The sequence below is a fragment of the Hemitrygon akajei genome, unplaced genomic scaffold, assembly GCF_048418815.1.
Source record: "Hemitrygon akajei unplaced genomic scaffold, sHemAka1.3 Scf000253, whole genome shotgun sequence".
NCBI lineage: Eukaryota > Metazoa > Chordata > Chondrichthyes > Myliobatiformes > Dasyatidae > Hemitrygon > Hemitrygon akajei.
In genome coordinates, this window is record NW_027332133.1 from 16,342 (window position 1) to 87,452 (window position 71,111).

Genomic DNA, 71,111 nt, shown 5'->3' on the forward strand with positions numbered 1-71,111 from the left:
CAGCATCCCTCCTCCACTCCAGTCCACTCTCAGCATCCCTCCTCCCCTCCACTCCACTCTCAGCCGACCTCCTCCAGTCCAGTCCCGTCTCAACATCTCTCCTCCAGTCCCATCCCCTCTCAGCATCCCTCCTCCACTCCACTCCCCTCTCAGCATCCACCTCCACTCCAGTCCCCTCTCAGCATCCCTCCTTCAGTCCAGACACGTCTCAACATCCCTCCTCCACTCCACTCCACACTCAGCATCCCTACTCCCCTCCACTCCCCTCTCAGCATCCCTCCTCCACTCCAGTCCACTCTCAGCATCCCTCCTCCACTCCACTCCCATCTAAGCATCCCTCCTCCAGTCCAATCCTGTCACAACATCCCTCCTCCACTCCAGTACCCTCTCATAGTCCCTCCTCCACTCCCCTCTCAACATCTCTCCTCCACTCGTCCCCTCTCAGCATCCCTCCTCCAGTCCAGTCCCGTCACAACATCCCTCCTCCACTCCAGTACCCTCTCATAGTCCACCTCCACTCCAGTCCCCTCTCAGCATCCCTCCTTGTCCAGACCCGTCTCAACATCCCTCCTCCACTCCACACTCAGCATCCATCCTCCCCTCCACTCCTGTCCACTCTCAGCATCCCTCCTCCACTCCACTCCCCTCTCAGAATCCCTCCTCCAGTCCAGTCCCGTCACAGCATCCCTCCTCCACTCCAGTAACCTCTCATAGTCCCTCCTCCACTCCCCTCTCAACATCTCTCCTCCACTCGTCCCCTCTCAGCATCCCTCCTCCAGTCCAGTCCCGTCTCAACATCCCTCCTCCACTCCACACCCGTCTCAACATCCCTCCTCCACACTACTCCCCTCTCAGCATCCCTCCTCCCCTCCACTCCCCGCTCAGCATCCCTCCTCCAGTCCAGTCCCGTCTCAACATCCCTCCTCCACTCCACTCCCCTCTCAGCATCCCTCGTCCACTCCCCTCTAAGCATCCCTCCTCCACTCCAGTCCCCTCTCAGCATCCCTCCTCCACTCCACTCCCCTCTCAGCATCCCTCCTCCAGTCCAGTCCCGCCTCAACATCCCTCCTCCACTCCACTCCCCTCTCAGCATCCCTCCTCCAGTCCAGTCCCGTCTCAACATCTCTCCTCCACTCCACTCCCCTCTCAGCAACCCTCCTCCACTCCACTCCCCTCTCAGAATCCCTCCTCCAGTCCAGTCCCGTCTCAACATCTCTCCTCCACTCGTCCCCTCTCAGCATCCCCCCTCCACTCCAGTCCCCTCTCAACATCCGTCCTCCCCTCCACTCCCCTCACAGCATCCCTCCTCCAGTACAGTCCCCTCTCAGCATCCCTCCTCCACTCCCATCCCCTCTCAGCATTCCTCCTCCACTCCATTCCCCTCTCAGCATCCCTCCTCCACTCCCCTCTCAACATCCCTCCTCTCCTCCACTCCCCTCTCAGCATCCCTCCTCCAGTCCAGTCCCGTCTCAACATATCTCCTCCACTCCGCTCTCAGCATCCCTCCTCCACTCCACTCTCAGCATCCCTCCTCCACTCCCATCCCCTCTCAGCATCCCTCCTCCACTCCACTCTCAGCATACCTCCTCCAGACCAGTCCCGTCTCAACATCTCTCCTCCAGTCCCATCCCCTCTCAGCATTCCTCCTCCAATCCACTCCCCTCTCAGCATCCCTCCTACACTCAACTCCACTCCCCGTCAGCATCCCTCCTCCACTCAACTCCCCTCTCAGCATCCCTCCTCCACTCCAGTCCACTCTCAGCATCCCTCCTCCACTCCACTCCCGTCAGCATCCCTCCTCTAGTCCACTCCCCTCTCAGCATCCCTCCTCCATTCCACTCCCCTCTCAGCATCCCTCCTCCACTCCCATCCCCTCTCAGCATTCCTCCTCCAGTCCAGTCCCCTCTCAGCATCCCTCCTCTACTCCACTCTCAGCATACCTCCTCCAGTCCAGTCCCATCTCAACATCTCTCCTCCACTCCACTCCCCTCTCAGCAACCCTCCTCCACTCCACTCCCCTCTCAGCATCCCTCCTCCAGTCCAGTCCCGTCTCAACATCTCTCTTCCACTCGTCCCCTCTCAGCATCCCTCCTCCAGTCCAGTCCCCTCTCAGCATCCCTCCTCCACCACTCTCAGCCGACCTCCTCCAGTCCAGTCCCGTCTCAACATCTCTCCTCCAGTCCCATCCCCTCTCAGCATCCCTCCTCCACTCCACTCCCCTCTCAGCATCCACCTCCACTCCAGTCCCCTCTCAGCATCCCTCCTTCAGTCCAGACCCGTCTCAACATCCCTCCTCCACTCCACTCCACACTCAGCATCCCTACTCCCCTCCACTCCCCTCTCAGCATCCCTCCTCCACTCCAGTCCACTCTCAGCATCCCTCCTCCCCTCCACTCCACTCTAAGCATCCCTCCTCCAGTCCAGTCCCGTCACAACATCCCTCCTCCACTCCAGTACCCTCTCATAGTCCACCTCCACTCCAGTCCCCTCTCAGCATCCCTCCTTGTCCAGACCCGTCTCAACATCCCTCCTCCACTCCACTCCACACTCAGCATCCCTCCTCCCCTCCACTCCTGTCCACTCTCAGCATCCCTCCTCCACTCCACTCCCCTCTCAGCATCCCTCCTCCAGTCCAGTCCCGTCACAACATCCCTCCTCCACTCCAGTACCCTCTCATAGTCCCTCCTCCACTCCCCTCTCAACATCTCTCCTCCACTCGTCCCCTCTCAGCATCCCTCCTCCAGTCCAGTCCCGTCACAACATCCCTCCTCCACACTACTCCCCTCTCAGCATCCCTCCTCCACTCCACTCCCCTCTCAGCATCCCTGCTCCACTCCACTCCCCTCTCAGCATCCCTCCTCCACTCCACTCCCCTCTCAGCATACTCCTCCAGTCCAGTCCCGTCTCAACATCTCTCCTCCACTCCACTCCCCTCTCAGCAACCCTCCTCCACTCCACTCCCCTCTCAGCATCCCTCCTCCAGTCCAGTCCCGTCTCAACATCCCTCCTCCACTCATCTCCCCTCTCAGCATCCCTCCTCCAGTCCAGTCACGTCTCAAAATCTCTCCTCCACTCGTCCCCTCAGCATCCCTCCTCCACTTCAGTCCCCTCTCAGCATCCCTCCTCCCCTCCACACCCCTCACAGCATCCCTCCTCCAGTCCCATCCCCTCTCAGCATCCCTCCTCCACTCCCATCCCCTCTCAGCATTCCTCCTCCAGTCCAGTCCCCTCTCAGCATCCCTCCTCCACTCCACTCTCAGCATACCTCCTCCAGTCCAGTCCCGTCTCAACATCTCTCCTCCAGTCCCCTCCCCTCTCAGCATCCCTCCTCCACTCCACTCCCCTCTCAGCATCCCTCCTCCACTCCAGTCCACTCAGCATCCCTCCTCCACTCCACTCCCCTCTCAGCATCCCTCCTTCAGTCCAGACTCCTCTCAACATCCCTCCACCACTCCACTCCACTCTCAGCATCCCTCCTCCCCTCCACTCCCCTCTCAGCATCCCTCCTCCACTCCAGTTCACTCTCAGCATCCCTCCTCCACTCCACTCCCCTCTCAGCATCCCTCCTCCAGTCCAGTCCCATCACAACATCCCTCTCCACTCCAGTACCCTCTCATAGTCCCTCCTCCACTCCCCTCTCAACATCTCCCCTCCACTCGTCCCCTCTCAGCATCCCTCCTTCAGTCCAGACTCGTCTCAACATCCCTCCTCCACTCCACTCCACTCTGAGCATCCCTCCTCCCCTCCACTCCCCTCTCAGCATCCCTCCTCCACTCCAGTCCCGTCTCAACATCCCTCCTCCACACCACTCCCCTCTCAGCATCCCTTCTTCAGTCTAGTCCCCTCAACATCTCTCCTCCACTCCAGTCCCCTCTCAGCATCACTCCTCCAGTCTAGTCCCGTCTCAAAATCTCTCCTCCACTCGTCCCCTCAGCATCCCTCCTCCACTTCAGTCCCCTCTCAGCATCCCTCCTCCCCTCCACACCCCTCACAGCATCCCTCCTCCTGTCCCATCCCCTCTCAGCATCCCTCCTCCACTCCCATCCCCTCTCAGCATTCCTCCTCCAGTCCAGTCCCCTCTCAGCATCCCTCCTCCACTCCACTCTCAGCATACCTCCTGCAGTCCAGTCCCGTCTCAACATCTCTCCTCCAGTCCCCTCCCCTCTCAGCATCCCTCCTCCACTCCACTCCCCTCTCAGCATCCCTCCTCCACTCCAGTCCACTCAGCATCCCTCCTCCACTCCACTCCCCTCTCAGCATCCCTCCTTCAGTCCAGACTCGTCTCAACATCCCTCCTCCACTCCACTCCACTCTCAGCATCCCTCCTCCCCTCCACTCCACTCTCAGCATCCCTCCTCCACTCCAGTCCACTCTCAGCATCCCTCCTCCACTCCACTCTCAGCATCCCTCCTCCAGTCCAGTCCCATCACAACATCCCTCCTCCACTCCAGTACCCTCTCATAGTCCCTCCTCCACTCCCCTCTCAACATCTCTCCTCCACTCGTCCCCTCTCAGCATCCCTCCTTCAGTCCAGACTCGTCTCAGCATCCCTCCTCCACTCCACTCCACTCTGAGCATCCCTCCTCCCCTCCACTCCCCTCTCAGCATCCCTCCTCCACTCCAGTCCCGTCTCAACATCCCTCCTCCACACCACTCCCCTCTCAGCATCCCTTCTTCAGTCTAGTCCCCTCAACATCTCTCCTCCACTCCAGTCCCCTCTCAGCATCCCTCCTCCACACCAATCCCTTCTTAGCAATCCCTCCTCCACTACACTCCCCTCTCAGCATCCCTCCTCCAGTCCAGTCCCTTCTCAACATCCCTCCTCCACTCCACTCCACTCTCAGCATCCCTGCTCCCCTCCACTCCCCTCTCAGCATCCCTCCTTCAGTCCAGTCCGCTCTCAGCATCACTCCTCCACTCCAGTCCCCTCTCAGCATCCCTCCTCCACTCCACTCCCCTCTCAGCATCCCTTCTTCAGTCTAGTCCCCTCAACATCTCTCCTCCACTCCAGTCCCCTCTCAGCATCCCTCCTCCACTCTAGTCCCCTCTCAGCATCCCTCCTCCATTCCACTCCCGTCTCAGCATCCCTCCTGCACTCCAGTCCCGTCTCAACATCCCTCCTCCACTCCAGTCCCCACTCAGCATCCCTCCTGCACTCCAGTCCCCTCTCAGCATCCCTCCTCCCCTCCACTCCCCTCTCAGCATCCCTCCTCCTGTCCAGTCCCGTCTCAACATCTCTCCTCCACTCCCCTCTCAGCATCGCTCCTGCACTCCAGTCCCGTCTCAACATCCCTCCTCCACTCCAGTCCCCTATCAGCATCCCCTCCCCTCCACTCCCCTCTCAGCATCCCTCCTCCAGTCCAGTCCCGTCTCAACATCCCTCCTCCACTCAAGTACAGTCTCATAGTCCCTCCTCCACTCCCCTCTCAACATCTCTCCTCCACTCGTCCCCTCTCAGCATCCCTCCTCCAGTCCAGTCCAGTCTCAACATCTCTCCTCCACTCCACTCCCCTCTCAGCATCCCTGCTCCACACCACTCCCCTCTCAGAATCCCTCCTCCACTCCTCTCCACTCTCAGCATCCCTCCTTCAGTCCAGTCCCGTCTCAACATCTCTCCTCCACTCCAATCCACTCTCAGCATCCCTCCTCCAGTCCAGTCCCGTCTCAACATCTCTACTCCACTCCACTCCCCTCTCAGCATCCCCCACCACTCCAGTCCCCACTCAGCATCCCTCCTTCAGTCCAGTCCCGTCTCAACATCTCTCCTCCAATCCACTCCACTCTCAGCATCCCTCATCCCCTCCACTCCCCTCTCAGCATCCATCCTCCACTCCAGTCCCCTCTCAGCATCCCTCCTCCACTCCAGTCCCCTCTCAGCATCCCTACTCCACTCCACTCACCTCTCAGCATCCCTCCTCCAGTCCAGTCCCGTCTCAACATCCCTCCTCCACTCCACTCCCCTCTCAGCATCCCTCCTCCCCTCCACTCCCCGCTCAGCATCCCTCCTCCACTCCAGTCCCCTCTCAGCATCCCTCCTCCAATCCACTCACCTCTCAGCATCCCTCCTCCAGTCCAGTCCCGTCTCAACATCCCTCCTCCACTCCACTCCCCTCTCAGCATCCCTCATCCACTCCCCTCTAAGCATCCCTCCTCCACTCCAGTCCCCTCTCAGCATCCCTCCTCCACTCCACTCCACTCTCAGCATCCCTCCTCCAGTCCAGTCCCGCCTCAACATCCCTCCTCCACTCCACTCCCCTCTCAGCATCACTCCTCTAGTCCAGTCCCGTCTCAACATCACTCCTCCACACCACTCCCCTCTCAGCATCCCTCCTCCACTCCACTCCCCTCTCAGAATCCCTCCTCCAGTCCAGTCCCGTCTCAACATCTCTCCTCCACTCCACTCCCCTCTCAGCAACCCTCCTCCACTCCACTCCCCTCTCAGAATCCCTCCTCCAGTCCAGTCCCGTCTCAACATCTCTCCTCCACTCGTCCCCTCTCAGCATCCCCACTCCACTCCACTCTCAGCATCCCTCCTCCACTCCCATCCCCTCTCAGCATCCCTCCTCCACTCCACTCTCAGCATACCTCCTCCAGACCAGTCCCGTCTCAACATCTCTCCTCCAGTCCCATCCCCTCTCAGCATTCCTCCTCCACTCCACTCCCCTCTCAGCATCCCTCCTTCAGTCCAGTCCCCTCTCAGCATCCCTCCTCCAAACCACTCCCCTCTCAGCATCCCTCCTACACTCAACTCCACTCCCCCTCAGCATCCCTCCTCCACTCAACTCCCCTCTCAGCGTCCGTCCTCCACTCCAATCCCCTCTCAGCATCACTCCTCCACTCCACTCCCCTCTCAGCATCCCTCCTACACTCCACTCCCCTCTCAGCATCCCTCCTCCACTCCCCTCTCAACATCCCTCCTCCCCTCCACTCCCCTCTCAGCATCCCTCCTCCAGTCCAGACCCGTCTCAACATATCTCCTCCACTCCGCTCTCAGCATTCCTCCTCCACTCCACTCTCAGCATCCCACCTCCACTCCCATCCCCTCTCAGCATCCCTCCTCCACTCCACTCTCAGCATACCTCCTCCAGACCAGTCCCGTCTCAACATCTCTCCTCCAGTCCCATCCCCTCTCAGCATTCCTCCTCCAAACCACTCCCCTCTCAGCATCCCTCCTACACTCAACTCCACTCCCCCTCAGCATCCCTCCTCCACTCAACTCCCCTCTCAGCATCCCTCCTCCACTCCAGTCCACTCTCAGCATCCCTCCTCCACTCCACTCCCGTCAGCATCCCTCCTCTAGTCCACTTCCCTCTCAGCATCCCTCCTCCATTCCACTCCCCTATCAGCATCCCTCCTCCACTCCCATCCCCTCTCAGCATTCCTCCTCCAGTCCAGTCCCCTCTCAGCATCCCTCCTCTACTCCACTCTCAGCATACCTCCTCCAGTCCAGTCCCATCTCAACATCTCTCCTCCACTCCACTCCCCTCTCAGCAACCCTCCTCCACTCCACTCCCCTCTCAGCATCCCTCCTCCAGTCCAGTCCCTCTCAACATCTCTCCTCCACTCGTCCCCTCTCAGCATCAATCCTCCAGTCCAGTCCCCTCTCAGCATCCCTCCTCCACCACTCTCAGCCGACCTCCACCAGTCCAGTCCCGTCTCAACATCTCTCCTCCAGTCCCATCCCCTCTCAGCATCCCTCCTCCACTCCACTCCCCTCTCAGCATCCACCTCCACTCCAGTCCCCTCTCAGCATCCCTCCTTCAGTCCAGACCCGTCTCAACATCCCTCCTCCACTCCACTCCACACTCAGCATACCTACTCCCCTCCACTCCCCTCTCAGCATCCCTCCTCCACTCCAGTCCACTCTCAGCATCCCTCCTCCGCTCCACTCCACTCTAAGCATCCCTCCTCCAGTCCAGTCCCGTCACAACATCCCTCCTCCACTCCAGTACCCTCTCATAGTCCCTCCTCCACTCCCCTCTCAACATCTCTCCTCCACTCGTCCCCTCTCAGCATACCTCCTCCAGTCCAGTCCCGTCACAACATCCCTCCTCCACTCCAGTACCCTCTCATAGTCCACCTCCACTCCAGTCCCCTCACAGCATCCCTCCTCCAGTCCCATCCCCTCTCAGCATCCCTCCTCCACTCCCATCCCCTCTCAGCATTCCTCCTCCAGTCCAGTCCCCTCTCAGCATCCCTCCTCCACTCCACTCTCAGCATACCTCCTCCAGTCCAGTCCCGTCTCAACATCTCTCCTCCAGTCCCCTCCCCTCTCAGCATCCCTCCTCCACTCCACTCCCCTCTCAGCATCCCTCCTCCACTCCAGTCCACTCAGCATCCCTCCTCCACTCCACTCCCCTCTCAGCATCCCTCCTTCAGTCCAGACTCGTCTCAACATCCCTCCACCACTCCAGTCCACTCTCAGCATCCCTCCTCCACTCCACTCCACTCCCCCTCAGCATCCCTCCTCACTCAACTCCCCTCTCAGCATCCCTCCTCCACTCCAGTCCACTCTCATCATCCCTCCTCCACTCCACTCCCGTCAGCATCCCTCCTCTAGTCCACTCCCCTCTCAGCATCCCTCCTCCATTCCACTCCCCTCTCAGCATCCCTCCTCCACTCCCATCCCCTCTCAGCATTCCACCTCCAGTCCAGTCCCCTCTCAGCATCCCTCCTCTACTCCACTCTCAGCATACCTCCTCCAGTCCAGTCCCATCTCAACATCTCTCCTCCACTCCACTCCCCTCTCAGCAACCCCCCTCCACTCCACTCCCCTCTCAGCATCCCTCCTCCAGTCGTCCCGTCTCAACATTTCTCCTCCACTCGTCCCCTCTCAGCATCCCTCCTCCAGACCAGTCCCCTCTCAGCATCCCTCCTCCACCACTCTCAGCCGACCTCCTCCAGTCCAGTCCCGTCTCAACATCTCTCCTCCAGTCCCATCCCCTCTCAGCATCCCTCCTCCACTCCACTCCCCTCTCAGCATCCACCTCCACTCCAGTCCCCTCTCAGCATCCCTCCTTCAGTCCAGACACGTCTCAACATCCCTCCTCCACTCCACTCCACACTCAGCATCCCTACTCCCCTCCACTCCCCTCTCAGCATCCCTCCTCCACTCCAGTCCACTCTCAGCATCCCTCCTCCACTCCACTCCCCTCTAAGCATCCCTCCTCCAGTCCAATCCTGTCACAACATCCCTCCTCCACTCCAGTACCCTCTCATAGTCCCTCCTCCACTCCCCTCTCAACATCTCTCCTCCACTCGTCCCCTCTCAGCATCCCTCCTCCAGTCCAGTCCCGTCACAACATCCCTCCTCCACTCCAGTACCCTCTCATAGTCCACCTCCACTCCAGTCCCCTCTCAGCATCCCTCCTTGTCCAGACCCGTCTCAACATCCCTCCTCCACTCCACACTCAGCATCCATCCTCCCCTCCACTCCTGTCCACTCTCAGCATCCCTCCTCCACTCCACTCCCCTCTCAGAATCCCTCCTCCAGTCCAGTCCCGTCACAACATCCCTCCTCCACTCCAGTAACCTCTCATAGTCCCTCCTCCACTCCCCTCTCAACATCTCTCCTCCACTCGTCCCCTCTCAGCATCCCTCCTCCAGTCCAGACCCGTCTCAACATCCCTCCACCACACTACTCCCCTCTCAGCATCCCTCCTCCCCTCCACTCCCCGCTCAGCATCCCTCCTCCAGTCCAGTCCCGTCTCAACATCCCTCCTCCACTCCACTCCCCTCTCAGCATCCCTCGTCCACTCCCCTCTAAGCATCCCTCCTCCACTCCAATCCCCTCTCAGCATCCCTCCTCCACTCCACTCCCCTCTCAGCATCCCTCCTCCAGTCCAGTCCCGCCTCAACATCCCTCCTCCACTCCACTCCCCTCTCAGCATCCCTCCTCCAGTCCAGTCCCGTCTCAACATCCCTCCTCCACTCCACTCCCCTCTCAGCATCCCTCCTCCACTCCACTCCCCTCTCAGAATCCCTCCTCCAGTCCCGTCTCAACATCTCTCCTCCACTCCACTCCCCTCTCAGCAACCCTCCTCCACTCCACTCCCCTCTCAGAATCCCTCCTCCAGTCCAGTCCCGTCTCAACATCTCTCCTCCACTCGTCCCCTCTCAGCATCCCCCCTCCACTCCAGTCCCCTCTCAACATCCGTCCTCCCCTCCACTCCCCTCACAGCATCCCTCCTCCAGTACAGTCCCCTCTCAGCATCCCTCCTCCACTCCCATCCCCTCTCAGCATTCCTCCTCCACTCCATTCCCCTCTCAGCATCCCTCCTCCACTCCCCTCTCAACATCCCTCCTCTCCTCCACTCCCCTCTCAGCATCCCTCCTCCAGTCCAGTCCCGTCTCAACATATCTCCTCCACTCCGCTCTCAGCATCCCTCCTCCACTCCACTCTCAGCATCCCTCCTCCACTCCCATCCCCTCTCAGCATCCCTCCTCCACTCCACTCTCAGCATACCTCCTCCAGACCAGTCCCGTCTCAACATCTCTCCTCCAGTCCCATCCCCTCTCAGCATTCCTCCTCCAATCCACTCCCCTCTCAGCATCCCTCCTACACTCAACTCCACTCCCCGTCAGCATCCCTCCTCCACTCAACTCCCCTCTCAGCATCCCTCCTCCACTCCAGTCCACTCTCAGCATCCCTCCTTCAGTCCAGACCCGTCTCAACATCCCTCCTCCACTCCACTCCACACTCAGCATCCCTACTCCCCTCCACTCCCCTCTCAGCATCCCTCCTCCACTCCAGTCCACTCTCAGCATCCCTCCTCCCCTCCACTCCACTCTCAGCCGACCTCCTCCAGTCCAGTCCCGTCTCAACATCTCTCCTCCAGTCCCATCCCCTCTCAGCATCCCTCCTCCACTCCACTCCCCTCTCAGCATCCACCTCCACTCCAGTCCCCTCTCAGCATCCCTCCTTCAGTCCAGACACGTCTCAACATCCCTCCTCCACTCCACTCCACACTCAGCATCCCTACTCCCCTCCACTCCCCTCTCAGCATCCCTCCTCCACTCCAGTCCACTCTCAGCATCCCTCCTCCACTCCACTCCCATCTAAGCATCCCTCCTCCAGTCCAATCCTGTCACAACATCCCTCCTCCACTCCAGTACCCTCTCATAGTCCCTCCTCCACTCCCCTCTCAACATCTCTCCTCCACTCGTCCCCTCTCAGCATCCCTCCTCCAGTCCAGTCCCGTCACAACATCCCTCCTCCACTCCAGTACCCCTCTCATAGTCCACCTCCACTCCAGTCCCCTCTCAGCATCCCTCCTTGTCCAGACCCGTCTCAACATCCCTCCTCCACTCCACACTCAGCATCCATCCTCCCCTCCACTCCTGTCCACTCTCAGCATCCCTCCTCCACTCCACTCCCCTCTCAGAATCCCTCCTCCAGTCCAGTCCCGTCACAGCATCCCTCCTCCACTCCAGTAACCTCTCATAGTCCCTCCTCCACTCCCCTCTCAACATCTCTCCTCCACTCGTCCCCTCTCAGCATCCCTCCTCCAGTCCACACCCGTCTCAACATCCCTCCTCCACACTACTCCCCTCTCAGCATCCCTCCTCCCCTCCACTCCCCGCTCAGCATCCCTCCTCCAGTCCAGTCCCGTCTCAACATCCCTCCTCCACTCCACTCCCCTCTCAGCATCCCTCGTCCACTCCCCTCTAAGCATCCCTCCTCCACTCCAGTCCCCTCTCAGCATCCCTCCTCCACTCCACTCCCCTCTCAGCATCCCTCCTCCAGTCCAGTCCCGCCTCAACATCCCTCCTCCACTCCACTCCCCTCTCAGCATCCCTCCTCCAGTCCAGTCCCGTCTCAACATCTCTCCTCCACTCCACTCCCCTCTCAGCAACCCTCCTCCACTCCACTCCCCTCTCAGAATCCCTCCTCCAGTCCAGTCCCGTCTCAACATCTCTCCTCCACTCGTCCCCTCTCAGCATCCCCCCTCCACTCCAGTCCCCTCTCAACATCCGTCCTCCCCTCCACTCCCCTCACAGCATCCCTCCTCCAGTACAGTCCCCTCTCAGCATCCCTCCTCCACTCCCATCCCCTCTCAGCATTCCTCCTCCACTCCATTCCCCTCTCAGCATCCCTCCTCCACTCCCCTCTCAACATCCCTCCTCTCCTCCACTCCCCTCTCAGCATCCCTCCTCCAGTCCAGTCCCGTCTCAACATATCTCCTCCACTCCGCTCTCAGCATCCCTCCTCCACTCCACTCTCAGCATCCCTCCTCCACTCCCATCCCCTCTCAGCATCCCTCCTCCACTCCACTCTCAGCATACCTCCTCCAGACCAGTCCCGTCTCAACATCTCTCCTCCAGTCCCATCCCCTCTCAGCATTCCTCCTCCAATCCACTCCCCTCTCAGCATCCCTCCTACACTCAACTCCACTCCCCGTCAGCATCCCTCCTCCACTCAACTCCCCTCTCAGCATCCCTCCTCCACTCCAGTCCACTCTCAGCATCCCTCCTCCACTCCACTCCCGTCAGCATCCCTCCTCTAGTCCACTCCCCTCTCAGCATCCCTCCTCCATTCCACTCCCCTCTCAGCATCCCTCCTCCACTCCCATCCCCCTCTCAGCATTCCTCCTCCAGTCCAGTCCCCTCTCAGCATCCCTCCTCTACTCCACTCTCAGCATACCTCCTCCAGTCCAGTCCCATCTCAACATCTCTCCTCCACTCCACTCCCCTCTCAGCAACCCTCCTCCACTCCACTCCCCTCTCAGCATCCCTCCTCCAGTCCAGTCCCGTCTCAACATCTCTCTTCCACTCGTCCCCTCTCAGCATCCCTCCTCCAGTCCAGTCCCCTCTCAGCATCCCTCCTCCACCACTCTCAGCCGACCTCCTCCAGTCCAGTCCCGTCTCAACATCTCTCCTCCAGTCCCATCCCCTCTCAGCATCCCTCCTCCACTCCACTCCCCTCTCAGCATCCACCTCCACTCCAGTCCCCTCTCAGCATCCCTCCTTCAGTCCAGACCCGTCTCAACATCCCTCCTCCACTCCACTCCACACTCAGCATCCCTACTCCCCTCCACTCCCCTCTCAGCATCCCTCCTCCACTCCAGTCCACTCTCAGCATCCCTCCTCCCCTCCACTCCACTCTAAGCATCCCTCCTCCAGTCCAGTCCCGTCACAACATCCCTCCTCCACTCCAGTACCCTCTCATAGTCCACCTCCACTCCAGTCCCCTCTCAGCATCCCTCCTTGTCCAGACCCGTCTCAACATCCCTCCTCCACTCCACTCCACACTCAGCATCCCTCCTCCCCTCCACTCCTGTCCACTCTCAGCATCCCTCCTCCAGTCCAGTCCCGTCACAACATCCCTCCTCCACTCCAGTACCCTCTCATAGTCCCTCCTCCACTCCCCTCTCAACATCTCTCCTCCACTCGTCCCCTCTCAGCATCCCTCCTCCAGTCCAGTCCCGTCACAACATCCCTCCTCCACACTACTCCCCTCTCAGCATCCCTCCTCCACTCCACTCCCCTCTCAGCATCCCTGCTCCACTCCACTCCCCTCTCAGCATCCCTCCTCCACTCCACTCCCCTCTCAGCATACCTCCTCCAGTCCAGTCCCGTCTCAACATCTCTCCTCCACTCCACTCCCCTCTCAGCAACCCTCCTCCACTCCACTCCCCTCTCAGCATCCCTCCTCCAGTCCAGTCCCGTCTCAACATCCCTCCTCCACTCATCTCCCCTCTCAGCATCCCTCCTCCAGTCCAGTCACGTCTCAAAATCTCTCCTCCACTCGTCCCCTCAGCATCCCTCCTCCACTTCAGTCCCCTCTCAGCATCCCTCCTCCCCTCCACACCCCTCACAGCATCCCTCCTCCAGTCCCATCCCCTCTCAGCATCCCTCCTCCACTCCCATCCCCTCTCAGCATTCCTCCTCCAGTCCAGTCCCCTCTCAGCATCCCTCCTCCACTCCACTCTCAGCATACCTCCTCCAGTCCAGTCCCGTCTCAACATCTCTCCTCCAGTCCCCTCCCCTCTCAGCATCCCTCCTCCACTCCACTCCCCTCTCAGCATCCCTCCTCCACTCCAGTCCACTCAGCATCCCTCCTCCACTCCACTCCCCTCTCAGCATCCCTCCTTCAGTCCAGACTCCTCTCAACATCCCTCCACCACTCCACTCCACTCTCAGCATCCCTCCTCCCCTCCACTCCCCTCTCAGCATCCCTCCTCCACTCCAGTTCACTCTCAGCATCCCTCCTCCACTCCACTCCCCTCTCAGCATCCCTCCTCCAGTCCAGTCCCATCACAACATCCCTCTCCACTCCAGTACCCTCTCATAGTCCCTCCTCCACTCCCCTCTCAACATCTCCCCTCCACTCGTCCCCTCTCAGCATCCCTCCTTCAGTCCAGACTCGTCTCAACATCCCTCCTCCACTCCACTCCACTCTGAGCATCCCTCCTCCCCTCCACTCCCCTCTCAGCATCCCTCCTCCACTCCAGTCCCGTCTCAACATCCCTCCTCCACACCACTCCCCTCTCAGCATCCCTTCTTCAGTCTAGTCCCCTCAACATCTCTCCTCCACTCCAGTCCCCTCTCAGCATCACTCCTCCAGTCTAGTCCCGTCTCAAAATCTCTCCTCCACTCGTCCCCTCAGCATCCCTCCTCCACTTCAGTCCCCTCTCAGCATCCCTCCTCCCCTCCACACCCCTCACAGCATCCCTCCTCCTGTCCCATCCCCTCTCAGCATCCCTCCTCCACTCCCATCCCCTCTCAGCATTCCTCCTCCAGTCCAGTCCCCTCTCAGCATCCCTCCTCCACTCCACTCTCAGCATACCTCCTGCAGTCCAGTCCCGTCTCAACATCTCTCCTCCAGTCCCCTCCCCTCTCAGCATCCCTCCTCCACTCCACTCCCCTCTCAGCATCCCTCCTCCACTCCAGTCCACTCAGCATCCCTCCTCCACTCCACTCCCCTCTCAGCATCCCTCCTTCAGTCCAGACTCGTCTCAACATCCCTCCTCCACTCCACTCCACTCTCAGCATCCCTCCTCCCCTCCACTCCACTCTCAGCATCCCTCCTCCACTCCAGTCCACTCTCAGCATCCCTCCTCCACTCCACTCCCCTCTCAGCATCCCTCCTCCAGTCCAGTCCCATCACAACATCCCTCCTCCACTCCAGTACCCTCTCATAGTCCCTCCTCCACTCCCCTCTCAACATCTCTCCTCCACTCGTCCCCTCTCAGCATCCCTCCTTCAGTCCAGACTCGTCTCAGCATCCCTCCTCCACTCCACTCCACTCTGAGCATCCCTCCTCCCCTCCACTCCCCTCTCAGCATCCCTCCTCCACTCCAGTCCCGTCTCAACATCCCTCCTCCACACCACTCCCCTCTCAGCATCCCTTCTTCAGTCTAGTCCCCTCAACATCTCTCCTCCACTCCAGTCCCCTCTCAGCATCCCTCCTCCACACCAATCCCTTCTTAGCAATCCCTCCTCCACTACACTCCCCTCTCAGCATCCCTCCTCCAGTCCAGTCCCTTCTCAACATCCCTCCTCCACTCCACTCCACTCTCAGCATCCCTGCTCCCCTCCACTCCCCTCTCAGCATCCCTCCTTCAGTCCAGTCCGCTCTCAGCATCACTCCTCCACTCCAGTCCCCTCTCAGCATCCCTCCTCCACTCCACTCCCCTCTCAGCATCCCTTCTTCAGTCTAGTCCCCTCAACATCTCTCCTCCACTCCAGTCCCCTCTCAGCATCCCTCCTCCACTCTAGTCCCCTCTCAGCATCCCTCCTCCATTCCACTCCCGTCTCAGCATCCCTCCTGCACTCCAGTCCCGTCTCAACATCCCTCCTCCACTCCAGTCCCCACTCAGCATCCCTCCTGCACTCCAGTCCCCTCTCAGCATCCCTCCTCCCCTCCACTCCCCTCTCAGCATCCCTCCTCCTGTCCAGTCCCGTCTCAACATCTCTCCTCCACTCCCCTCTCAGCATCGCTCCTGCACTCCAGTCCCGTCTCAACATCCCTCCTCCACTCCAGTCCCCTATCAGCATCCCCTCCCCTCCACTCCCCTCTCAGCATCCCTCCTCCAGTCCAGTCCCGTCTCAACATCCCTCCTCCACTCAAGTACAGTCTCATAGTCCCTCCTCCACTCCCCTCTCAACATCTCTCCTCCACTCGTCCCCTCTCAGCATCCCTCCTCCAGTCCAGTCCAGTCTCAACATCTCTCCTCCACTCCACTCCCCTCTCAGCATCCCTGCTCCACACCACTCCCCTCTCAGAATCCCTCCTCCACTCCTCTCCACTCTCAGCATCCCTCCTTCAGTCCAGTCCCGTCTCAACATCTCTCCTCCACTCCAATCCACTCTCAGCATCCCTCCTCCAGTCCAGTCCCGTCTCAACATCTCTACTCCACTCCACTCCCCTCTCAGCATCCCCCACCACTCCAGTCCCCACTCAGCATCCCTCCTTCAGTCCAGTCCCGTCTCAACATCTCTCCTCCAATCCACTCCACTCTCAGCATCCCTCATCCCCTCCACTCCCCTCTCAGCATCCATCCTCCACTCCAGTCCCCTCTCAGCATCCCTCCTCCAATCCAGTCCCCTCTCAGCATCCCTACTCCACTCCACTCACCTCTCAGCATCCCTCCTCCAGTCCAGTCCCGTCTCAACATCCCTCCTCCACTCCACTCCCCTCTCAGCATCCCTCCTCCCCTCCACTCCCCGCTCAGCATCCCTCCTCCACTCCAGTCCCCTCTCAGCATCCCTCCTCCAATCCACTCACCTCTCAGCATCCCTCCTCCAGTCCAGTCCCGTCTCAACATCCCTCCTCCACTCCACTCCCCTCTCAGCATCCCTCATCCACTCCCCTCTAAGCATCCCTCCTCCACTCCAGTCCCCTCTCAGCATCCCTCCTCCACTCCACTCCACTCTCAGCATCCCTCCTCCAGTCCAGTCCCGCCTCAACATCCCTCCTCCACTCCACTCCCCTCTCAGCATCACTCCTCTAGTCCAGTCCCGTCTCAACATCACTCCTCCACACCACTCCCCTCTCAGCATCCCTCCTCCACTCCACTCCCCTCTCAGAATCCCTCCTCCAGTCCAGTCCCGTCTCAACATCTCTCCTCCACTCCACTCCCCTCTCAGCAACCCTCCTCCACTCCACTCCCCTCTCAGAATCCCTCCTCCAGTCCAGTCCCGTCTCAACATCTCTCCTCCACTCGTCCCCTCTCAGCATCCCCACTCCACTCCACTCTCAGCATCCCTCCTCCACTCCCATCCCCTCTCAGCATCCCTCCTCCACTCCACTCTCAGCATACCTCCTCCAGACCAGTCCCGTCTCAACATCTCTCCTCCAGTCCCATCCCCTCTCAGCATTCCTCCTCCACTCCACTCCCCTCTCAGCATCCCTCCTTCAGTCCAGTCCCCTCTCAGCATCCCTCCTCCAAACCACTCCCCTCTCAGCATCCCTCCTACACTCAACTCCACTCCCCCTCAGCATCCCTCCTCCACTCAACTCCCCTCTCAGCGTCCGTCCTCCACTCCAATCCCCTCTCAGCATCACTCCTCCACTCCACTCCCCTCTCAGCATCCCTCCTACACTCCACTCCCCTCTCAGCATCCCTCCTCCACTCCCCTCTCAACATCCCTCCTACCCTCCACTCCCCTCTCAGCATCCCTCCTCCAGTCCAGACCCGTCTCAACATATCTCCTCCACTCCGCTCTCAGCATTCCTCCTCCACTCCACTCTCAGCATCCCACCTCCACTCCCATCCCCTCTCAGCATCCCTCCTCCACTCCACTCTCAGCATACCTCCTCCAGACCAGTCCCGTCTCAACATCTCTCCTCCAGTCCCATCCCCTCTCAGCATTCCTCCTCCAAACCACTCCCCTCTCAGCATCCCTCCTACACTCAACTCCACTCCCCCTCAGCATCCCTCCTCCACTCAACTCCCCTCTCAGCATCCCTCCTCCACTCCAGTCCACTCTCAGCATCCCTCCTCCACTCCACTCCCGTCAGCATCCCTCCTCTAGTCCACTTCCCTCTCAGCATCCCTCCTCCATTCCACTCCCCTATCAGCATCCCTCCTCCACTCCCATCCCCTCTCAGCATTCCTCCTCCAGTCCAGTCCCCTCTCAGCATCCCTCCTCTACTCCACTCTCAGCATACCTCCTCCAGTCCAGTCCCATCTCACTCCTCCACTCCACTCCCCTCTCAGCACCCTCCACTCCATCCCCCTCAGCATCCCCTCTCAGTCCATCCTCTCCTCCCTCCTCCACTCTCCCCTCACAGCAATCCCTCAGTCCCTCCCTCTCAGCTCCCCTCCTCCAGTCCACTCACCATCTCAGCCTCCTCCCAGTCCCAGTCCCCTCTCACATCCTCCTCCTCCAGTCCCAACTCCCCTCTCAGCATCCCCTCCACCACTCCCTCATCCACATCCACTCCTCCACTCCCACGTCCCCTCTCAGCATCCCTCCTCCAGTCCACTCCCCTCTCATCATCCCTCCTCCACTCCACTCCCCCCTCTCAGCATCCCAACATCCCTCCTCCACTCCACTCCACACTCAGCATACCTACTCCCCTCCACTCCCCTCTCAGCATCCCTCCTCCACTCCAGTCCACTCTCAGCATCCCTCCTCCGCTCCACTCCACTCTAAGCATCCCTCCTCCAGTCCAGTCCCGTCACAACATCCCTCCTCCACTCCAGTACCCTCTCATAGTCCCTCCTCCACTCCCCTCTCAACATCTCTCCTCCACTCGTCCCCTCTCAGCATACCTCCTCCAGTCCAGTCCCGTCACAACATCCCTCCTCCACTCCAGTACCCTCTCATAGTCCACCTCCACTCCAGTCCCCTCACAGCATCCCTCCTCCAGTCCCATCCCCTCTCAGCATCCCTCCTCCACTCCCATCCCCTCTCAGCATTCCTCCTCCAGTCCAGTCCCCTCTCAGCATCCCTCCTCCACTCCACTCTCAGCATACCTCCTCCAGTCCAGTCCCGTCTCAACATCTCTCCTCCAGTCCCCTCCCCTCTCAGCATCCCTCCTCCACTCCACTCCCCTCTCAGCATCCCTCCTCCACTCCAGTCCACTCAGCATCCCTCCTCCACTCCACTCCCCTCTCAGCATCCCTCCTTCAGTCCAGACTCGTCTCAACATCCCTCCACCACTCCAGTCCACTCTCAGCATCCCTCCTCCACTCCACTCCACTCCCCCTCAGCATCCCTCCTCACTCAACTCCCCTCTCAGCATCCCTCCTCCACTCCAGTCCACTCTCATCATCCCTCCTCCACTCCACTCCCGTCAGCATCCCTCCTCTAGTCCACTCCCCTCTCAGCATCCCTCCTCCATTCCACTCCCCTCTCAGCATCCCTCCTCCACTCCCATCCCCTCTCAGCATTCCACCTCCAGTCCAGTCCCCTCTCAGCATCCCTCCTCTACTCCACTCTCAGCATACCTCCTCCAGTCCAGTCCCATCTCAACATCTCTCCTCCACTCCACTCCCCTCTCAGCAACCCCCCTCCACTCCACTCCCCTCTCAGCATCCCTCCTCCAGTCGTCCCGTCTCAACATTTCTCCTCCACTCGTCCCCTCTCAGCATCCCTCCTCCAGACCAGTCCCCTCTCAGCATCCCTCCTCCACCACTCTCAGCCGACCTCCTCCAGTCCAGTCCCGTCTCAACATCTCTCCTCCAGTCCCATCCCCTCTCAGCATCCCTCCTCCACTCCACTCCCCTCTCAGCATCCACCTCCACTCCAGTCCCCTCTCAGCATCCCTCCTCCAGTCCAGTCCCGTCACAACATCCCTCCTCCACTCCAGTACCCTCTCATAGTCCACCTCCACTCCAGTCCCCTCACAGCATCCCTCCTCCAGTCCCATCCCCTCTCAGCATCCCTCCTCCACTCCCATCCCCTCTCAGCATTCCTCCTCCAGTCCAGTCCCCTCTCAGCATCCCTCCTCCACTCCACTCTCAGCATACCTCCTCCAGTCCAGTCCCGTCTCAACATCTCTCCTCCAGTCCCCTCCCCTCTCAGCATCCCTCCTCCACTCCACTCCCCTCTCAGCATCCCTCCTCCACTCCAGTCCACTCAGCATCCCTCCTCCACTCCACTCCCCTCTCAGCATCCCTCCTTCAGTCCAGACTCGTCTCAACATCCCTCCACCACTCCAGTCCACTCTCAGCATCCCTCCTCCACTCCACTCCCCTCTCAGAATCCCTCCTCCAGTCCAGTCCCGTCACAACATCCCTCCTCCACTCCAGTAACCTCTCATAGTCCCTCCTCCACTCCCCTCTCAACATCTCTCCTCCACTCGTCCCCTCTCAGCATCCCTCCTCCAGTCCAGACCCGTCTCAACATCCCTCCACCACACTACTCCCCTCTCAGCATCCCTCCTCCCCTCCACTCCCCGCTCAGCATCCCTCCTCCAGTCCAGTCCCGTCTCAACATCCCTCCTCCACTCCACTCCCCTCTCAGCATCCCTCGTCCACTCCCCTCTAAGCATCCCTCCTCCACTCCAATCCCCTCTCAGCATCCCTCCTCCACTCCACTCCCCTCTCAGCATCCCTCCTCCAGTCCAGTCCCGCCTCAACATCCCTCCTCCACTCCACTCCCCTCTCAGCATCCCTCCTCCAGTCCAGTCCCGTCTCAACATCCCTCCTCCACTCCACTCCCCTCTCAGCATCCCTCCTCCACTCCACTCCCCTCTCAGAATCCCTCCTCCAGTCCCGTCTCAACATCTCTCCTCCACTCCACTCCCCTCTCAGCAACCCTCCTCCACTCCACTCCCCTCTCAGAATCCCTCCTCCAGTCCAGTCCCGTCTCAACATCTCTCCTCCACTCGTCCCCTCTCAGCATCCCCCCTCCACTCCAGTCCCCTCTCAACATCCGTCCTCCCCTCCACTCCCCTCACAGCATCCCTCCTCCAGTACAGTCCCCTCTCAGCATCCCTCCTCCACTCCCATCCCCTCTCAGCATTCCTCCTCCACTCCATTCCCCTCTCAGCATCCCTCCTCCACTCCCCTCTCAACATCCCTCCTCTCCTCCACTCCCCTCTCAGCATCCCTCCTCCAGTCCAGTCCCGTCTCAACATATCTCCTCCACTCCGCTCTCAGCATCCCTCCTCCACTCCACTCTCAGCATCCCTCCTCCACTCCCATCCCCTCTCAGCATCCCTCCTCCACTCCACTCTCAGCATACCTCCTCCAGACCAGTCCCGTCTCAACATCTCTCCTCCAGTCCCATCCCCTCTCAGCATTCCTCCTCCAATCCACTCCCCTCTCAGCATCCCTCCTACACTCAACTCCACTCCCCGTCAGCATCCCTCCTCCACTCAACTCCCCTCTCAGCATCCCTCCTCCACTCCAGTCCACTCTCAGCATCCCTCCTCCACTCCACTCCCGTCAGCATCCCTCCTCTAGTCCACTCCCCTCTCAGCATCCCTCCTCCATTCCACTCCCCTCTCAGCATCCCTCCTCCACTCCCATCCCCTCTCAGCATTCCTCCTCCAGTCCAGTCCCCTCTCAGCATCCCTCCTCTACTCCACTCTCAGCATACCTCCTCCAGTCCAGTCCCATCTCAACATCTCTCCTCCACTCCACTCCACTCTCAGCAACCCTCCTCCACTCCACTCCCCTCTCAGCATCCCTCCTCCAGTCCAGTCCCGTCTCAACATCTCTCCTCCACTCGTCCCCTCTCAGCATCCCTCCTCCAGTCCAGTCCCCTCTCAGCATCCCTCCTCCAGTCCAGTCCCCTCTCAGCATCCCTCCTCCACCACTCTCAGCCGACCTCCTCCAGTCCAGTCCCGTCTCAACATCTCTCCTCCAGTCCCATCCCCTCTCAGCATCCCTCCTCCACTCCACTCCCCTCTCAGCATCCACCTCCACTCCAGTCCCCTCTCAGCATCCCTCCTTCAGTCCAGACCCGTCTCAACATCCCTCCTCCACTCCACTCCACACTCAGCATCCCTACTCCCCTCCACTCCCCTCTCAGCATCCCTCCTCCACTCCAGTCCACTCTCAGCATCCCTCCTCCCCTCCACTCCACTCTAAGCATCCCTCCTCCAGTCCAGTCCCGTCACAACATCCCTCCTCCACTCCAGTACCCTCTCATAGTCCACCTCCACTCCAGTCCCCTCTCAGCATCCCTCCTTGTCCAGACCCGTCTCAACATCCCTCCTCCACTCCACTCCACACTCAGCATCCCTCCTCCCCTCCACTCCTGTCCACTCTCAGCATCCCTCCTCCACTCCACTCCCCTCTCAGCATCCCTCCTCCAGTCCAGTCCCGTCACAACATCCCTCCTCCACTCCAGTACCCTCTCATAGTCCCTCCTCCACTCCCCTCTCAACATCTCTCCTCCACTCGTCCCCTCTCAGCATCCCTCCTCCAGTCCAGTCCCGTCACAACATCCCTCCTCCACACTACTCCCCCTCTCAGCATCCCTCCTCCACTCCACTCCCCTCTCAGCATCCCTGCTCCACTCCACTCCCCTCTCAGCATCCCTCCTCCACTCCACTCCCCTCTCAGCATACCTCCTCCAGTCCAGTCCCGTCTCAACATCTCTCCTCCACTCCACTCCCCTCTCAGCAACCCTCCTCCACTCCACTCCCCTCTCAGCATCCCTCCTCCAGTCCAGTCCCGTCTCAACATCCCTCCTCCACTCATCTCCCCTCTCAGCATCCCTCCTCCAGTCCAGTCACGTCTCAAAATCTCTCCTCCACTCGTCCCCTCAGCATCCCTCCTCCACTTCCGTCCCCTCTCAGCATCCCTCCTCCACTCCACACCCCTCACAGCATCCCTCCTCCAGTCCCATCCCCTCTCAGCATCCCTCCTCCACTCCCATCCCCTCTCAGCATTCCTCCTCCAGTCCAGTCCCCTCTCAGCATCCCTCCTCCACTCCACTCTCAGCATACCTCCTCCAGTCCAGTCCCGTCTCAACATCTCTCCTCCAGTCCCCTCCCCTCTCAGCATCCCTCCTCCACTCCACTCCCCTCTCAGCATCCCTCCTCCACTCCAGTCCACTCAGCATCCCTCCTCCACTCCACTCCCCTCTCAGCATCCCTCCTTCAGTCCAGACTCGTCTCAACATCCCTCCACCACTCCACTCCACTCTCAGCATCCCTCCTCCCCTCCACTCCCCTCTCAGCATCCCTCCTCCACTCCAGTCCACTCTCAGCATCCCTCCTCCACTCCACTCCCCTCTCAGCATCCCTCCTCCAGTCCAGTCCCATCACAACATCCCCCCTCCACTCCAGTACCCTCTCATAGTCCCTCCTCCACTCCCCTCTCAACATCTCTCCTCCACTCGTCCCCTCTCAGCATCCCTCCTTCAGTCCAGACTCGTCTCAACATCCCTCCTCCACTCCACTCCACTCTGAGCATCCCTCCTCCCCTCCACTCCCCTCTCAGCATCCCTCCTCCACTCCAGTCCCGTCTCAACATCCCTCCTCCACACCACTCCCCTCTCAGCATCCCTTCTTCAGTCTAGTCCCCTCAACATCTCTCCTCCACTCCAGTCCCCTCTCAGCATCCCTCCGCCAGTCCAGTCCCGTCTCAAAATCTCTCCTCCACTCGTCACCTCAGCATCCCTCCTCCACTTCAGTCCCCTCTCAGCATCCCTCCTCCCCTCCACTCCCCTCTCAGCATCCCTCCTCCACTCCAGTCCCGTCTCAACATCCCTCCTCCACACCACTCCCCTCTCAGCATCCCTTCTTCAGTCTAGTCCCCTCAACATCTCTCCTCCACTCCAGTCCCCTCTCAGCATCCCTCCGCCAGTCCAGTCCCGTCTCAAAATCTCTCCTCCACTCGTCACCTCAGCATCCCTCCTCCACTTCAGTCCCCTCTCAGCATCCCTCCTCCCCTCCACTCCCCTCTCAGCATCCCTCCTCCACTCCAGTCCCGTCTCAACATCCCTCCTCCACACCACTCCCCTCTCAGCATCCCTTCTTCAGTCTAGTCCCCTCAACATCTCTCCTCCACTCCAGTCCCCTCTCAGCATCCCTCCGCCAGTCCAGTCCCGTCTCAAAATCTCTCCTCACTCGTCACCTCAACATCTCTCCTCCACTCCAGTCCCCTCTCAGCATCCCTCCTCCACTCCAGTCCACTCAGCATCCCTCCTCCACTCCACTCCCCTCTCAGCATCCCTCCTTCAGTCCAGACTCGTCTCAACATCCCTCCTCCACTCCACTCCACTCTCAGCATCCCTCCTCCCCTCCACTCCCCTCTCAGCATCCCTCCTCCACTCCAGTCCACTCTCAGCATCCCTCCTCCACTCCACTCCCCTCTCAGCATCCCTCCTCCAGTCCAGTCCCATCACAACATCCCTCCTCCACTCCAGTACCCTCTCATAGTCCCTCCTCCACTCCCCTCTCAACATCTCTCCTCCACTCGTCCCCTCTCAGCATCCCTCCTTCAGTCCAGACTCGTCTCAACATCCCTCCTCCACTCCACTCCACTCTGAGCATCCCTCCTCCCCTCCACTCCCCTCTCAGCATCCCTCCTCCACTCCAGTCCCGTCTCAACATCCCTCCTCCACACCACTCCCCTCAGCATCCCTTCTTCAGTCTAGTCCCCTCAACATCTCTCCTCCACTCCAGTCCCCTCTCAGCATCCCTCCTCCACACCAATCCCTTCTTAGCAATCCCTCCTCCACTACACTCCCCTCTCAGCATCCCTCCTCCAGTCCAGTCCCTTCTCAACATCCCTCCTCCACTCCACTCCACTCTCAGCATCCCTGCTCCCCTCCACTCCCCTCTCAGCATCCCTCCTTCAGTCCAGTCCGCTCTCAGCATCCCTTCTTCAGTCTAGTCGGCTCAACATCTCTCCTCCACTCCAGTCCCCTCTCAGCATCCCTCCTCCACTCTAGTCCCCTCTCAGCATCCCTCCTCCATTCCACTCCCCTCTCAGCATCCCTCCTGCACTCCAGTCCCGTCTCAACATCCCTCCTCCACTCCAGTCCCCACTCAGCATCCCTCCTCCACTCCAGTCCCCTCTCAGCATCCCTCCTCCCCTCCACTCCCCTCTCAGCATCCCTCCTCCTGTCCAGTCCCGTCTCAACATCTCTCCTCCACTCCCCTCTCAGCATCGCTCCTGCACTCCAGTCCCGTCTCAACATCCCTCCTCCACTCCAGTCCCCTATCAGCATCCCCTCCCCTCCACACCCCTCTCAGCATCCCTCCTGCACTCCAGTCCCGTCTCAACATCCCTCCTCCACTCCAGTCCCCTATCAGCATCCCCTCCCCTCCACTCCCCTCTCAGCATCCCTCCTCCATTCCACTCCCCTCTCAGCATCCCTCCTGCACTCCAGTCCCGTCTCAACATCCCTCCTCCACTCCAGTCCCCACTCAGCATCCCTCCTCCACTCCAGTCCCCTCTCAGCATCCCTCCTCCCCTCCACTCCCCTCTCAGCATCCCTCCTCCTGTCCAGTCCCGTCTCAACATCTCTCCTCCACTCCCCTCTCAGCATCGCTCCTGCACTCCAGTCCCGTCTCAACATCCCTCCTCCACTCCAGTCCCCTATCAGCATCCCCTCCCCTCCACTCCCCTCTCAGCATCCATCCTCCAGTCCAGTCCCGTCTCAACATCCCTCCTCCACTCCAGTACAGTCTCATAGTCCCTCCTCCACTCCCCTCTCAACATCTCTCCTCCACTCGTCCCCTCTCAGCATCCCTCCTCCAGTCCAGTCCAGTCTCAACATCTCTCCTCCACTCCACTCCCCTCTCAGCATCCCTGCTCCACACCACTCCCCTCTCAGAATCCCTCCTCCACTCCTCTCCACTCTCAGCATCCCTCCTTCAGTCCAGTCCCGTCTCAACATCTCTCCTCCACTCCAATCCACTCTCAGCATCCCTCCTCCAGTCCAGTCCCGTCTCAACATCTCTCCTCCACTCCACTCCCCTCTCAGCATCCCCCACCACTCCAGTCCCCACTCAGCATCCCTCCTTCAGTCCAGTCCCGTCTCAACATCTCTGCTCCAATCCACTCCACTCTCAGCATCCCTCATCCCCTCCACTCCCCTCTCAGCATCCATCCTCCACTCCAGTCCCCTCTCAGCATCCCTCCTCCACTCCAGTCCCCTCTCAGCATCCCTACTCCACTCCACTCACCTCTCAGCATCCCTCCTCCAGTCCAGTCCCGTCTCAACATCCCTCCTCCACTCCACTCCCCTCTCAGCATCCCTCCTCCCCTCCACTCCCCGCTCAGCATCCCTCCTCCACTCCAGTCCCCTCTCAGCATCCCTCCTCCACTCCACTCACCTCTCAGCATCCCTCCTCCAGTCCAGTCCCGTCTCAACATCCCTCCTCCACTCCACTCCCCTCTCAGCATCCCTCATCCACTCCCCTCTAAGCATCCCTCCTCCACTCCAGTCCCCTCTCAGCATCCCTCCTCCACTCCACTCCCCTCTCAGCATCCCTCCTCCAGTCCAGTCCCGCCTCAACATCCCTCCTCCACTCCACTCCCCTCTCAGCATCACTCCTCTAGTCCAGTCCCGTCTCAACATCCCTCCTCCACTCCACTCCCCTCTCAGCATCCCTCCTCCACTCCACTCCACTCTCAGAATCCCTCCTCCAGTCCAGTCCCGTCTCAACATCTCTACTCCACTCCACTCCCCTCTCAGCAACCCTCCTCCACTCCACTCCCCTCTCAGAATCCCTCCTCCAGTCCAGTCCCGTCTCAACATCTCTCCTCCACTCGTCCCCTCTCAGCATCCCCACTCCACTCCAGTCCCCTCTCAACATCCGTCCTCCCCTCCACACCCCTCACAGCATCCCTCCTCCAGTACAGTCCCCTCTCAGCATCCCTCCTCCACTCCAGTCCCCTCTCAGCATCCCTACTCCACTCCACTCACCTCTCAGCATCCCTCCTCCAGTCCAGTCCCGTCTCAACATCCCTCCTCCACTCCACTCCCCTCTCAGCATCCCTCCTCCCCTCCACTCCCCGCTCAGCATCCCTCCTCCACTCCCCTCTCAACATCCCTCCTCCCCTCCACTCCCCTCTCAGCATCCCTCCTCCAGTCCAGTCCCGTTTCAACATCTCTCCTCCACTCCCCTCTCAGCATCCCTCCTCCACTCCCATCCCCTCTCAGAATCCCTCCTCCACTCCACTCTCAGCATACCTCCTCCAGACCAGTCCCGTCTCAACATCTCTCCTCCAGTCCCATCCCCTCTCAGCATTCCTCCTCCACTCCACTCCCCTCTCAGCATCCCTCATTCAGTCCAGTCCCCTCTCAGCATCCCTCCTCCACTCCACTCCCCTCTCAGCGTCCGTCCTCCACTCCAATCCCCTCTCAGCATCACTCCTCCACTCCACTCCCCTCTCAGCATCCCTCCTACACTCCACTCCCCTCTCAGCATCCCTCCTCCAGTCCAGTCCCGTCACAACATCCCTCCTCCACTCCAGTACCCTCTCAAAGTCCCTCCTCCACTCCCCTCTCAACATCTCTCCTCCACTCGTCCCCTCTCAGCATCCCTACTCCAGTCCAGTCCCGTCACAACATCCCTCCTCCACTCCAGTACCCTCTCATAGTCCACCTCCACTCCAGTCCCCTCTCAGCATCCCTCCTTGTCCAGACCCGTCTCAACATCCCCCCTCCACTCCACTCCACACTCAGCATCCCTCCTCCCCCTCCACTCCTGTCCACTCTCAGCATCCCTCCTCCACTCCACTCCCCTCTCAGCATCCCTCCTCCAGTCCAGTCCCGTCTCAACATCCCTCCTCCACTCATCTCCCCTCTCAGCATCCCTCCTCCAGTCCAGTCACGTCTCAAAATCTCTCCTCCACTCGTCCCCTCAGCATCCCTCCTCCACTTCAGTCCCCTCTCAGCATCCCTCCTCCCCTCCACACACCACTCACAGCATCCCTCCTCCAGTCCAATCCCCTCTCAGCATCCCTCCTCCACTCCCATCCCCTCTCAGCATTCCTCCTCCAGTCCAGTCCCCTCTCAGCATCCCTCCTCCACTCCACTCTCAGCATACCTCCTCCAGTCCAGTCCCGTCTCAACATCTCTCCTCCAGTCCCCTCCCCTCTCAGCATCCCTCCTCCACTCCACTCCCCTCTCAGCATCCCTCCTCCACTCCAGTCCACTCAGTATCCCTCCTCCACTCCACTCCCCTCTCAGCATCCCTCCTTCAGTCCAGACTCGTCTCAACATCCCTCCACCACTCCACTCCACTCTCAGCATCCCTCCTCCCCTCCACTCCCCTCTCAGCATCCCTCCTCCACTCCAGTCCACTCTCAGCATCCCTCCTCCACTCCACTCCCCTCTCAGCATCCCTCCTCCAGTCCAGTCCCATCACAACATCCCTCCTCCACTCCAGTAAACTCTCATAGTCCCTCCTCCACTCCCCTCTCAACATCTCTCCTCCACTCGTCCCCTCTCAGCATCCCTCCTTCAGTCCAGACTCGTATCAACATCCCTCCTCCACTCCACTCCACTCTGAGCATCCCTCCTCCCCTCCACTCCCCTCTCAGCATCCCTCCTCCACTCCAGTCCCGTCTCAACATCCCTCCTCCACACCACTCCCCTCTCAGCATCCCTTCTTCAGTCTAGTCCCCTCAACATCTCTCCTCCACTCCAGTCCCCTCTCAGCATCCCTCCTCCAGTCCAGTCCCGTCTCAAAATCTCTCCTCCACTCATCCCCTCAGCATCCTCCTCCACTTCAGTCCCCTCTCAGCATCCCTCCTCCCCTCCACACCCCTCACAGCATCCCTCCTCCAGTCCCATCCCCTCTCAGCATCCCTCCTCCACTCCCATCCCCTCTCAGCATTCCTCCTCCAGTCCAGTCCCCTCTCAGCATCCCTCCTCCACTCCACTCTCAGCATACCTCCTCCAGTCCAGTCCCGTCTCAACATCTCTCCTCCAGTCCCATCCCCTCTCAGCATTCCTCCTTCAGTCCAGTCCCCTCTCAGCATCCCTCCTCCACTCCGCTCCCCTCTCAGCGTCCGTCCTCCACTCCAATCCCCTCTCAGCATCACTCCTCCACTCCACTCCCCTCTCAGCATCCCTCCTACACTCCACTCCCCTCTCAGCATCCCTCCTCCAGTCCAGTCCCGTCACAACATCCCTCCTCCACTCCAGTACCCTCTCAAAGTCCCTCCTCCACTCCCCTCTCAACATCTCTCCTCCACTCGTCCCCTCTCAGCATCCCTCCTCCAGTCCAGTCCCGTCACAACATCCCTCCTCCACTCCAGTACCCTCTCATAGTCCACCTCCACTCCAGTCCCCTCTCAGCATCCCTCCTTGTCCAGACCCGTCTCAACATCCCCCCTCCACTCCACTCCACACTCAGCATCCCTCCTCCCCTCCACTCCTGTCCACTCTCAGCATCCCTCCTCCACTCCACTCCCCTCTCAGCATCCCTCCTCCAGTCCAGTCCCGTCTCAACATCCCTCCTCCACTCATCTCCCCTCTCAGCATCCCTCCTCCAGTCCAGTCACGTCTCAAAATCTCTCCTCCACTCGTCCCCTCAGCATCCCTCCTCCACTTCAGTCCCCTCTCAGCATCCCTCCTCCCCTCCACACCACTCACAGCATCCCTCCTCCAGTCCAATCCCCTCTCAGCATCCCTCCTCCACTCCCATCCCCTCTCAGCATTCCTCCTCCAGTCCAGTCCCCTCTCAGCATCCCTCCTCCACTCCACTCTCAGCATACCTCCTCCAGTCCAGTCCCGTCTCAACATCTCTCCTCCAGTCCCCTCCCCTCTCAGCATCCCTCCTCCACTCCACTCCCCTCTCAGCATCCCTCCTCCACTCCAGTCCACTCAGCATCCCTCCTCCACTCCACTCCCCTCTCAGCATCCCTCCTTCAGTCCAGACTCGTCTCAACATCCCTCCACCACTCCACTCCACTCTCAGCATCCCTCCTACCCTCCACTCCCCTCTCAGCATCCCTCCTCCACTCCAGTCCACTCTCAGCATCCCTCCTCCACTCCACTCCCCTCTCAGCATCCCTCCTCCAGTCCAGTCCCATCACAACATCCCTCCTCCAGTCCAGTAAACTCTCATAGTCCCTCCTCCACTCCCCTCTCAACATCTCTCCTCCACTCGTCCCCTCTCAGCATCCCTCCTTCAGTCCAGACTCGTATCAACATCCCTCCTCCACTCCACTCCACTCTGAGCATCCCTCCTCCCCTCCACTCCCCTCTCAGCATCCCTCCTCCACTCCAGTCCCGTCTCAACATCCCTCCTCCACACCACTCCCCTCTCAGCATCCCTTCTTCAGTCTAGTCCCCTCAACATCTCTCCTCCACTCCACTCCCCTCTCAGCGTCCGTCCTCCACTCCAATCCCCTCTCAGCATCACTCCTCCACTCCACTCCCCTCTCAGCATCCCTCCTCCAGTCCAGTCCCGTCACAACATCCCTCCTCCACACTACTCCCCTCTCAGCATCCCTCCTCCACTCCACTCCCCTCTCAGCATCCCTGCTCCACTCCACTCCCCTCTCAGCATCCCTCCTCCACTCCACTCCCCTCTCAGCATACCTCCTCCAGTCCAGTCCCGTCTCAACATCTCTCCTCCACTCCACTCCCCTCTCAGCAACCCTCCTCCACTCCACTCCCCTCTCAGCATCCCTCCTCCAGTCCAGTCCCGTCTCAACATCCCTCCTCCACTCATCTCCCCTCTCAGCATCCCTCCTCCAGTCCAGTCACGTCTCAAAATCTCTCCTCCACTCGTCCCCTCAGCATCCCTCCTCCACTTCCGTCCCCTCTCAGCATCCCTCCTCCACTCCACACCCCTCACAGCATCCCTCCTCCAGTCCCATCCCCTCTCAGCATCCCTCCTCCACTCCCATCCCCTCTCAGCATTCCTCCTCCAGTCCAGTCCCCTCTCAGCATCCCTCCTCCACTCCACTCTCAGCATACCTCCTCCAGTCCAGTCCCGTCTCAACATCTCTCCTCCAGTCCCCTCCCCTCTCAGCATCCCTCCTCCACTCCACTCCCCTCTCAGCATCCCTCCTCCACTCCAGTCCACTCAGCATCCCTCCTCCACTCCACTCCCCTCTCAGCATCCCTCCTTCAGTCCAGACTCGTCTCAACATCCCTCCACCACTCCACTCCACTCTCAGCATCCCTCCTCCCCTCCACTCCCCTCTCAGCATCCCTCCTCCACTCCAGTCCACTCTCAGCATCCCTCCTCCACTCCACTCCCCTCTCAGCATCCCTCCTCCAGTCCAGTCCCATCACAACATCCCCCCTCCACTCCAGTACCCTCTCATAGTCCCTCCTCCACTCCCCTCTCAACATCTCTCCTCCACTCGTCCCCTCTCAGCATCCCTCCTTCAGTCCAGACTCGTCTCAACATCCCTCCTCCACTCCACTCCACTCTGAGCATCCCTCCTCCCCTCCACTCCCCTCTCAGCATCCCTCCTCCACTCCAGTCCCGTCTCAACATCCCTCCTCCACACCACTCCCCTCTCAGCATCCCTTCTTCAGTCTAGTCCCCTCAACATCTCTCCTCCACTCCAGTCCCCTCTCAGCATCCCTCCGCCAGTCCAGTCCCGTCTCAAAATCTCTCCTCCACTCGTCACCTCAGCATCCCTCCTCCACTTCAGTCCCCTCTCAGCATCCCTCCTCCCCTCCACTCCCCTCTCAGCATCCCTCCTCCACTCCAGTCCCGTCTCAACATCCCTCCTCCACACCACTCCCCTCTCAGCATCCCTTCTTCAGTCTAGTCCCCTCAACATCTCTCCTCCACTCCAGTCCCCTCTCAGCATCCCTCCGCCAGTCCAGTCCCGTCTCAAAATCTCTCCTCCACTCGTCACCTCAGCATCCCTCCTCCACTTCAGTCCCCTCTCAGCATCCCTCCTCCCCTCCACTCCCCTCTCAGCATCCCTCCTCCACTCCAGTCCCGTCTCAACATCCCTCCTCCACACCACTCCCCTCTCAGCATCCCTTCTTCAGTCTAGTCCCCTCAACATCTCTCCTCCACTCCAGTCCCCTCTCAGCATCCCTCCGCCAGTCCAGTCCCGTCTCAAAATCTCTCCTCACTCGTCACCTCAACATCTCTCCTCCACTCCAGTCCCCTCTCAGCATCCCTCCTCCACTCCAGTCCACTCAGCATCCCTCCTCCACTCCACTCCCCTCTCAGCATCCCTCCTTCAGTCCAGACTCGTCTCAACATCCCTCCTCCACTCCACTCCACTCTCAGCATCCCTCCTCCCCTCCACTCCCCTCTCAGCATCCCTCCTCCACTCCAGTCCACTCTCAGCATCCCTCCTCCACTCCACTCCCCTCTCAGCATCCCTCCTCCAGTCCAGTCCCATCACAACATCCCTCCTCCACTCCAGTACCCTCTCATAGTCCCTCCTCCACTCCCCTCTCAACATCTCTCCTCCACTCGTCCCCTCTCAGCATCCCTCCTTCAGTCCAGACTCGTCTCAACATCCCTCCTCCACTCCACTCCACTCTGAGCATCCCTCCTCCCCTCCACTCCCCTCTCAGCATCCCTCCTCCACTCCAGTCCCGTCTCAACATCCCTCCTCCACACCACTCCCCTCAGCATCCCTTCTTCAGTCTAGTCCCCTCAACATCTCTCCTCCACTCCAGTCCCCTCTCAGCATCCCTCCTCCACACCAATCCCTTCTTAGCAATCCCTCCTCCACTACACTCCCCTCTCAGCATCCCTCCTCCAGTCCAGTCCCTTCTCAACATCCCTCCTCCACTCCACTCCACTCTCAGCATCCCTGCTCCCCTCCACTCCCCTCTCAGCATCCCTCCTTCAGTCCAGTCCGCTCTCAGCATCCCTTCTTCAGTCTAGTCGGCTCAACATCTCTCCTCCACTCCAGTCCCCTCTCAGCATCCCTCCTCCACTCTAGTCCCCTCTCAGCATCCCTCCTCCATTCCACTCCCCTCTCAGCATCCCTCCTGCACTCCAGTCCCGTCTCAACATCCCTCCTCCACTCCAGTCCCCACTCAGCATCCCTCCTCCACTCCAGTCCCCTCTCAGCATCCCTCCTCCCCTCCACTCCCCTCTCAGCATCCCTCCTCCTGTCCAGTCCCGTCTCAACATCTCTCCTCCACTCCCCTCTCAGCATCGCTCCTGCACTCCAGTCCCGTCTCAACATCCCTCCTCCACTCCAGTCCCCTATCAGCATCCCCTCCCCTCCACACCCCTCTCAGCATCCCTCCTGCACTCCAGTCCCGTCTCAACATCCCTCCTCCACTCCAGTCCCCTATCAGCATCCCCTCCCCTCCACTCCCCTCTCAGCATCCCTCCTCCATTCCACTCCCCTCTCAGCATCCCTCCTGCACTCCAGTCCCGTCTCAACATCCCTCCTCCACTCCAGTCCCCACTCAGCATCCCTCCTCCACTCCAGTCCCCTCTCAGCATCCCTCCTCCCCTCCACTCCCCTCTCAGCATCCCTCCTCCTGTCCAGTCCCGTCTCAACATCTCTCCTCCACTCCCCTCTCAGCATCGCTCCTGCACTCCAGTCCCGTCTCAACATCCCTCCTCCACTCCAGTCCCCTATCAGCATCCCCTCCCCTCCACTCCCCTCTCAGCATCCATCCTCCAGTCCAGTCCCGTCTCAACATCCCTCCTCCACTCCAGTACAGTCTCATAGTCCCTCCTCCACTCCCCTCTCAACATCTCTCCTCCACTCGTCCCCTCTCAGCATCCCTCCTCCAGTCCAGTCCAGTCTCAACATCTCTCCTCCACTCCACTCCCCTCTCAGCATCCCTGCTCCACACCACTCCCCTCTCAGAATCCCTCCTCCACTCCTCTCCACTCTCAGCATCCCTCCTTCAGTCCAGTCCCGTCTCAACATCTCTCCTCCACTCCAATCCACTCTCAGCATCCCTCCTCCAGTCCAGTCCCGTCTCAACATCTCTCCTCCACTCCACTCCCCTCTCAGCATCCCCCACCACTCCAGTCCCCACTCAGCATCCCTCCTTCAGTCCAGTCCCGTCTCAACATCTCTGCTCCAATCCACTCCACTCTCAGCATCCCTCATCCCCTCCACTCCCCTCTCAGCATCCATCCTCCACTCCAGTCCCCTCTCAGCATCCCTCCTCCACTCCAGTCCCCTCTCAGCATCCCTACTCCACTCCACTCACCTCTCAGCATCCCTCCTCCAGTCCAGTCCCGTCTCAACATCCCTCCTCCACTCCACTCCCCTCTCAGCATCCCTCCTCCCCTCCACTCCCCGCTCAGCATCCCTCCTCCACTCCAGTCCCCTCTCAGCATCCCTCCTCCACTCCACTCACCTCTCAGCATCCCTCCTCCAGTCCAGTCCCGTCTCAACATCCCTCCTCCACTCCACTCCCCTCTCAGCATCCCTCATCCACTCCCCTCTAAGCATCCCTCCTCCACTCCAGTCCCCTCTCAGCATCCCTCCTCCACTCCACTCCCCTCTCAGCATCCCTCCTCCAGTCCAGTCCCGCCTCAACATCCCTCCTCCACTCCACTCCCCTCTCAGCATCACTCCTCTAGTCCAGTCCCGTCTCAACATCCCTCCTCCACTCCACTCCCCTCTCAGCATCCCTCCTCCACTCCACTCCACTCTCAGAATCCCTCCTCCAGTCCAGTCCCGTCTCAACATCTCTACTCCACTCCACTCCCCTCTCAGCAACCCTCCTCCACTCCACTCCCCTCTCAGAATCCCTCCTCCAGTCCAGTCCCGTCTCAACATCTCTCCTCCACTCGTCCCCTCTCAGCATCCCCACTCCACTCCAGTCCCCTCTCAACATCCGTCCTCCCCTCCACACCCCTCACAGCATCCCTCCTCCAGTACAGTCCCCTCTCAGCATCCCTCCTCCACTCCAGTCCCCTCTCAGCATCCCTACTCCACTCCACTCACCTCTCAGCATCCCTCCTCCAGTCCAGTCCCGTCTCAACATCCCTCCTCCACTCCACTCCCCTCTCAGCATCCCTCCTCCCCTCCACTCCCCGCTCAGCATCCCTCCTCCACTCCCCTCTCAACATCCCTCCTCCCCTCCACTCCCCTCTCAGCATCCCTCCTCCAGTCCAGTCCCGTTTCAACATCTCTCCTCCACTCCCCTCTCAGCATCCCTCCTCCACTCCCATCCCCTCTCAGAATCCCTCCTCCACTCCACTCTCAGCATACCTCCTCCAGACCAGTCCCGTCTCAACATCTCTCCTCCAGTCCCATCCCCTCTCAGCATTCCTCCTCCACTCCACTCCCCTCTCAGCATCCCTCATTCAGTCCAGTCCCCTCTCAGCATCCCTCCTCCACTCCACTCCCCTCTCAGCGTCCGTCCTCCACTCCAATCCCCTCTCAGCATCACTCCTCCACTCCACTCCCCTCTCAGCATCCCTCCTACACTCCACTCCCCTCTCAGCATCCCTCCTCCAGTCCAGTCCCGTCACAACATCCCTCCTCCACTCCAGTACCCTCTCAAAGTCCCTCCTCCACTCCCCTCTCAACATCTCTCCTCCACTCGTCCCCTCTCAGCATCCCTACTCCAGTCCAGTCCCGTCACAACATCCCTCCTCCACTCCAGTACCCTCTCATAGTCCACCTCCACTCCAGTCCCCTCTCAGCATCCCTCCTTGTCCAGACCCGTCTCAACATCCCCCCTCCACTCCACTCCACACTCAGCATCCCTCCTCCCCTCCACTCCTGTCCACTCTCAGCATCCCTCCTCCACTCCACTCCCCTCTCAGCATCCCTCCTCCAGTCCAGTCCCGTCTCAACATCCCTCCTCCACTCATCTCCCCTCTCAGCATCCCTCCTCCAGTCCAGTCACGTCTCAAAATCTCTCCTCCACTCGTCCCCTCAGCATCCCTCCTCCACTTCAGTCCCCTCTCAGCATCCCTCCTCCCCTCCACACCACTCACAGCATCCCTCCTCCAGTCCAATCCCCTCTCAGCATCCCTCCTCCACTCCCATCCCCTCTCAGCATTCCTCCTCCAGTCCAGTCCCCTCTCAGCATCCCTCCTCCACTCCACTCTCAGCATACCTCCTCCAGTCCAGTCCCGTCTCAACATCTCTCCTCCAGTCCCCTCCCCTCTCAGCATCCCTCCTCCACTCCACTCCCCTCTCAGCATCCCTCCTCCACTCCAGTCCACTCAGCATCCCTCCTCCACTCCACTCCCCTCTCAGCATCCCTCCTTCAGTCCAGACTCGTCTCAACATCCCTCCACCACTCCACTCCACTCTCAGCATCCCTCCTCCCCTCCACTCCCCTCTCAGCATCCCTCCTCCACTCCAGTCCACTCTCAGCATCCCTCCTCCACTCCACTCCCCTCTCAGCATCCCTCCTCCAGTCCAGTCCCATCACAACATCCCTCCTCCACTCCAGTAAACTCTCATAGTCCCTCCTCCACTCCCCTCTCAACATCTCTCCTCCACTCGTCCCCTCTCAGCATCCCTCCTTCAGTCCAGACTCGTATCAACATCCCTCCTCCACTCCACTCCACTCTGAGCATCCCTCCTCCCCTCCACTCCCCTCTCAGCATCCCTCCTCCACTCCAGTCCCGTCTCAACATCCCTCCTCCACACCACTCCCCTCTCAGCATCCCTTCTTCAGTCTAGTCCCCTCAACATCTCTCCTCCACTCCAGTCCCCTCTCAGCATCCCTCCTCCAGTCCAGTCCCGTCTCAAAATCTCTCCTCCACTCATCCCCTCAGCATCCCTCCTCCACTTCAGTCCCCTCTCAGCATCCCTCCTCCCCTCCACACCCCTCACAGCATCCCTCCTCCAGTCCCATCCCCTCTCAGCATCCCTCCTCCACTCCCATCCCCTCTCAGCATTCCTCCTCCAGTCCAGTCCCCTCTCAGCATCCCTCCTCCACTCCACTCTCAGCATACCTCCTCCAGTCCAGTCCCGTCTCAACATCTCTCCTCCAGTCCCATCCCCTCTCAGCATTCCTCCTTCAGTCCAGTCCCCTCTCAGCATCCCTCCTCCACTCCGCTCCCCTCTCAGCGTCCGTCCTCCACTCCAATCCCCTCTCAGCATCACTCCTCCACTCCACTCCCCTCTCAGCATCCCTCCTACACTCCACTCCCCTCTCAGCATCCCTCCTCCAGTCCAGTCCCGTCACAACATCCCTCCTCCACTCCAGTACCCTCTCAAAGTCCCTCCTCCACTCCCCTCTCAACATCTCTCCTCCACTCGTCCCCTCTCAGCATCCCTCCTCCAGTCCAGTCCCGTCACAACATCCCTCCTCCACTCCAGTACCCTCTCATAGTCCACCTCCACTCCAGTCCCCTCTCAGCATCCCTCCTTGTCCAGACCCGTCTCAACATCCCCCCTCCACTCCACTCCACACTCAGCATCCCTCCTCCCCTCCACTCCTGTCCACTCTCAGCATCCCTCCTCCACTCCACTCCCCTCTCAGCATCCCTCCTCCAGTCCAGTCCCGTCTCAACATCCCTCCTCCACTCATCTCCCCTCTCAGCATCCCTCCTCCAGTCCAGTCACGTCTCAAAATCTCTCCTCCACTCGTCCCCTCAGCATCCCTCCTCCACTTCAGTCCCCTCTCAGCATCCCTCCTCCCCTCCACACCACTCACAGCATCCCTCCTCCAGTCCAATCCCCTCTCAGCATCCCTCCTCCACTCCCATCCCCTCTCAGCATTCCTCCTCCAGTCCAGTCCCCTCTCAGCATCCCTCCTCCACTCCACTCTCAGCATACCTCCTCCAGTCCAGTCCCGTCTCAACATCTCTCCTCCAGTCCCCTCCCCTCTCAGCATCCCTCCTCCACTCCACTCCCCTCTCAGCATCCCTCCTCCACTCCAGTCCACTCAGCATCCCTCCTCCACTCCACTCCCCTCTCAGCATCCCTCCTTCAGTCCAGACTCGTCTCAACATCCCTCCACCACTCCACTCCACTCTCAGCATCCCTCCTACCCTCCACTCCCCTCTCAGCATCCCTCCTCCACTCCAGTCCACTCTCAGCATCCCTCCTCCACTCCACTCCCCTCTCAGCATCCCTCCTCCAGTCCAGTCCCATCACAACATCCCTCCTCCAGTCCAGTAAACTCTCATAGTCCCTCCTCCACTCCCCTCTCAACATCTCTCCTCCACTCGTCCCCTCTCAGCATCCCTCCTTCAGTCCAGACTCGTATCAACATCCCTCCTCCACTCCACTCCACTCTGAGCATCCCTCCTCCCCTCCACTCCCCTCTCAGCATCCCTCCTCCACTCCAGTCCCGTCTCAACATCCCTCCTCCACACCACTCCCCTCTCAGCATCCCTTCTTCAGTCTAGTCCCCTCAACATCTCTCCTCCACTCCACTCCCCTCTCAGCGTCCGTCCTCCACTCCAATCCCCTCTCAGCATCACTCCTCCACTCCACTCCCCTCTCAGCATCCCTCCTCCAGTCCAGTCCCGTCACAACATCCCTCCTCCACTCCAGTACCCTCTCAAAGTCCCTCCTCCACTCCCCTCTCAACATCTCTCCTCCACTCGTCCCCTCTCAGCATCCCTCCTCCAGTCCAGTCCCGTCACAACATCCCTCCTCCACTCCAGTACCCTCTCATAGTCCACCTCCACTCCAGTCCCCTCTCAGCATCCCTCCTTGTCCAGACCCGTCTCAACATCCCCCCTCCACTCCACTCCACACTCAGCATCCCTCCTCCCCTCCACTCCTGTCCACTCTCAGCATCCCTCCTCCACTCCACTCCCCTCTCAGCATCCCTCCTCCAGTCCAGTCCCGTCTCAACATCCCTCCTCCACTCATCTCCCCTCTCAGCATCCCTCCTCCAGTCCAGTCACGTCTCAAAATCTCTCCTCCACTCGTCCCCTCAGCATCCCTCCTCCACTTCAGTCCCCTCTCAGCATCCCTCCTCCCCTCCACACCACTCACAGCATCCCTCCTCCAGTCCAATCCCCTCTCAGCATCCCTCCTCCACTCCCATCCCCTCTCAGCATTCCTCCTCCAGTCCAGTCCCCTCTCAGCATCCCTCCTCCACTCCACTCTCAGCATACCTCCTCCAGTCCAGTCCCGTCTCAACATCTCTCCTCCAGTCCCCTCTCCTCTCAGCATCCCTCCTCCACTCCACTCCCCTCTCAGCATCCCTCCTCCACTCCAGTCCACTCAGCATCCCTCCTCCACTCCACTCCCCTCTCAGCATCCCTCCTTCAGTCCAGACTCGTCTCAACATCCCTCCACCACTCCACTCCACTCTCAGCATCCCTCCTCCCCTCCACTCCCCTCTCAGCATCCCTCCTCCACTCCAGTCCACTCTCAGCATCCCTCCTCCACTCCACTCCCCTCTCAGCATCCCTCCTCCAGTCCAGTCCCATCACAACATCCCTCCTCCACTCCAGTAAACTCTCATAGTCCCTCCTCCACTCCCCTCTCAACATCTCTCCTCCACTCGTCCCCTCTCAGCATCCCTCCTTCAGTCCAGACTCGTATCAACATCCCTCCTCCACTCCACTCCACTCTGAGCATCCCTCCTCCCCTCCACTCCCCTCTCAGCATCCCTCCTCCACTCCAGTCCCGTCTCAACATCCCTCCTCCACACCACTCCCCTCTCAGCATCCCTTCTTCAGTCTAGTCCCCTCAACATCTCTCCTCCACTCCAGTCCCCTCTCAGCATCCCTCCTCCAGTCCAGTCCCGTCTCAAAATCTCTCCTCCACTCATCCCCTCAGCATCCCTCCTCCACTTCAGTCCCCTCTCAGCATCCCTCCTCCCCTCCACACCCCTCACAGCATCCCTCCTCCAGTCCCATCCCCTCTCAGCATCCCTCCTCCACTCCCATCCCCTCTCAGCATTCCTCCTCCAGTCCAGTCCCCTCTCAGCATCCCTCCTCCACTCCACTCTCAGCATACCTCCTCCAGTCCAGTCCCGTCTCAACATCTCTCCTCCAGTCCCCTCCCCTCTCAGCATCCCTCCTCCACTCCACTCCCCTCTCAGCATCCCTCCTCCACTCCAGTCCACTCAGCATCCCTCCTCCACTCCACTCCCCTCTCAGCATCCCTCCTTCAGTCCAGACTCGTCTCAACATCCCTCCTCCACTCCACTCCACTCTCAGCATCCCTCCTCCCCTCCACTCCCCTCTCAGCATCCCTCCTCCACTCCAGTCCACTCTCAGCATCCCTCCTCCACTCCACTCCCCTCTCAGCATCCCTCCTCCAGTCCAGTCCCATCACAACATCCCTCCTCCACTCCAGTACCCTCTCATAGTCCCTCCTCCACTCCCCTCTCAACATCTCTCCTCCACTCGTCCCCTCTCAGCATCCCTCCTTCAGTCCAGACTCGTCTCAACATCCCTCCTCCACTCCACTCCACTCTGAGCATCCCTCCTCCCCTCCACTCCCCTCTCAGCATCCCTCCTCCACTCCAGTCCCGTCTCAACATCCCTCCTCCACACCACTCCCCTCTCAGCATCCCTTCTTCAGTCTAGTCCCCTCAACATCTCTCCTCCACTCCAGTCCCCTCTCAGCATCCCTCCTCCACACCAATCCCTTCTTAGCAATCCCTCCTCCACTACACTCCCCTCTCAGCATCCCTCCTCCAGTCCAGTCCCTTCTCAACATCCCTCCTCCACTCCACTCCACTCTCAGCATCCCTGCTCCCCTCCACTCCCCTCTCAGCATCCCTCCTTCAGTCCAGTCCGCTCTCAGCATCACTCCTCCACTCCAGTCCCCTCTCAGCATCCCTCCTTCAGTCTAGTCCCCTCAACATCTCTCCTCCACTCCAGTCCCCTCTCAGCATCCCTCCTCCACTCCACTCCCCTCTCAGCATCCCTTCTTCAGCCTAGTCCCCTCAACATCTCTCCTCCACTCCAGTCCCCTCTCAGCATCCCTCCTCCACTCTAGTCCCCTCTCAGCATCACTCCTCCATTCCACTCCCCTCTCAGCATCCCTCCTGCACTCCAGTCCCGTCTCAACATCCCTCCTCCACTCCAGTCCCCAATCAGCATCCCTCCTCCACTCCAGTCCCCTCTCAGCATCCCTCCTCCCCTCCACTCCCCTTCAGCATCCCTCCTCCTGTCCAGTCCCGTCTCAACATCTCTCCTCCACTCCCCTCTCAGCATCGCTCGTGCACTCCAGTCCCGTCTCAACATCCCTCCTCCACTCCAGTCCCCTCTCAGAATCCCCTCCCCTCCACTCCCCTCTCAGCATCCCTCCTCCAGTCCAGTCCCGTCTCAACATCCCTCCTCCACTCCAGTACAGTCTCATAGTCCCTCCTCCACTCCCCTCTCAACATCTCTCCTCCACTCGTCCCCTCTCAGCATCCCTCCTCCAGTCCAGTCCAGTCTCAACATCTCTCCTCCACTCCACTCCACTCTCAGCATCCCTGCTCCACACCACTCCCCTCTCAGAATCCCTCCTCCACTCCTCTCCACTCTCAGCATCCCTCCTTCAGTCCAGTCCCGTCTCAACATCTCTCCTCCACTCCAATCCACTCTCAGCATCCCTCCTCCAGTCCAGTCCCGTCTCAACATCTCTCCTCCACTCCACTCCCCTCTCAGCATCCCCCACCACTCCAGTCCCCACACAGCATCCCTCCTTCAGTCCAGTCCCGTCTCAACATCTCTCCTCCAATCCACTCCACTCTCAGCATCCCTCATCCCCTCCACTCCCCTCTCAGCATCCATCCTCCACTCCAGTCCCCTCTCAGCATCCCTCCTCCACTCCAGTCCCCTCTCAGCATCCCTACTCCACTCCACTCACCTCTCAGCATCCCTACTCCAGTCCAGTCCCGTCTCAACATCCCTCCTCCACTCCACTCCCCTCTCAGCATCCCTCCTCCCCTCCACTCCCCGCTCAGCATCCCTCCTCCACTCCAGTCCCCTCTCAGCATCCCTCCTCCACTCCACTCACCTCTCAGCATCCCTCCTCCAGTCCAGTCCCGTCTCAACATCCCTCCTCCACTCCACTCCCCTCTCAGCATCCCTCGTCCACTCCCCTCTAAGCATCCCTCCTCCACTCCAGTCCCCTCTCAGCATCCCTCCTCCCCTCCACACCCCTCACAGCATCCCTCCTCCAGTCCCATCCCCTCTCAGCATCCCTCCTCCACTCCCATCCCCTCTCAGCATTCCTCCTCCAGTCCAGTCCCCTCTCAGCATCCCTCCTCCCCTCCACACCCCTCACAGCATCCCTCCTCCACTCCCATCCCCTCTCAGCATTCCTCCTCCAGTCCAGTCCCCTCTCAGCATCCCTCCTCCACTCCACTCTCAGCATACCTCCTCCAGTCCAGTCCCGTCTCAACATCTCTCCTCCAGTCCCCTCCCCTCTCAGCATCCCTCCTCCACTCCACTCCCCTCTCAGCATCCCTCCTCCACTCCAGTCCACTCAGCATCCCTCCTCCACTCCACTCCCCTCTCAGCATCCCTCCTTCAGTCCAGACTCGTCTCAACATCCCTCCTCCACTCCACTCCACTCTCAGCATCCCTCCTCCCCTCCACTCCCCTCTCAGCATCCCTCCTCCACTCCAGTCCACTCTCAGCATCCCTCCTCCACTCCACTCCCCTCTCAGCATCCCTCCTCCAGTCCAGTCCCATCACAACATCCCTCCTCCACTCCAGTACCCTCTCATAGTCCCTCCTCCACTCCCCTCTCAACATCTCTCCTCCACTCGTCCCCTCTCAGCATCCCTCCTTCAGTCCAGACTCGTCTCAACATCCCTCCTCCACTCCACTCCACTCTGAGCATCCCTCCTCCCCTCCACTCCCCTCTCAGCATCCCTCCTCCACTCCAGTCCCGTCTCAACATCCCTCCTCCACACCACTCCCCTCTCAGCATCCCTTCTTCAGTCTAGTCCCCTCAACATCTCTCCTCCACTCCAGTCCCCTCTCAGCATCCCTCCTCCACACCAATCCCTTCTTAGCAATCCCTCCTACACTACACTCCCCTCTCAGCATCCCTCCTCCAGTCCAGTCCCTTCTCAACATCCCTCCTCCACTCCACTCCACTCTCAGCATCCCTGCTCCCCTCCACTCCCCTCTCAGCATCCCTCCTTCAGTCCAGTCCCCTCTCAACATCCCTCCTCCACTCCACTCCACTCTCAGCATCCCTGCTCCCCTCCACTCCCCTCTCAGCATCCCTCCTCCACTCCAGTCCCCTCTCAGCATCCCTCCTTCAGTCCAGTCCGCTCTCAGCATCACTCCTCCACTCCAGTCCCCTCTCAGCATCCCTTCTTCAGTCTAGTCCCCTCAACATCTCTCCTCCACTCCAGTCCCCTCTCAGCATCCCTCCTCCACTCCACTCCCCTCTCAGCATCCCTTCTTCAGTCTAGTCCCCTCAACATCTCTCCTCCACTCCAGTCCCCTCTCAGCATCCCTCCTCCACTCTAGTCCCCTCTCAGCATCACTCCTCCATTCCACTCCCCTCTCAGCATCCCTCCTGCACTCCAGTCCCGTCTCAACATCCCTCCTCCACTCCAGTCCCCACTCAGCATCCCTCCTCCACTCCAGTCCCCTCTCAGCATCCCTCCTCCCCTCCACTCCCCTTCAGCATTCCTCCTCCTGTCCAGTCCCGTCTCAACATCTCTCCTCCACTCCCCTCTCAGCATCGCTCCTGCACTCCAGTCCCGTCTCAACATCCCTCCTCCACTCCAGTCCCCTCTCAGAATCCCCTCCCCTCCACTCCCCTCTCAGCATCCCTCCTCCAGTCCAGTCCCGTCTCAACATCCCTCCTCCACTCCAGTACAGTCTCATAGTCCCTCCTCCACTCCCCTCTCAACATCTCTCCTCCACTCGTCCCCTCTCAGCATCCCTCCTCCAGTCCAGTCCAGTCTCAACATCTCTCCTCCACTCCACTCCCCTCTCAGCATCCCTGCTCCACACCACTCCCCTCTCAGAATCCCTCCTCCACTCCTCACCACTCTCAGCATCCCTCCTTCAGTCCAGTCCCGTCTCAACATCTCTCCTCCACTCCAATCCACTCTCAGCATCCCTCCTCCAGTCCAGTCCCGTCTCAACATCTCTCCTCCACTCCACTCCCCTCTCAGCATCCCCCACCACTCCAGTCCCCACACAGCATCCCTCCTTCAGTCCAGTCCCGTCTCAACATCTCTCCTCCAATCCACTCCACTCTCAGCATCCCTCATCCCCTCCACTCCCCTCTCAGCATCCATCCTCCACTCCAGTCCCCTCTCAGCATCCCTCCTCCACTCCAGTCCCCTCTCAGCATCCCTACTCCACTCCACTCACCTCTCAGCATCCCTCCTCCAGTCCAGTCCCCTCTCAGCATCCCTCGTCCACTCCCCTCTAAGCATCCCTGCTCCACACCACTCCCCTCTCAGAATCCCTCCTCCACTCCTCTCCACTCTCAGCATCCCTCCTTCAGTCCAGTCCCGTCTCAACATCTCTCCTCCACTCCAATCCACTCTCAGCATCCCTCCTCCAGTCCAGTCCCGTCTCAACATCTCTCCTCCACTCCACTCCCCTCTCAGCATCCCCCACCACTCCAGTCCCCACACAGCATCCCTCCTTCAGTCCAGTCCCGTCTCAACATCCCTCCTCCACTCCACTCCCCTCTCAGCATCCCTCCTCCCCTCCACTCCCCGCTCAGCATCCCTCCTCCACTCCAGTCCCCTCTCAGCATCCCTCCTCCACTCCACTCACCTCTCAGCATCCCTCCTCCAGTCCAGTCCCGTCTCAAAATCCCTCCTCCACTCCACTCCCCTCTCAGCATCCCTCGTCCACTCCCCTCTAAGCATCCCTCCTCCACTCCAGTCCCCTCTCAGCATCCCTCCTCCACTCCACTCCCCTCTCAGCATCCCTCCTCCAGTCCAGTCCCGCCTCAACATCCCTCCTCCACTCCACTCCCCTCTCAGCATCCCTCCTCTAGTCCAGTCCCAACATCCCTCCTCCACTCCACTCCCCTCTCAGCATCCCTCCTCCACTCCACTCCCCTCTCAGAATCCCTCCTCCAGTCCAGTCCCGTCTCAGCATCTCTCCTCCACTCCACTCCCCTCTCAGCAACCCTCCTCCACTCCACTCCCCTCTCAGAATCCCTCCTCCAGTCCAGTCCCGTCTCAACATCTCTCCTCCACTCGTCCCCTCTCAGCATCCCCCCTACACTCCAGTCCCCTCTCAACATCCGTCCTCCCCTCCACTCCCCTCACAGCATCCCTCCTCCAGTACAGTCCCCTCTCAGCATCCCTCCTCCACTCCCATCCCCTCTCAGCATTCCTCCTCCACTCCAGTCCCCTCTCAGCATCCCTCCTCCACTCCCCTCTCAACATCCCTCCTCCCCTCCACTCCCCTCTCAGCATCCCTCCTCCAGTCCAGTCCCGTCTCAACATCTCTCCTCCACTCCCTTCTCAGCATCCCTCCTCCACTCCACTCTCAGCATCCCTCCTCCACTCCCATCCCCTCTCAGCATCCCTCCTCCACTCCACTCTCAGCATACCTCCTCCAGACCAGTCCCGTCTCAACATCTCTCCTCCAGCCCCATCCCCTCTCAGCATTCCTCCTCCACTCCACTCCCCTCTCAGCATCCCTCCTTCAGTCCAGTCCCCTCTCAGCATCCCTCCTCCACTCCACTCCCCTCTCAGCATCCCTCCTACACGCCACTCCCCTCTCAGCATCCCTCCTCCAGTCCAGTCCCGTCACGACATCCCTCCTCCACTCCAGTACCCTCTCATAGTCCCTCCTCCACTCCCCTCTCAACATCTCTCCTCCACTCGTCCCCTCTCAGCATCCCTCCTCCAGTCCAGTCCCGTCACAACATCCCTCCTCCACTCCAGTACCCTCTCATAGTCCACCTCCACTCCAGTCCCCTCTCAGCATCCCTCCTTGTCCAGACCCGTCTCAACATCCCTCCTCCACTCCACTCCACACTCAGCATCCCTCCTCCCCTCCACTCCTGTCCACTCTCAGCATCCCTCCTCCACTCCACTCCCCTCTCAGCATCCCTCCTCCAGTCCAGTCCCGTCACAACATCCCTCCTCCACTCCAGTACCATCTCAAAGTCCCTCCTCCACTCCCCTCTCAACATCTCTCCTCCACTCGTCCCCTCTCAGCATCCCTCCTCCAGTCCAGTCCCGTCTCAACATCCCTCCTCCACACTACTCCCCTCTCAGCATCCCTCCTCCACTCCACTCCACTCTCAGCATCCCTGCTCCACTCCACTCCCCTCTCAGCATCCCTCCTCCACTCCACTCCCCTCTCAGCATACCTCCTCCAGTCCAGTCCCGTCTCAACATCTCTCCTCCACTCCACTCCCCTCTCAGTAACCCTCCTCCACTCCACTCCCCTCTCAGCATCCCTCCTCCAGTCCAGTCCCGTCTCAACATCCCTCCTCCACTCCTCTCCCCTCTCAGCATCCCTCCTCCAGTCCAGTCCCGTCTCAGCATCCCTCCTCCACTTCAGTACCCTCTCAGCATCCCTCCTCCCCTCCACACCCCTCACAGCATCCCTCCTCCAGTCCCATCCCCTCTCAGCATCCCTCCTCCACTCCCATCCCCTCTCAGCATTCCTCCTCCAGTCCAGTCCCCTCTCAGCATCCCTCCTCCACTCCACTCTCAGCATACCTCCTCCAGTCCAGTCCCGTCTCAACATCTCTCCTCCACTCCACTCCCCTCTCAACATCCCTCCTCCACTCCACTCCCCTCTCAGCATCCCTCCTTCAGTCCAGACCCGTCTCAACATCTCTCCTCCACTCCACTCCACTCTCAGCATCCCTCCTCCACTCCAGTCCACTCAGCATCCCTCCTCCACTCCACTCCCCTCTCAGCATCCCTCCTTCAGTCCAGACTCGTCTCAACATCCCTGCTCCACTCCACTCCCCTCTCAGCGTCCCTCCACTCCACTCCACTCCCCTCTCAGCGTCCGTCCTCCACACCAATCCCCTCTCAGCATCACTCCTCCACTCCACTCCCCTCTCAGCATCCCTCCTACACTCCACTCCCCTCTCAGCATCCCTCCTCCAGTCCAGTCCCGTCACAACATCCCTCCTCCACTCCAGTACCCTCTCATAGTCCACCTCCACTCCAGTCCCCTCTCAGCATCCCTCCTTGTCCAGACCCGTCTCAACATCCCTCCTCCACTCCACTCCACACTCAGCATCCCTCCTCCCCTCCACTCCTGTCCACTCTCAGCATCCCTCCTCCACTCCACTCTCAGCATCCCTCCTCCAGTCCAGTCCCGTCTCAACATCCCTCCTCCACTCGTCCCCTCAGCATCCCTCCTCCACTTCAGTCCCCTCTCAGCATCCCTCCTCCCCTCCACACCCATCACAGCATCCCTCCTCCAGTCCCATCCCCTCTCAGCATCCCTCCTCCACTCCCATCCCCTCTCAGCATTCCTCCTCCAGTCCAGTCCCCTCTCAGCATCCCTCCTCCACTCCACTCTCAGCATACCTCCTCCAGTCCAGTCCCGTCTCAACATCTCTCCTCCAGTCCCCTCCCCTCTCAGCATCCCTCCTCCACTCCACTGCCCTCTCAGCATCCCTCCTCCACTCCAGTCCACTCAGCATCCCTCCTCCACTCCACTCCCCTCTCAGCATCCCTCCTTGTCCAGACTCGTCTCAACATCCCTCCACAACTCCACTCCCCTCCCAGCATCCCTCCTCCACTCCACTCACCTCTCAGCATCCCTCCTCCAGTCCAGTCCCGTCTCAACATCCCTCCTCCACTCCACGCCCCTCTCAGCATCCCTCGTCCACTCCCCTCTAAGCATCCCTCCTCCACTCCAGTCCCCTCTCAGCATCCCTCCTCCACTCCACTCCCCTCTCAGCATCCCTCCTCCAGTCCAGTCCCGCCTCAACATCCCTCCTCCACTCCACTCCCCTCTCAGCATCCCTCCTCTAGTCCAGTCCCAACATCCCTCCTCCACTCCACTCCCCTCTCAGCATCCCTCCTCCACTCCACTCCCCTCTCAGAATCCCTCCTCCAGTCCAGTCCCGTCTCAGCATCTCTCCTCCACTCCACTCCCCTCTCAGCAACCCTCCTCCACTCCACTCCCCTCTCAGAATCCCTCCTCCAGTCCAGTCCCGTCTCAACATCTCTCCTCCACTCGTCCCCTCTCAGCATCCCCCCTCCACTCCAGTCCCCTCTCAACATCCGTCCTCCCCTCCACTCCCCTCACAGCATCCCTACTCCAGTACAGTCCCCTCTCAGCATCCCTCCTCCACTCGCATCCCCTCTCAGCATTCCTCCTCCACTCCAGTCCCCTCTCAGCATCCCTCCTCCACTCCCCTCTCAACATCCCTCCTCCCCTCCACTCCCCTCTCAGCATCCCTCCTCCAGTCCAGTCCCGTCTCAACATCTCTCCTCCACTCCCCTCTCAGCATCCCTCCTCCACTCCACTCTCAGCATCCCTCCTCCACTCCCAGCCCCTCTCAGCATCCCTCCTCCACTCCACTCTCAGCATACCTCCTCCAGACCAGTCCCGTCTCAACATCTCTCCTCCAGTCCCATCCCCTCTCAGCATTCCTCCTCCAGTCCCGTCCCCTCTCAGCATCCCTCCTCCACTCCACTCTCAGCATACCTCCTCCAGTCCAGTCCCGTCTCAACATCTCTCCTCCAGTCCCCTCCCCTCTCAGCATCCCTCCTCCACTCCACTCCCCTCTCAGCATCCCTCCTCCACTCCAGTCCACTCAGCATCCCTCCTCCACTCCACTCCCCTCTCAGCATCCCTCCTTCAGTCCAGACTCGTCTCAACATCCCTCCACCACTCCACTCCACTCTCAGCATCCCTCCTCCCCTCCACTCCCCTCTCAGCATCCCTCCTCCACTCCAGTCCACTCTCAGCATCCCTCCTCCACTCCACTCCCCTCTCAGCATCCCTCCTCCAGTCCAGTCCCATCACAACATCCCTCCTCCACTCCAGTACCCTCTCATAGTCCCTCCTCCACTCCCCTCTCAACATCTCTCCTCCACTCGTCCCCTCTCAGCATCCCTCCTTCAGTCCAGACTCGTCTCAACATCCCTCCTCCACTCCACTCCACTCTGAGCATCCCTACTCCCCTCCACTCCCCTCTCAGCATCCCTTCTCCACTCCAGTCCCGTCTCAACATCCCTCCTCCACACCACTCCCCTCTCAGCATCCCTTCTTCAGTCTAGTCCCCTCAACATCTCTCCTCCACTCCAGTCCCCTCTCAGCATCCCTCCTCCAGTCCAGTCCCGTCTCAAAATCTCTCCTCCACTCGTCCCCTCAGCATCCCTCCTCCACTTCAGTCCCCTCTCAGCATCCCTCCTCCCCTCCACACCCCTCACAGCATCCCTCCTCCAGTCCCATCCCCTCTCAGCATCCCTCCTCCACTCCCATCCCCTCTCAGCATTCCTTCTCCAGTCCAGTCCCCTCTCAGCATCCCTCCTCCACTCCACTCTCAGCATACCTCCTCCAGTCCAGTCCCGTCTCAACATCTCTCCTACAGTCCCCTCCCCTCTCAGCATCCCTCCTCCACTCCACTCACCTCTCAGCATCCCTCCTCCACTCCAGTCCACTCAGCATCCCTCCTCCACTCCACTCCCCTCTCAGCATCCCTCCTTCAGTCCAGACTCGTCTCAACATCCCTCCTCCACTCCACTCCACTCTCAGCATCCCTCCTCCCCTCCACTCCCCTCTCAGCATCCCTCCTCCACTCCAGTCCACTCTCAGCATCCCTCCTCCAATCCACTCCCCTCTCAGCATCCCTCCTCCAGTCCAGTCCCATCACAACATCCCTCCTCCATTCCAGTACCCTCTCATAGTCCCTCCTCCACTCCCCTCTCAACATCTCTCCTCCACTCGTCCCCTCTCAGCATCCCTCTTTCAGTCCAGACTCGTCTGAACATCCCTCCTCCACTCCACTCCACTCTGAGCATCCCTCCTCCCCTCCACTCCCCTCTCAGCATCCCTCCTCCACTCCAGTCCCGTCTCAACATCCCTCCTCCACACCACTCCCCTCTCAGCATCCCTTCTTCAGTCTAGTCCCCTCAACATCTCTCCTACACTCCAGTCCCCTCTCAGCATCCCTCCTCCACACCAATCCCTTCTTAGCAATCCCTCCTCCACTACACTCCCCTCTCAGCATCCCTCCTCCAGTCCAGTCCCTTCTCAACATCCCTCCTCCACTCCACTCCACTCTCAGCATCCCTCCTCCACTCCACTCCCCTCTCAGCATCCCTCCTCCAGTCCAGTCCCATCACAACATCCCTCCTCCACTCCAGTACCCTCTCATAGTCCCTCCTCCACTCCCCTCTCAACATCTCTCCTCCACTCGTCCCCTCTTTGCATCCCTCCTTCAGTCCAGACTCGTCTCAACATCCCTCCTCCACTCCACTCCACTCTGAGCATCCCTCCTCCCCTCCACTCCCCTCTCAGCATCCCTCCTCCACTCCAGTCCCGTCTCAACATCCCTCCTCCACACCACTCCCCTCTCAGCATCCCTTCTTCAGTCTAGTCCCCTCAACATCTCTCCTCCACTCCAGTCCCCTCTCAGCATCCCTCCTCCAGTCCAGTCCCGTCTCAAAATCTCTCCTCCACTCGTCCCCTCAGCATCCCTCCTCCACTTCAGTCCCCTCTCAGCATCCCTCCTCCCCTCCACACCCCTCACAGCATCCCTCCTCCAGTCCCATCCCCTCTCAGCATCCCTCCTCCACTCCCATCCCCTCTCAGCATTCCTCCTCCAGTCCAGTCCCCTCTCAGCATCCCTCCTCCACTCCACTCTCAGCATACCTCCTCCAGTCCAGTCCCGTCTCAACATCTCTCCTACAGTCCCCTCCCCTCTCAGCATCCCTCCTCCACTCCACTCACCTCTCAGCATCCCTCCTCCACTCCAGTCCACTCAGCATCCCTCCTCCACTCCACTCCCCTCTCAGCATCCCTCCTTCAGTCCAGACTCGTCTCAACATCCCTCCTCCACTCCACTCCACTCTCAGCATCCCTCCTCCCCTCCACTCCCCTCTCAGCATCCCTCCTCCACTCCAGTCCACTCTCAGCATCCCTCCTCCACTCCACTCCCCTCTCAGCATCCCTCCTCCAGTCCAGTCCCATCACAACATCCCTCCTCCACTCCAGTACCCTCTCATAGTCCCTCCTCCACTCCCCTCTCAACATCTCTCCTCCACTCGTCCCCTCTCAGCATCCCTCCTTCAGTCCAGACTCGTCTCAACATCCCTCCTCCACTCCACTCCACTCTGAGCAGCCCTCCTCCCCTCCACTCCCCTCTCAGCATCCCTCCTCCACTCCAGTCCCGTCTCAACATCCCTCCTCCACACCACTCCCCTCTCAGCATCCCTTCTTCAGTCTAGTCCCCTCAACATCTCTCCTCCACTCCAGTCCCCTCTCAGCATCCCTCCTCCACACCAATCCCTTCTTAGCAATCCCTCCTCCACTACACTCCCCTCTCAGCATCCCTCCTCCAGTCCAGTCCCTTCTCAACATCCCTCCTCCACTCCACTCAACTCTCAGCATCCCTGCTCCCCTCCACTCCCCTCTCAGCATCCCTCCTTCAGTCCAGTCCGCTCTCAGCATCACTCCTCCACTCCAGTCCCCTCTCAGCATCCCTTCTTCAGTCTAGTCCCCTCAACATCTCTCCTCCACTCCAGTCCCCTCTCAGCATCCCTCCTCCACTCCACTCCCCTCTCAGCATCCCTTCTTCAGTCTAGTCCCCTCAACATCTCTCCTCCACTCCAGTCCCCTCTCAGCATCCCTCCTCCACTCTAGTCCCCTCTCAGCATCCCTCCTCCATTCCACTCCCCTCTCAGCATCCCTCCTGCACTCCAGTCCCGTCTCAACATCCCTCCTCCACTCCAGTCCCCTCTCAGCATCCCTCCTCCCCTCCACTCCCCTCTCAGCATCCCTCCTCCTGTCCAGTCCCGTCTCAACATCTCTCCTCCACTCCCCTCTCAGCATCGCTCCTGCACTCCAGTCCCGTCTCAACATCCCTCCTCCACTCCAGTCCCCTATCAGCATCCCCTCCCCTCCACTCCCCTCTCAGCATCCCTCCTCCAGTCCAGTCCCGTCTCAACATCCCTCCTCCACTCCAGTACAGTCTCATAGTCCCTCCTCCACTCCCCTCTCAACATCTCTCCTCCACTCGTCCCCTCTCAGCATCCCTCCTCCAGTCCAGTCCAGTCTCAACATCTCTCCTCCACTCCACTCCCCTCTCAGCATCCCTGCTCCACACCACTCCCCTCTCAGAATCCCTCCTCCACTCCTCTCCACTCTGAGCATCCCTCCTTCAGTCCAGTCCCGTCTCAACATCTCTCCTCCACTCCAATCCACTCTCAGCATCCCTCCTCCAGTCCAGTCCCGTCTCAACATCTCTCCTCCACTCCACTTCCCTCTCAGCATCCCCCACCACTCCAGTCCCCACTCAGCATCCCTCCTTCAGTCCAGTCCCGTCTCAACATCTCTCCTCCAATCCACTCCACTCTCAGCATCCCTCATCCCCTCCACTCCCCTCTCAGCATCCATCCTCCACTCCAGTCCCCTCTCAGCATCCCTCCTCCACTCCAGTCCCCTCTCAGCATCCCTACTCCACTCCACTCACCTCTCAGCATCCCTACTCCAGTCCAGTCCCGTCTCAACATCCCTCCTCCACTCCACTCCCCTCTCAGCATCCCTCCTCCCCTCCACTCCCCGCTCAGCATCCCTCCTCCACTCCAGTCCCCTCTCAGCATCCCTCCTCCACTCCACTCACCTCTCAGCATCCCTCCTCCAGTCCAGTCCCGTCTCAACATCCCTCCTCCACTCCACTCCCCTCTCAGCATCCCTCATCCACTCCCCTCTAAGCATCCCTCCTCCACTCCAGTCCCCTCTCAGCATCCCTCCTCCACTCCACTCCCCTCTCAGCATCCCTCCTCCAGTCCAGTCCGCCTCAACATCCCTCCTCCACTCCACTCCCCTCTCAGCATCCCTCCTCTAGTCCAGTCCCGTCTCAACATCCCTCCTCCACTCCACTCCCCTCTCAGCATCCTTCCTCCACTCCACTCCCCTCTCAGAATCCCTCCTCCAGTCCAGTCCCGTCTCAACATCTCTCCTCCACTCCACTCCCCTCTCAGCAACCCTCCTCCACTCCACTCCCCTCTCAGAATCCCTCCTCCAGTCCAGTCCCGTCTCAACATCTCTCCTCCACTCGTCCCCTCTCAGCATCCCCACTCCACTCCAGTCCCCTCTCAACATCCGTCCTCCCCTCCACTCCCCTCACAGCATCCCTCCTCCAGTACAGTCCCCTCTCAGCATCCCTCCTCCACTCCCATCCCCTCTCAGCATTCCTCCTCCACTCCAGTCCCCTCTCAGCATCCCTCCTCCACTCCCCTCTCAACATCCCTCCTCCCCTCCACTCCCCTCTCAGCATCCCTCCTCCACTCCACTCTCAGCATCCCTCCTCCACTCCCATCCCCTCTCAGCATCCCTCCTCCACTCCACTCTCAGCATACCTCCTCCAGACCAGTCCCGTCTCAACATCTCTCCTCCAGTCCCATCCCCTCTCAGCATTCCTCCTCCACTCCACTCCCCTCTCAGCATCCCTCCTTCAGTCCAGTCCCCTCTCAGCATCCCTCCTCCACTCCACTCCCCTCTCAGCGTCCGTCCTCCACTCCAATCCCCTCTCAGCATCACTCCTCCACTCCACTCCCCTCTCAGCATCCCTCCTACACTCCACTCCCCTCTCAGCATCCCTCCTCCAGTCCAGTCCCGTCACAACATCCCTCCTCCACTCCAGTACCCTCTCAAAGTCCCTCCTCCACTCCCCTCTCAACATCTCTCCTCCACTCGTCCCCTCTCAGCATCCCTCCTCCAGTCCAGTCCCGTCACAACATCACTCCTCCACTCCAGTACCCTCTCATAGTCCACCTCCACTCCAGTCCCCTCTCAGCATCCCTCCTTGTCCAGACCCGTCTCAACATCCCTCCTCCACTCCACTCCACACTCAGCATCCCTCCTCCCCTCCAGTCCTGTCCACTCTCAGCATCCCTCCTCCACTCCACTCCCCTCTCAGCATCCCTCCTCCAGTCCAGTCCCGTCTCAACATCCCTCCTCCACTCATCTCCCCTCTCAGCATCCCTCCTCCACTCCACTCCCCTCTCAGCATCCCTCCTCCAGTCCAGTCCCGTCTCAACATCCCTCCTCCACTCATCTCCCCTCTCAGCATCTCTCCTCCAGTCCAGTCACGTCTTAAAATCTCTCCTCCACTCGTCCCCTCAGCATCCCTCCTCCACTTCAGTCCCCTCTCAGCATCCCTCCTCCCCTCCACACCCCTCACAGCATCCCTCCTCCAGTCCCATCCCCTCTCAGCATCCCTCCTCCACTCCCATCCCCTCTCAGCATTCCTCCTCCAGTCCAGTCCCCTCTCAGCATCCCTCCCCCACTCCACTCTCAGCATACCTCCTCCAGTCCAGTCCCGTCTCAACATCTCTCCTCCAGTCCCCTCCCCTCTCAGCATCCCTCCTCCACTCCACTCCCCTCTCAGCATCCCTCCTCCACTCCAGTCCACTCAGCATCCCTCCTCCACTCCACTCCCCTCTCAGCATCCCTCCTTCAGACCAGACTCGTCTCAACATCCCTCCACCACTCCACTCCACTCTCAGCATCCCTCCTCCCCTCCACTCCCCTCTCAGCATCCCTCCTCCACTCCAGTCCACTCTCAGCATCCCTCCTCCACTCCACTCCCCTCTCAGCATCCCTCCTCCAGTCCAGTCCCATCACAACATCCCTCCTCCACTCCAGTACCCTCTCATAGTCCCTCCTCCACTCCCCTCTCAACATCTCTCCTCCACTCGTCCCCTCTCAGCATCCCTCCTTCAGTCCAGACTCGTCTCAACATCCCTCCTCCACTCCACTCCACTCTGAGCATCCCTCCTCCCCTCCACTCCCCTCTCAGCATCCCTCCTCCGCTCCAGTCCCGTCTCAACATCCCTCCTCCACACCACTCCCCTCTCAGCATCCCTTCTTCAGTCTAGTCCCCTCAACATCTCTCCTCCACTCCAGTCCCCTCTCAGCATCCCTCCTCCAGTCCAGTCCAGTCTCAAAATCTCTCCTCCACTCATCCCCTCAGCATCCCTCCTCCACTTCAGTCCCCACTCAGCATCCCTCCTCCCCTCCACACCCCTCACAGCATCCGTCCTCCAGTCCCATCCCCTCTCAGCATCCCTCCTCCACTCCCATCCCCTCTCAGCATTCCTCCTCCAGTCCAGTCCCCTCTCAGCATCCCTCCTCCACTCCACTCTCAGCATACCTCCTCCAGTCCAGTCCCGTCTCAACATCTCTCCTCCAGTCCCCTCCCCTCTCAGCATCCCTCCTCCACTCCACTCCCCTCTCAGCATCCCTCCTCCACTCCAGTCCACTCAGCATCCCTCCTCCACTCCACTCCCCTCTCAGCATCCCTCCTTCAGTCCAGACTCGTCTCAACATCCCTCCTCCACTCCACTCCACTCTCAGCATCCCTCCTCCCCTCCACTCCCCTCTCAGCATCCCTCCTCCACTCCAGTCCACTCTCAGCATCCCTCCTCCACTCCACTCCCCTCTCAGCATCCCTCCTCCAGTCCAGTCCCATCACAACATCCCTCCTCCACTCCAGTACCCTCTCATAGTCCCTCCTCCACTCCCCTCTCAACATCTCTCCTCCACTCGTCCCCTCTCAGCATCCCTCCTTCAGTCCAGACTCGTCTCAACATCCCTCCTCCACTCCACTCCACTCTGAGCATCCCTCCTCCTCTCCACTCCCCTCTCAGCATCCCTCCTCCACTCCAGTCCCGTCTCAACATCCCTCCTCCACACCACTCCCCTCTCAGCATCCCTTCTTCAGTCTAGTCCCCTCAACATCTCTCCTCCACTCCAGTCCCCTCTCAGCATCACTCCTCCACACCAATCCCTTCTTAGCAATCCCTCCTCCACTACACTCCCCTCTCAGCATCCCTCCTCCAGTCCAGTCCCTTCTCAACATCCCTCCTCCACTCCACTCCACTCTCAGCATCCCTGCTCCCCTCCACTCCCCTCTCAGCATCACTCCTCCACTCCAGTCCCCTCTCAGCATCCCTTCTTCAGTCTAGTCCCCTCAACCTCTCTCCTCCACTCCTGTCCCCTCTCAGCATCCCTCCTCCACTCCACTCCCCTCTCAGCATCCCTTCTTCAGTCTAGTCCCCTCAACATCTCTCCTCCACTCCAGTCCCCTCTCAGCATCCCTCCTCCACTCCAGTCCCCTCTCAGCATCCCTCCTTGTCCAGACCCGTCTCAACATCCCTCCTCCACTCCACTCCACACTCAGCATCCCTCCTCCCCTCCAGTCCTGTCCACTCTCAGCATCCCTCCTCCACTCCACTCCCCTCTCAGCATCCCTCCTCCAGTCCAGTCCCGTCTCAACATCCCTCCTCCACTCATCTCCCCTCTCAGCATCCCTCCTCCACTCCACTCCCCTCTCAGCATCCCTCCTCCAGTCCAGTCCCGTCTCAACATCCCTCCTCCACTCATCTCCCCTCTCAGCATCCCTCCTCCAGTCCAGTCACGTCTTAAAATCTCTCCTCCACTCGTCCCCTCAGCATCCCTCCTCCACTTCAGTCCCCTCTCAGCATCCCTCCTCCCCTCCACACCCCTCACAGCATCCCTCCTCCAGTCCCATCCCCTCTCAGCATCCCTCCTCCACTCCCATCCCCTCTCAGCATTCCTCCTCCAGTCCAGTCCCCTCTCAGCATCCCTCCCCCACTCCACTCTCAGCATACCTCCTCCAGTCCAGTCCCGTCTCAACATCTCTCCTCCAGTCCCCTCCCCTCTCAGCATCCCTCCTCCACTCCACTCCCCTCTCAGCATCCCTCCTCCACTCCAGTCCACTCAGCATCCCTCCTCCACTCCACTCCCCTCTCAGCATCCCTCCTTCAGTCCAGACTCGTCTCAACATCCCTCCACCACTCCACTCCACTCTCAGCATCCCTCCTCCCCTCCACTCCCCTCTCAGCATCCCTCCTCCACTCCAGTCCACTCTCAGCATCCCTCCTCCACTCCACTCCCCTCTCAGCATCCCTCCTCCAGTCCAGTCCCATCACAACATCCCTCCTCCACTCCAGTACCCTCTCATAGTCCCTCCTCCACTCCCCTCTCAACATCTCTCCTCCACTCGTCCCCTCTCAGCATCCCTCCTTCAGTCCAGACTCGTCTCAACATCCCTCCTCCACTCCACTCCACTCTGAGCATCCCTCCTCCCCTCCACTCCCCTCTCAGCATCCCTCCTCCGCTCCAGTCCCGTCTCAACATCCCTCCTCCACACCACTCCCCTCTCAGCATCCCTTCTTCAGTCTAGTCCCCTCAACATCTCTCCTCCACTCCAGTCCCCTCTCAGCATCCCTCCTCCAGTCCAGTCCCGTCTCAAAATCTCTCCTCCACTCATCCCCTCAGCATCCCTCCTCCACTTCAGTCCCCACTCAGCATCCCTCCTCCCCTCCACACCCCTCACAGCATCCCTCCTCCAGTCCCATCCCCTCTCAGCATCCCTCCACCATTCCCATCCCCTCTCAGCATTCCTCCTCCAGTCCAGTCCCCTCTCAGCATCCCTCCTCCACTCCACTCTCAGCATACCTCCTCCAGTCCAGTCCCGTCTCAACATCTCTCCTCCAGTCCCCTCCCCTCTCAGCATCCCTCCTCCACTCCACTCCCCTCTCAGCATCCCTCCTCCACTCCAGTCCACTCAGCATCCCTCCTCCACTCCACTCCCCTCTCAGCATCCCTCCTTCAGTCCAGACTCGTCTCAACATCCCTCCTCCACTCCACTCCACTCTCAGCATCCCTCCTCCCCTCCACTCCCCTCTCAGCATCCCTCCTCCACTCCAGTCCACTCTCAGCATCCCTCCTCCACTCCACTCCCCTCTCAGCATCCCTCCTCCAGTCCAGTCCCATCACAACATCCCTCCTCCACTCCAGTACCCTCTCATAGTCCGTCCTCCACTCCCCTCTCAACATCTCTCCTCCACTCGTCCCCTCTCAGCATCCCTCCTTCAGTCCAGACTCGTCTCAACATCCCTCCTCCACTCCACTCCACTCTGAGCATCCCTCCTCCTCTCCACTCCCCTCTCAGCATCCCTCCTCCACTCCAGTCCCGTCTCAACATCCCTCCTCCACACCACTCTCCTCTCAGCATCCCTTCTTCAGTCTAGTCCCCTCAACATCTCTCCTCCACTCCAGTCCCCTCTCAGCATCCCTCCTCCACACCAATCCCTTCTTAGCAATCCCTCCTCCACTACACTCCCCTCTCAGCATCCCTCCTCCAGTCCAGTCCCTTCTCAACATCCCTCCTCCACTCCACTCCACTCTCAGCATCCCTGCTCCCCTCCACTCCCCTCTCAGCATCACTCCTCCACTCCAGTCCCCTCTCAGCATCCCTTCTTCAGTCTAGTCCCCTCAACCTCTCTCCTCCACTCCAGTCCCCTCTCAGCATCCCTCCTCCACTCCACTCCCCTCTCAGCATCCCTTCTTCAGTCTAGTCCCCTCAACATCTCTCCTCCACTCCAGTCCCCTCTCAGCATCCCTCCTCCACTCTAGTCCCCTCTCAGCATCACTCCTCCATTCCACTCCCCTCTCAGCATCCCTCCTGCACTCCAGTCCCGTCTCAACATCCCTCCTCCACTCCAGTCCCCACTCAGCATCCCTCCTCCACTCCAGTCCCCTCTCAGCATCCCTCCTCCCCTCCACTCCCCTTCAGCATCCCTCCTCCTGTCCAGTCCCATCTCAACATCTCTCCTCCACTCCCCTCTCAGCATCGCTCCTGCACTCCAGTCCCGTCTCAACATCCCTCCTCCACTCCAGTCCCCTCTCAGAATCCCCTCCCCTCCACTCCCCTCTCAGCATCCCTCCTCCAGTCCAGTCCCGTCTCAACATCCCTCCTCCACTCCAGTACAGTCTCATAGACCCTCCTCCACTCCCCTCTCAACATCTCTCCTCCACTCGTCCCCTCTCAGCATCCCTCCTCCAGTCCAGTCCAGTCTCAACATCTCTCCTCCACTCCACTCCCCTCTCAGCATCCCTGCTCCACACCACTCCCCTCTCAGAATCCCTCCTCCACTCCTCTCCACTCTCAGCATCCCTCCTTCAGTCCAGTCCCGTCTCAACATCTCTCCTCCACTCCAATCCACTCTCAGCATCCCTCCTCCAGTCCAGTCCCGTCTCAACATCTCTCCTCCACTCCACTCCCCTCTCAGCAACCCTCCTCCACTCCACTCCCCTCTCAGAATCCCTCCTCCAGTCCAGTCCCGTCTCAACATCTCTCCTCCACTCGTCCCCTCTCAGCATCCCCACTCCACTCCAGTCCCCTCTCAACATCCGTCCTCCCCTCCACTCCCCTCACAGCATCCCTCCTCCAGTACAGTCACCTCTCAGCATCCCTCCTCCACTCCCCTCTCAACATCCCTCCTCCCCTCCACTCCCCTCTCAGCATCCCTCCTCCACTCCACTCTCAGCATCCCTCCTCCACTCCCATCCCCTCTCAGCATCCCTCCTCCACTCCACTCTCAGCATACCTCCTCCAGACCAGTCCCGTCTCAACATCTCTCCTCCAGTCCCATCCCCTCTCAGCATTCCTCCTCCACTCCACTCCCCTCTCAGCATCCCTCCTTCAGTCCAGTCCCCTCTCAGCATCCCTCCTCCACTCCACTCCCCTCTCAGCGTCCGTCCTCCACTCCAATCCCCTCTCAGCATCACTCCTCCACTCCACTCCCCTCTCAGCATCCCTCCTACACTCCACTCCCCTCTCAGCATCCCTCCTCCAGTCCAGTCCCGTCACAACATCCCTCCTCCACTCCAGTACCCTCTCAAAGTCCCTCCTCCACTCCCCTCTCAACATCTCTCCTCCACTCGTCCCCTCTCAGCATCCCTCCTCCAGTCCAGTCCCGTCACAACATCACTCCTCCACTCCAGTACCCTCTCATAGTCCACCTCCACTCCAGTCCCCTCTCAGCATCCCTCCTTGTCCAGACCCGTCTCAACATCCCTCCTCCACTCCACTCCACACTCAGCATCCCTCCTCCCCTCCAGTCCTGTCCACTCTCAGCATCCCTCCTCCACTCCACTCCCCTCTCAGCATCCCTCCTCCAGTCCAGTCCCGTCTCAACATCCCTCCTCCACTCATCTCCCCTCTCAGCATCCCTCCTCCACTCCACTCCCCTCTCAGCATCCCTCCTCCAGTCCAGTCCCGTCTCAACATCCCTCCTCCACTCATCTCCCCTCTCAGCATCCCTCCTCCAGTCCAGTCACGTCTTAAAATCTCTCCTCCACTCGTCCCCTCAGCATCCCTCCTCCACTTCAGTCCCCTCTCAGCATCCCTCCTCCCCTCCACACCCCTCACAGCATCCCTCCTCCAGTCCCATCCCCTCTCAGCATCCCTCCTCCACTCCCATCCCCTCTCAGCATTCCTCCTCCAGTCCAGTCCCCTCTCAGCATCCCTCCCCCACTCCACTCTCAGCATACCTCCTCCAGTCCAGTCCCGTCTCAACATCTCTCCTCCAGTCCCCTCCCCTCTCAGCATCCCTCCTCCACTCCACTCCCCTCTCAGCATCCCTCCTCCACTCCAGTCCACTCAGCATCCCTCCTCCACTCCACTCCCCTCTCAGCATCCCTCCTTCAGTCCAGACTCGTCTCAACATCCCTCCACCACTCCACTCCACTCTCAGCATCCCTCCTCCCCTCCACTCCCCTCTCAGCATCCCTCCTCCACTCCAGTCCACTCTCAGCATCCCTCCTCCACTCCACTCCCCTCTCAGCATCCCTCCTCCAGTCCAGTCCCATCACAACATCCCTCCTCCACTCCAGTACCCTCTCATAGTCCCTCCTCCACTCCCCTCTCAACATCTCTCCTCCACTCGTCCCCTCTCAGCATCCCTCCTTCAGTCCAGACTCGTCTCAACATCCCTCCTCCACTCCACTCCACTCTGAGCATCCCTCCTCCCCTCCACTCCCCTCTCAGCATCCCTCCTCCGCTCCAGTCCCGTCTCAACATCCCTCCTCCACACCACTCCCCTCTCAGCATCCCTTCTTCAGTCTAGTCCCCTCAACATCTCTCCTCCACTCCAGTCCCCTCTCAGCATCCCTCCTCCAGTCCAGTCCCGTCTCAAAATCTCTCCTCCACTCATCCCCTCAGCATCCCTCCTCCACTTCAGTCCCCACTCAGCATCCCTCCTCCCCTCCACACCCCTCACAGCATCCCTCCTCCAGTCCCATCCCCTCTCAGCATCCCTCCTCCACTCCCATCCCCTCTCAGCATTCCTCCTCCAGTCCAGTCCCCTCTCAGCATCCCTCCTCCACTCCACTCTCAGCATACCTCCTCCAGTCCAGTCCCGTCTCAACATCTCTCCTCCAGTCCCCTCCCCTCTCAGCATCCCTCCTCCACTCCACTCCCCTCTCAGCATCCCTCCTCCACTCCAGTCCACTCAGCATCCCTCCTCCACTCCACTCCCCTCTCAGCATCCCTCCTTCAGTCCAGACTCGTCTCAACATCCCTCCTCCACTCCACTCCACTCTCAGCATCCCTCCTCCCCTCCACTCCCCTCTCAGCATCCCTCCTCCACTCCAGTCCACTCTCAGCATCCCTCCTCCACTCCACTCCCCTCTCAGCATCCCTCCTCCAGTCCAGTCCCATCACAACATCCCTCCTCCACTCCAGTACCCTCTCATAGTCCCTCCTCCACTCCCCTCTCAACATCTCTCCTCCACTCGTCCCCTCTCAGCATCCCTCCTTCAGTCCAGACTCGTCTCAACATCCCTCCTCCACTCCACTCCACTCTGAGCATCCCTCCTCCTCTCCACTCCCCTCTCAGCATCCCTCCTCCACTCCAGTCCCGTCTCAACATCCCTCCTCCACACCACTCCCCTCTCAGCATCCCTTCTTCAGTCTAGTCCCCTCAACATCTCTCCTCCACTCCAGTCCCCTCTCAGCATCCCTCCTCCACACCAATCCCTTCTTAGCAATCCCTCCTCCACTACACTCCCCTCTCAGCATCCCTCCTCCAGTCCAGTCCCTTCTCAACATCCCTCCTCCACTCCACTCCACTCTCAGCATCCCTGCTCCCCTCCACTCCCCTCTCAGCATCACTCCTCCACTCCAGTCCCCTCTCAGCATCCCTTCTTCAGTCTAGTCCCCTCAACATCTCTCCTCCACTCCAGTCCCCTCTCAGCATCCCTCCTCCACTCCACTCCCCTCTCAGCATCCCTTCTTCAGTCTAGTCCCCTCAACATCTCTCCTCCACTCCAGTCCCCTCTCAGCATCCCTCCTCCACTCTAGTCCCCTCTCAGCATCACTCCTCCATTCCACTCCCCTCTCAGCATCCCTCCTGCACTCCAGTCCCGTCTCAACATCCCTCCTCCACTCCAGTCCCCACTCAGCATCCCTCCTCCACTCCAGTCCCCTCTCAGCATCCCTCCTCCCCTCCACTCCCCTTCAGCATCCCTCCTCCTGTCCAGTCCCGTCTCAACATCTCTCCTCCACTCCCCTCTCAGCATCGCTCCTGCACTCCAGTCCCGTCTCAACATCCCTCCTCCACTCCAGTCCCCTCTCAGAATCCCCTCCCCTCCACTCCCCTCTCAGCATCCCTCCTCCAGTCCAGTCCCGTCTCAACATCCCTCCTCCACTCCAGTACAGTCTCATAGTCCCTCCTCCACTCCCCTCTCAACATCTCTCCTCCACTCGTCCCCTCTCAGCATCCCTCCTCCAGTCCAGTCCAGTCTCAACATCTCTCCTCCACTCCACTCCCCTCTCAGCATCCCTGCTCCACACCACTCCCCTCTCAGAATCCCTCCTCCACTCCTCTCCACTCTCAGCATCCCTCCTTCAGTCCAGTCCCGTCTCAACATCTCTCCTCCACTCCAATCCACTCTCAGCATCCCTCCTCCAGTCCAGTCCCGTCTCAACATCTCTCCTCCACTCCACTCCCCTCTCAGCATCCCCCACCACTCCAGTCCCCACTCAGCATCCCTCCTTCAGTCCAGTCCCGTCTCAACATCTCTCCTCCAATCCACTCCACTCTCAGCATCCCTCATCCCCTCCACTCCCCTCTCAGCATCCATCCTCCACTCCAGTCCCCTCTCAGCATCCCTCCTCCACTCCAGTCCCCTCTCAGCATCCCTACTCCACTCCACTCACCTCTCAGCATCCCTCCTCCAGTCCAGTCCCGTCTCAACATCCCTCCTCCACTCCACTCCCCTCTCAGCATCCCTCCTCCCCTCCACTCCCCGCTCAGCATCCCTCCTCCACTCCAGTCCCCTCTCAGCATCCCTCCTCCACTCCACTCACCTCTCAGCATCCCTCCTCCAGTCCAGTCCCGTCTCAACATCCCTCCTCCACTCCACTCCCCTCTCAGCATCCCTCCTCCCCTCCACTCCCCTCTCAGCATCCCTCCTCCACTCCAGTCCACTCTCAGCATCCCTCCTCCACTCCACTCCCCTCTCAGCATCCCTCCTCCAGTCCAGTCCCATCACAACATCCCTCCTCCACTCCAGTACCCTCTCATAGTCCCTCCTCCACTCCCCTCTCAACATCTCTCCTCCACTCGTCCCCTCTCAGCATCCCTCCTTCAGTCCAGACTCGTCTCAACATCCCTCCTCCACTCCACTCCACTCTGAGCATCCCTCCTCCTCTCCACTCCCCTCTCAGCATCCCTCCTCCACTCCAGTCCCGTCTCAACATCCCTCCTCCACACCACTCCCCTCTCAGCATCCCTTCTTCAGTCTAGTCCCCTCAACATCTCTCCTCCACTCCAGTCCCCTCTCAGCATCCCTCCTCCACACCAATCCCTTCTTAGCAATCCCTCCTCCACTACACTCCCCTCTCAGCATCCCTCCTCCAGTCCAGTCCCTTCTCAACATCCCTCCTCCACTCCACTCCACTCTCAGCATCCCTGCTCCCCTCCACTCCCCTCTCAGCATCACTCCTCCACTCCAGTCCCCTCTCAGCATCCCTTCTTCAGTCTAGTCCCCTCAACATCTCTCCTCCACTCCAGTCCCCTCTCAGCATCCCTCCTCCACTCCACTCCCCTCTCAGCATCCCTTCTTCAGTCTAGTCCCCTCAACATCTCTCCTCCACTCCAGTCCCCTCTCAGCATCCCTCCTCCACTCTAGTCCCCTCTCAGCATCACTCCTCCATTCCACTCCCCTCTCAGCATCCCTCCTGCACTCCAGTCCCGTCTCAACATCCCTCCTCCACTCCAGTCCCCACTCAGCATCCCTCCTCCACTCCAGTCCCCTCTCAGCATCCCTCCTCCCCTCCACTCCCCTTCAGCATCCCTCCTCCTGTCCAGTCCCGTCTCAACATCTCTCCTCCACTCCCCTCTCAGCATCGCTCCTGCACTCCAGTCCCGTCTCAACATCCCTCCTCCACTCCAGTCCCCTCTCAGAATCCCCTCCCCTCCACTCCCCTCTCAGCATCCCTCCTCCAGTCCAGTCCCGTCTCAACATCCCTCCTCCACTCCAGTACAGTCTCATAGTCCCTCCTCCACTCCCCTCTCAACATCTCTCCTCCACTCGTCCCCTCTCAGCATCCCTCCTCCAGTCCAGTCCAGTCTCAACATCTCTCCTCCACTCCACTCCCCTCTCAGCATCCCTGCTCCACACCACTCCCCTCTCAGAATCCCTCCTCCACTCCTCTCCACTCTCAGCATCCCTCCTTCAGTCCAGTCCCGTCTCAACATCTCTCCTCCACTCCAATCCACTCTCAGCATCCCTCCTCCAGTCCAGTCCCGTCTCAACATCTCTCCTCCACTCCACTCCCCTCTCAGCATCCCCCACCACTCCAGTCCCCACTCAGCATCCCTCCTTCAGTCCAGTCCCGTCTCAACATCTCTCCTCCAATCCACTCCACTCTCAGCATCCCTCATCCCCTCCACTCCCCTCTCAGCATCCATCCTCCACTCCAGTCCCCTCTCAGCATCCCTCCTCCACTCCAGTCCCCTCTCAGCATCCCTACTCCACTCCACTCACCTCTCAGCATCCCTCCTCCAGTCCAGTCCCGTCTCAACATCCCTCCTCCACTCCACTCCCCTCTCAGCATCCCTCCTCCCCTCCACTCCCCGCTCAGCATCCCTCCTCCACTCCAGTCCCCTCTCAGCATCCCTCCTCCACTCCACTCACCTCTCAGCATCCCTCCTCCAGTCCAGTCCCGTCTCAACATCCCTCCTCCACTCCACTCCCCTCTCAGCATCCCTCGTCCACTCCCCTCTAAGCATCCCTCCTCCACTCCAGTCCCCTCTCAGCATCCCTCCTCCACTCCACTCCCCTCTCAGCATCCCTACTCCAGTCCAGTCCCGCCTCAACATCCCTCCTCCACTCCACTCCCCTCTCAGCATCCCTCCTCTAGTCCAGTCCCAACATCCCTCCTCCACTCCACTCCCCTCTCAGCATCCCTCCTCCACTCCACTCCCCTCTCAGAATCCCTCCTCCAGTCCAGTCCCGTCTCAGCATCTCTCCTCCACTCCACTCCCCTCTCAGCAACCCTCCTCCACTCCACTCCCCTCTCAGAATCCCTCCTCCAGTCCAGTCCCGTCTCAACATCTCTCCTCCACTCGTCCCCTCTCAGCATCCCCCCTCCACTCCAGTCCCCTCTCAACATCCGTCCTCCCCTCCACTCCCCTCACAGCATCCCTCCTCCAGTACAGTCCCCTCTCAGCATCCCTCCTCCACTCCCATCCCCTCTCAGCATTCCTCCTCCACTCCAGTCCCCTCTCAGCATCCCTCCTCCACTCCCCTCTCAACATCCCTCCTCCCCTCCACTCCTCTCTCAGCATCCCTCCTCCAGTCCAGTCCCGTCTCAACATCTCTCCTCCACTCCCCTCTCAGCATCCCTCCTCCACTCCACTCTCAGCATCCCTCCTCCACTCCCATCCCCTCTCAGCATCCCTCCTCCACTCCACTCTCAGCATACCTCCTCCAGACCAGTCCCGTCTCAACATCTCTCCTCCAGTCCCATCCCCTCTCAGCATTCCTCCTCCACTCCACTCCCCTCTCAGCATCCCTCCTTCAGTCCAGTCCCCTCTCAGCATCCCTCCTCCACTCCACTCCCCTCTCAGCGTCCGTCCTCCACTCCAATCCCCTCTCAGCATCACTCCTCCACTCCACTCCCCTCTCAGCATCCCTCCTACACTCCACTCCCCTCTCAGCATCCCTCCTCCAGTCCAGTCCCGTCACAACATCCCTCCTCCACTCCAGTACCCTCTCATAGTCCCTCCTCCACTCCCCTCTCAACATCTCTCCTCCACTCGTCCCCTCTCAGCATTCCTCCTCCAGTCCAGTCCCCTCTCAGCATCCCTCCTCCACTCCACTCTCAGCATACCTCCTCCAGTCCAGTCCCGTCTCAACATCTCTCCTCCAGTCCCCTCCCCTCTCAGCATCCCTCCTCCACTCCACTCCCCTCTCAGCATCCCTCCTCCACTCCAGTCCACTCAGCATCCCTCCTCCACTCCACTCCCCTCTCAGCATCCCTCCTTCAGTCCAGACTCGTCTCAACATCCCTCCTCCACTCCACTCCACTCTCAGCATCCCTCCTCCCCTCCACTCCCCTCTCAGCATCCCTCCTCCACTCCAGTCCACTCTCAGCATCCCTCCTCCACTCCACTCCCCTCTCAGCATCCCTCCTCCAGTCCATTCCCATCACAACATCCCTCCTCCACTCCAGTACCCTCTCATAGTCCCTCCTCCACTCCCCTCTCAACATCTCTCCTCCACTCGTCCCCTCTCAGCATCCCTCCTTCAGTCCAGACTCGTCTCAACATCCCTCCTCCACTCCACTCCACTCTGAGCATCCCTCCTCCCCTCCACTCCCCTCTCAGCATCCCTCCTCCACTCCAGTCCCGTCTCAACATCCCTCCTCCACACCACTCCCCTCTCAGCATCCCTTCTTCAGTCTAGTCCCCTCAACATCTCTCCTCCACTCCAGTCCCCTCTCAGCATCCCTCCTCCACACCAATCCCTTCTTAGCAATCCCTCCTCCACTACACTCCCCTCTCAGCATCCCTCCTCCAGTCCAGTCCCTTCTCAACATCCCTCCTCCACTCCACTCCACTCTCAGCATCCCTGCTCCCCTCCACTCCCCTCTCAGCATCACTCCTTCAGTCCAGTCCGCTCTCAGCATCACTCCTCCACTCCAGTCCCCTCTCAGCATCCCTTCTTCAGTCTAGTCCCCTCAACATCTCTCCTCCACTCCAGTCCCCTCTCAGCATCCCTCCTCCACTCCACTCCCCTCTCAGCATCCCTTCTTCAGTCCAGTCCCCTCAACATCTCTCCTCCACTCCAGTCCCCTCTCAGCATCCCTCCTCCACTCTAGTCCCCTCTCAGCATCACTCCACCATTCCACTCCCCTCTCAGCATCCCTCCTGCACTCCAGTCCCGTCTCAACATCCCTCCTCCACTCCAGTCCCCACTCAGCATCCCTCCTCCACTCCAGTCCCCTCTCAGCATCCCTCCTCCCCTCCACTCCCCTTCAGCATCCCTCCTCCTGTCCAGTCCCGTCTCAACATCTCTCCTCCACTCCCCTCTCAGCATCGCTCCTGCACTCCAGTCCCGTCTCAACATCCCTCCTCCACTCCAATCCCCTCTCAGAATCCCCTCCCCTCCACTCCCCTCTCAGCATCCCTCCTCCAGTCCAGTCCCGTCTCAACATCCCTCCTCCACTCCAGTACAGTCTCATAGTCCCTCCTCCACTCCCCTCTCAACATCTCTCCTCCACTCGTCCCCTCTCAGCATCCCTCCTCCAGTCCAGTCCAGTCTCAACATCTCTCCTCCACTCCACTCCCCTCTCAGCATCCCTGCTCCACACCACTCCCCTCTCAGAATCCCTCCTCCACTCCTCTCCACTCTCAGCATCCCTCCTTCAGTCCAGTCCCGTCTCAACATCTCTCCTCCACTCCAATCCACTCTCAGCATCCCTCCTCCAGTCCAGTCCCGTCTCAACATCTCTCCTCCACTCCACTCCCCTCTCAGCATCCCCCACCACTCCAGTCCCCACTCAGCATCCCTCCTTCAGTCCAGTCCCGTCTCAACATCTCTCCTCCAATCCACTCCACTCTCAGCATCCCTCATCCCCTCCACTCCCCTCTCAGCATCCATCCTCCACTCCAGTCCCCTCTCAGCATCCCTACTCCACTCCACTCACCTCTCAGCATCCCTCCTACAGTCCAGTCCCGTCTCAACATCCCTCCTCCACTCCACACCCCTCTCAGCATCCGTCCTCCCCTCCACTCCCCGCTCAGCATCCCTCCTCCACTCCAGTCCCCTCTCAGCATCCCTCCTCCACTCCACTCACCTCTCAGCATCCCTCCTCCAGTCCAGTCCCGTCTCAACATCCCTCCTCCACTCCACTCCCCTCTCAGCATCCCTCGTCCACTCCCCTCTAAGCATCCCTCCTCCACTCCAGTCCCCTCTCAGCATCCCTCCTCCACTCCACACCCCTCTCAGCATCCCTCCTCCAGTCCAGTCCCGCCTCAACATCCCTCCTCCACTCCACTCCCCTCTCAGCATCCCTCCTCTAGTCCAGTCCCAACATCCCTCCTCCACTCCACTCCCCTCTCAGCATCCCTCCTCCACTCCACTCCCCTCTCAGAATCCCTCCTCCAGTCCAGTCCCGTCTCAGCATCTCTCCTCCACTCCACTCCCCTCTCAGCAACCCTCCTCCACTCCACTCCCCTCAGAATCCCTCCTCCAGTCCAGTCCCGTCTCAACATCTCTCCTCCACTCGTCCCCTCTCAGCATCCCCCCTCCACTCCAGTCCCCTCTCAACATCCGTCCTCCCCTCCACTCCCCTCACAGCATCCCTCCTCCAGTACAGTCCCCTCTCAGCATCCCTCCTCCACTCCCATCCCCTCTCAGCATTCCTCCTCCACTCCAGTCCCCTCTCAGCATCCCTCCTCCACTCCCCTCTCAACATCCCTCCTCCCCTCCACTCCCCTCTCAGCATCCCTCCTCCAGTCCAGTCCCGTCTCAACATCTCTCCTCCACTCCCCTCTCAGCATCCCTCCTCCACTCCACTCTCAGCATCCCTCCTCCACTCCCATCCCCTCTCAGCATCCCTCCTCCACTCCACTCTCAGCATACCTCCTCCAGACCAGTCCCGTCTCAACATCTCTCCTCCAGTCCCATCCCCTCTCAGCATTCCTCCTTCACTCCACTCCCCTCTCAGCATCCGTCCTTCAGTCCAGTCCCCTCTCAGCATCCCTCCTCCACTCCACTCCCCTCTCAGCGTCCGTCCTCCACTCCACTCCCCTCTCAGCATCCCTCCTACACTCCACTCCCCTCTCAGCATCCCTCCTCCAGTCCAGTCCCGTCACAACATCCCTCCTCCACTCCAGTACCCTCTCATAGTCCCTCCTCCACTCCCCTCTCAACATCTCTCCTCCACTCGTCCCCTCTCAGCATCCCTCCTCCAGTCCAGTCCCGTCACAACATCCCTCCTCCACTCCAGTACCCTCTCATAGTCCACCTCCACTCCAGTCCCCTCTCAGCATCCCTCCTTGTCCAGACCCGTCTCAACATCCCTCCTCCACTCCACTCCCCTCTCAGCATCCCTCGTCCACTCCCCTCTAAGCATCCCTCCTCCACTCCAGTCCCCTCTCAGCATCCCTCCTCCACTCCACACCCCTCTCAGCATCCCTCCTCCAGTCCAGTCCCGCCTCAACATCCCTCCTCCACTCCACTCCCCTCTCAGCATCCCTCCTCTAGTCCAGTCCCAACATCCCTCCTCCACTCCACTCCCCTCTCAGCATCCCTCCTCCACTCCACTCCCCTCTCAGAATCCCTCCTCCAGTCCAGTCCCGTCTCAGCATCTCTCCTCCACTCCACTGCCCTCTCAGCAACCCTCCTCCACTCCACTCCCCTCAGAATCCCTCCTCCAGTCCAGTCCCGTCTCAACATCTCTCCTCCACTCGTCCCCTCTCAGCATCCCCCCTCCACTCCAGTCCCCTCTCAACATCCGTCCTCCCCTCCACTCCCCTCACAGCATCCCTCCTCCAGTACAGTCCCCTCTCAGCATCCCTCCTCCACTCCCATCCCCTCTCAGCATTCCTCCTCCACTCCAGTCCCCTCTCAGCATCCCTCCTCCACTCCCCTCTCAACATCCCTCCTCCCCTCCACTCCCCTCTCAGCATCCCTCCTCCAGTCCAGTCCCGTCTCAACATCTCTCCTCCACTCCCCTCTCAGCATCCCTCCTCCACTCCACTCTCAGCATCCCTCCTCCACTCCCATCCCCTCTCAGCATCCCTCCTCCACTCCACTCTCAGCATACCTCCTCCAGACCAGTCCCGTCTCAACATCTCTCCTCCAGTCCCATCCCCTCTCAGCATTCCTCCTTCACTCCACTCCCCTCTCAGCATCCGTCCTTCAGTCCAGTCCCCTCTCAGCATCCCTCCTCCACTCCACTCCCCTCTCAGCGTCCGTCCTCCACTCCACTCCCCTCTCAGCATCCCTCCTACACTCCACTCCCCTCTCAGCATCCCTCCTCCAGTCCAGTCCCGTCACAACATCCCTCCTCCACTCCAGTACCCTCTCATAGTCCCTCCTCCACTCCCCTCTCAACATCTCTCCTCCACTCGTCCCCTCTCAGCATCCCTCCTCCAGTCCAGTCCCGTCACAACATCCCTCCTCCACTCCAGTACCCTCTCATAGTCCACCTCCACTCCAGTCCCCTCTCAGCATCCCTCCTTGTCCAGACCCGTCTCAACATCCCTCCTCCACTCCACTCCACACTCAGCATCCCTCCTCCCCTCCACTACTGTCCACTCTCAGCATCCCTCCTCCACTCCACTCCAGTCTCAGCATGCCTCCTCCAGTCCAGTCCCGTCACAACATCCCTCCTCCACTCCAGTACCATCTCATAGTCCCTCCTCCACTCCCCTCTCAACATCTCTCCTCCACTCGTCCCCTCTCAGCATCCCTCCTCCAGTCCAGTCCCGTCTCAACATCCCTCCTCCACACTACTCCCCTCTCAGCATCCCTCCTAAACTCCACTCCACTCCCCTCTCAGCATCCCTCCTCCACTCCACTCCCCTCTCAGCATACCTCCTCCAGTCCAGTCCCGTCTCAACATCTCTCCTCCACTCCACTCCCCTCTCAGTAACCCTCCTCCACTCCACTCCCCTCTCAGCATCCCTCCTCCAGTCCAGTCCCGTCTCAACATCCCTCCTCCACTCCTCTCCCCTCTCAGCATCCCTCCTCCAGTCCAGTCCCGTCTCAGAATCTCTCCTCCACTCGTCCCCTCAGCATCCCTCCTCCACTTCAGTACCCTCTCAGCATCCCTCCTCCCCTCCACACCCCTCACAGCATCCCTTCTCCAGTCCCATCCCCTCTCAGCATCCCTCCTCCACTCCCATCCCCTCTCAGCATTCCTCCTCCAGTCCAGTCCCCTCTCAGCATCCCTCCTCCACTCCAC

General features: G+C 60.2%; 1 pseudogene; it reads left to right on the forward strand.

The window, feature by feature from the left end:
• The first annotated feature begins 5,172 nt into the window (after nt 1-5,172).
• Nucleotides 5,173-33,398, forward strand: LOC140724492 (uncharacterized; annotated as a pseudogene).
• The last annotated feature ends 37,713 nt before the right edge of the window (nt 33,399-71,111 follow it).